The sequence below is a fragment of the Helianthus annuus genome, chromosome 8, assembly GCF_002127325.2.
Source record: "Helianthus annuus cultivar XRQ/B chromosome 8, HanXRQr2.0-SUNRISE, whole genome shotgun sequence".
NCBI lineage: Eukaryota > Viridiplantae > Streptophyta > Magnoliopsida > Asterales > Asteraceae > Helianthus > Helianthus annuus.
In genome coordinates this window covers 135650727-135722815 of record NC_035440.2, presented here as the reverse complement: position 1 = coordinate 135722815, position 72089 = coordinate 135650727, and the positions used below count along the sequence as shown (strand labels likewise).

General features: G+C 37.6%; 3 protein-coding genes, 1 long non-coding RNA gene and 1 pseudogene across 7 annotated transcripts; 3 read left to right on the top strand and 2 right to left on the bottom strand.

Annotated features, from left to right (window-relative positions):
• Nucleotides 1-18485: 18485 nt before the first annotated feature.
• On the bottom strand, nucleotides 18486-24292 carry LOC110873830 (putative lipoate-protein ligase A). 4 transcript variants are annotated; one of them, XM_022122845.2, is made up of 8 exons: nucleotides 24178-24292; nucleotides 24018-24094; nucleotides 23328-23409; nucleotides 21491-21581; nucleotides 19729-19986; nucleotides 19411-19649; nucleotides 19116-19264; nucleotides 18486-18860 (listed from the first exon to the last, which is right to left on the bottom strand). In XM_022122845.2, exons 5-8 carry the CDS (start codon nucleotides 19905-19907, stop codon nucleotides 18648-18650), a joined length of 780 nt encoding a protein of 259 aa, XP_021978537.1. In that variant the 5' UTR covers nucleotides 19908-19986; nucleotides 21491-21581; nucleotides 23328-23409; nucleotides 24018-24094; nucleotides 24178-24292; the 3' UTR covers nucleotides 18486-18647. The 4 variants fall into 4 exon arrangements, with proteins under 4 accessions (XP_021978537.1, XP_021978534.1, XP_035832581.1 ...); XM_022122842.2 differs by lacking the exon at nucleotides 23328-23409; XM_035976688.1 differs by lacking the exon at nucleotides 23328-23409 and having other exon boundaries at nucleotides 24018-24269.
• A 13218-nt stretch (nucleotides 24293-37510) lies between these two features.
• Nucleotides 37511-37890, top strand: LOC110873827. Its single transcript, XR_004865211.1, has 2 exons — nucleotides 37511-37601; nucleotides 37693-37890. It is a non-coding gene; the product is annotated as an uncharacterized LOC110873827 (long non-coding RNA).
• Nucleotides 37891-40853: 2963 nt separating this feature from the next.
• Nucleotides 40854-41492, top strand: LOC110871512 (pentatricopeptide repeat-containing protein At1g79540-like). The gene is made up of 2 exons (XM_022120216.2): nucleotides 40854-41160; nucleotides 41255-41492. Exons 1-2 carry the CDS (start codon nucleotides 40986-40988, stop codon nucleotides 41356-41358), a joined length of 279 nt encoding a protein of 92 aa, XP_021975908.1. The 5' UTR covers nucleotides 40854-40985; the 3' UTR covers nucleotides 41359-41492.
• Nucleotides 41493-46034: 4542 nt separating this feature from the next.
• Nucleotides 46035-48232, bottom strand: LOC110873826 (GDSL esterase/lipase At1g74460). Its single transcript, XM_022122840.2, has 5 exons — nucleotides 47964-48232; nucleotides 47430-47560; nucleotides 47093-47332; nucleotides 46755-47004; nucleotides 46035-46375 (listed from the first exon to the last, which is right to left on the bottom strand). Exons 1-5 carry the CDS (start codon nucleotides 48199-48201, stop codon nucleotides 46149-46151), a joined length of 1086 nt encoding a protein of 361 aa, XP_021978532.1. The 5' UTR covers nucleotides 48202-48232; the 3' UTR covers nucleotides 46035-46148.
• An 11189-nt stretch (nucleotides 48233-59421) lies between these two features.
• On the top strand, nucleotides 59422-61279 carry LOC110870663 (annotated as a pseudogene).
• Nucleotides 61280-72089: the final 10810 nt, after the last annotated feature.

The window sequence follows — 72089 nt, the reverse complement described above, 5'->3', positions numbered from 1 at the left end:
TCATCATTGTGTCTGCATACCCTCTCTCAATGAAGTCGATTTTTAACTCGTTTTTAGGGAAAGAATTTTTACCTTCTTGATCATCGAGCTGAAAGACTTCTGATAAAGATTGCGGTGTGATGCGGACTGCCTTTTTCTGCAGAGTAGAGTTAATGGCTATGACATCTTCACCTTGTTTTTCAAGGATACAATTTTTCCAAAACTCTCTCTGAGTTTGCAGGTAAATGGGTGCATCAACGGTTAACAAAGTTTTGTACTTTGATGCGTTGAGCATATCGAGGATGGAGTCAAATGTATCGATGTTGTCGGGTTTTGTGAGAAGACCCAGAAGATTATGAGACGGTTTGTGTGGGATTTCTGTGGAGGTAGCCTTTTGAGAGGCCCCTTTAGAAGATTTTGCGGATGATTTCGATTTTGTCATTTTGAAGATGAGGATCGAAAATGAGATTGTGAAGAAATTTGATGAAATGTGATGGAAACTGCTTTGAGAAGAGAACTTTTAAGAATTCAATTCGACAATGAAACCCTGTTTGGGGTTTGAAAGGGGGTTTTATGGAGGAAAAATGAATGCTGACGTGGCAGCGGTTACAAAAGGTCTGACCACTATGTACTGTCCGCATGCCATCCCCTGGTGAAAGAAGGACAGTACTTTTTGTGAAAACAACTGGTGAAGACAGTAGTTGTAACGGTAATGGAGAACAGTGGATGCTTGTAACTATCAGTGGATAGCCCAGCAGTGGATACAACATTGATTTTGAACATCAGTGCTTATCAGAGGAAAATGAGAACAGGGGATGACTTTCAGCAGTGGACAGACGTTTGAAGTAGAGCAGACTTTTGAACCCATCAGTGGTTATGGCAGACTTTTAGGATTTTAATGAAAAGTTCATTTTTAGCTATTTTTAAGGATGGATTTTTGATTTTCTGAAAACATTTTAATGCTTTTATTCACAGAAAAACAGGATTTTGCATGTTATTCCATGTTGAGCATACTAATCCTAGAGATCAAGCTTTCAAAGGTGGATGTGTCTAATGCTTTGGTTAGCACATCTGCCAACTGATCCTTAGTTGGAACATGATGCAGAGAAATCAAACCTTTTTCATAGCAATCCCTCACAAAGTGATGTCTGATGTCGATGTGTTTGGTGGTTGAGTGGGAAACTGGATTTTTGATGATATTTTCTGCTGCCTGGCTGTCCAACATAAGTGGTGTCTTCAAGGCAGTGATACCAAAATCCAGTAACTGATTTTGAAGCCAGAGCAGTTGGGTTGTACAGCTTGCAGCAGCTATATATTCTGCCTCAGCAGTGGATGTGGAAACAGCTGCTTGCTTTTTGCTTTGCCAAGACACTAAGCAATTGCCTAGGAATTGGCACCCTCCTGAAGTGGACTTCCTTGTTTTATCACATCCAGCAAAGTCACTATCTGAGAAACCTGAAAGCTCAATTTTACCATCAGCTGGATACCAGATACCAAGTGTGGGAGCACCTTTTAGGTATCTGAATATCCTTTTTACAGCAATAAGGTTTGACTTTCTAGGGGCTGATTGGGATCTTGCACAGACACATGTTGCAAACATGATATCTGGTCTAGATGCAGTTAGGTACAATAAAGACCCAATCATGCTTCTATATAAGGTCTGATCAACCAAATCATCCTTTTCTACAGACATGACCAATTTATTGGTTGCAATGGGTGTACTACATGGCTTACAATCATCCATGTCAATTTTCTTTAAAAGTTCTTTGGCATATTTGCCTTGATGGATGAAAGTACCATTTTGCAGCTGCCTTACTTGGAGACCAAGAAAGCATTGGAGTTCACCCATTGCACTCATTTCAAACTCAGCTGTCATGAGTTTCCTGAACTCTTCACACATTTTATTACATGTGCTTCCAAAAATGATGTCATCCACATAAATTTGGACAATCATCAAATCCTTCCCTCTCCATTTTAAAAACAGTGTTTTATCAATCCTGCCTCTGGTAAAAACAATGGAAAGTAAAAAGGTGGATAGAGTTTCATACCAGGCCCTTGGTGCTTGTTTCAAGCCATACAAAGCTTTATTTAGCTTGTAGACATGATCGGGATTAAATGGATCCTCAAAACCTGGAGGTTGACAAACATAAACCTCTTCTTGAATCTTACCATAGAGGAATGCACATTTGATATCGATTTGATACACCTTGATGTTGTGGTTGACAGTAAAGGCCAGAAAGAGTCTGATAGCTTCAAGTCTTGCTACAGGGGCAAATGTTTCATCATAGTCAATGCCCTCTTCTTGTCTGAAACCTTGAACCACAAGCCTGGCTTTATTCTTGACAACAATACCCCTTTCATCAGTTTTATTTTTGAAGACCCATTTTGTGCCAATAGGACTCACACCCTTTGGCAATGGAACAAGCTCCCATACTTGTTGTCTTCTAAACTGTTGGAGCTCCTCTTGCATTGCTTCTACCCAGCTGTTGTCTTTCAGTGCCTCTTGGTACTTGATGGCTGATGGAGTGATAGAAAGGCTGCAAAAAGACAAATGTTTTGGGATTGCTTTCTTGTGAGCACCCCTTCATTGATGTTGCCAATGATTTGATCTGGTGGATGAGATTTCAAGAAGATGAGCTCTCCTTGGTATGGAACAATGGCATTGAGTCATGAGGTATGCAGATGTGTATCATCTGACTAACCACTGCTGGTGACTTTGATGACCCAGCAGTGGCTTCAAAAGGTGGTGGCATAGGTGGTAAAGGTGTGGACACCTGCTGACTTTGATCCACTGTTTGAGGACTTTTGTCAGCAGTGTTTGATAAGGTGGAAGCAGTGGTTAAAGGGCTACTTTGGTCAGGTGGTATCCCATATCAATTTTGGCTGCAAACTTTGAGATAGAATCTTTTAAGTTTAGAATGAAACATGGGCAACCAAAAACTTTGAAATATGAGATTAATGGCTTTATTTTATACAGAATTTCATAAGCAGTCTTTTTGTGCCTAGGGTTGATCAAAACTCTGTTTTGGACATAGCAAGCAGTGTTTACTGCCTCTGCCCAAAAAGTTAATGGCAAACCTGAATCCGCAAGCATGGTTCTGGCAGCCTCAATCAATGTTCTATTCTTCCTTTCAACAACCCCATTTTGCTCTGGTGTTCTAGGGATGTTGTATTGCCTTACAATCCCTTTTCTTTACACAGAAGGCATCCAACTCCTTATTTTTGAATTCTGTGCCATTGTCACTCCTGAAGACTTTTACTGGAAGGTCAAGTTGCTTTTCAACCTGTGTCACAAAGTCTTGCAAAATGCCTGCAGTCTCATCTTTTGAGTGTAAAAAGAAGGTCCATGTAAACCTAGAGAAGTCATCAACAATAACCAAGCAATATCTCTTCTTTTTGAGACTCATGACTTGCACTAGGCCAAACAAATCCATCTGCAGCATTTGCAAACACTGGCTTGTTTTGGACTCTTCAATGGGCTTGAAAGAGCTTTTATGTTGTTTTCCTTTTAAACAGGAAACACAGTGTTCAGGACATGAAAACATTTTTGTGGTAAGCCTCTCACTAAGCCATTTTTTGAAATTTCATTGATTGTCTTGAGATTTGTGTGTCCCATTCTTTTGTGCCATAGCTCTGTCTCTTTGTTAGAGGTAGCTGAGAACAGATAAGCATCAACTCTAGGACACTCTCTTGACATATCAACAACATAAACATTGCCACTTCTTTAAGCAACAAGTTTTGTTTTTCCTGATTTTATTATTGCTTCAATCTTTTCAACCATTTCTGGTCCAACAATCTTGCAACACTCCTTTGTGAAGAATGTCCCATACCCCTTGTCACTCATTTGTGAGATACTCAGGAGGTTGAATTTCAGATTTTCTATCATATTGACATTTTCAAATTTTACATTTCCAGACTGAACTGTACCAGACCCCAGAACTTTCCCTTTACTATTATTCCCAAAGGATATATCACCCCCTCCATGGATTTTGAATTCTTTGAGTAGGGTTTTACATCCTGTCATGTGCCTGGAGCCTCCACTGTCTACATATCAAAGACTATCTAAGCATGCAGAAGCTCCCTGCACATGAAGTAAAAGGATTAGTTCATTAAGATTTCCAAAGCCAATAAGGCTTTGGATGGGGTCTCAACAGTGTCTGGGCTGATGATAGATGCATGGACAGTGGTTAGCTTAGGGGTTTGAACATTTTTGTGAATGTTTTTCTCTAACCACTGTTGGGGGTCTTGACCAATCATCTGTTGATAACCAAAAGGATACCTTTTCACTTTGGGTTTAGAGGGCTTTTTGTAAGTCTCATAAACATGTGGGATCCTATGGTATGATGGTTGTCCCTTACCTCTTTTGAATTGATTGGCAGGGGGTGCATCAGTCACCTGAACATCTCTTTGAACAGATGTTTGGTTCAGTTGTTTTGTGACAGCTGTTTGGACAGGCACAAACAGTGGTTGTTTCTTTGTGAATTTGACAGATGATGTTGATGGACTCAAGGATGTTTTTGCAGTGTACTCATTCTTTTTTATGTCAAAGTTCTTGAGATACACACATTCTTGAGTTTTGTGATTATCTTTACCACAAATGGTGCAGCTTTGAGCAGATATAATGATGCTTGTTTTGTTTATATCATATGCTTTTAGATGAAAACAATCTTTTGTTAGATGATTCTTCTTTTCACAAAATTCACAAAACAAGTTTTTGACCTTTTCTCTTTTCTTCCTTTTCTCAGATTCCTTTGCAACAGAGTTTTGAACCTCTGTTGGGATATCTTTGATAGGAACGACCTTTGCTTTTGGAGCTTTTACACCATCAGTGGTTGTGAAATCCATTGGTTTGAAATTTTCCAGGATATCACACTCATCAGACCATGTGGGTTTAAATTGGTATTTCTCAATCTCTTCAAAAGTTGAAGATCCCACAGATCTTTCCAGAGTAATTTTGTTACCAAGTTTGTCAGTTATTTTAACTTCTTGGCCATTTTTGTTGGTTGGTATTATTTCAGATGACACAACTTGTTTTTCAGCAGTGCTTACAAGTTCATCATATTTTCTATGAACTATACCAAACTTAACATTGCTTTTAAGCTGATTTTCAAGCATAACCTCATACCCTTTACAGGATTCTACCCATCTTTCACAGGTGATCTGGGTAGACTCTAACTCTTTTTTGCAAACTTGGTATTTTTCTACCATAGTTTGGAGTTGAGTTTTGGTTATGCTCTGCTCTTCTTTTAAACTGCTGATCACTTTATCTTTTTCAGCCAATTTGTTTCTAAGTTCTTTTAATGACTTTTCAAATTTGACTTCATCAGATAGGATTTTGTTCCTAAGGTTTTCATTTACCTCTTTGATGTTAGCAAATGCAATAATACATTTGTCTGAACACAGTTTTTCAAGAACTTGAGGTGATACCTTAGCAGCAGCCATCATGGCACAGTCACATTGATGATCTCCTTCTTCATCAGCTCTAACTTTTTCCTCAACAGCTTTCTTCTTTTCTTCTTCCTTTTTGTCTTCTTTGGACCAGGGATCAAACAGTGGTTTACGCAGGATTTCTGAATTTTCTCCCAGCAGTAGTTCACCAGCAACTGCAGTAACCACTGCTTCAGCAACTTCATCCACTGTTTCAGCACTTAGCTGTTCACCTTTAGTTTTAACCCCTTCTAGTATTGACTCTAATGCCATCAAACAAAATTCATCATCAAAAGTATCATTAGAAGCATAGAGAGCAAAATTTTCATCACCAAGTTCATCAGGCATGCTGCTCCAATCAACAAAACCTTGTGTGAAAAAGCTTTGCTGATCTGGTTGTGTCACTGTTGGAGCAGCTTTTTGAGGTGCAACAGGTTGCACTTGTGCCTGAGGAACAGGGGCCTGAACATAGTGAATTTGTGGAATAGTGGTTTGAACATAATGCACAGGCACAGGGGTTGCAGCATAATGAGCAGTGTTAAAATGTGCTGCAGGGTCATATTGGGTATAGTGCACAGTGTTTTGTTGTTTTGGTCTAGGGTTTGAGCCAGGGTGAGTAATTATGGGACCAGTGGTTTGACTCCTACATTCCCTAGTAAAGGGACCTAGCCTATTACACTTGTAACACTTAATTTTTGACTTATCCAACCCCACCCTTAAATTCCCATGAAGCCCTAGGAATTTTCTCCCTGTTCTTTTATAGAATTTGCTTGTTCTAACACTAAGAAAAGCTAGTTGATGCAAGATGTCCATCTCTTCTAAGTCAGTGGGATCAAAATGTTGCAAATCATTCAGTTCAAAGCACAAGTTATCTGACATCTGGTTTTCAGTATTTGCAGTGAAAGCATAATTTGCAGAGTGAGAATCAGAGTTGTTAAAATTATCCCCAGCAGTTATGTCAATAAAGTGATCATAACTCTGATCCTTACTGCTGCTACCAGATTCTTCCTGACCAAATAGAGCTGTGCTGCCAAATGAATAGTCATCAGCAACTTTTCCAGACTCTTGCAACTTCCTTTTCTGGTTTAACTCCCTTTCATAGGTCAGGAGTCTACCATGGAGTTGGGTCAGGGTCAGATCTTTGAACTCAGCTGAATTCCTGGTGACAAAAGCAATTGTGTCCCATTTTTTGGGCAGTGATCTAAGGAACCTGCTATTTTGGGTTGCATTTGGAAATGTAACCTTAACAAGCCTTACTTCACTGGTGAGACAACTGAAACGTTCAAATTGTTGGGTTAGTGATTCCCCTTTGATGTGACAAAATGTTTCATACTGCCGATTCAGAATTTCCCTGTTGTTTTCGATAACCTCTTCCGTTCCCCCAAATTGTTCCTTCAATGCATCCCATAATTCCTTGGCACTGTTACAGTGTAACAGCCCAGCATAGATTTCATTGGGCAATGCAGAGGCTATGAAAGAGTAGTGCAGCGGAAATTAAATGGAAGCAAACTTTTCACAATCAAACTGAAGAAATGCTTTCAATCATACATTTTCAACACAGAATCAAATGATTAAATTTATTTTAAACTCTGATTACAATGCATGTATGATTCGCAAACTCCCCCTCAGCCCGAGCTTAATATTTGTTCGTGCAGGAAGAAGATGGTGAAAAGAGCTAAACAGAACAGTACAGAGCACTGTTCTATTTATAGGCACTAGCAAACTATTGAGCATCAAAGCTGACTTCACCATGAAAGTGACATCTAACCTCCTAACAAACTCTTAACAACTGACCTATACAAACACGGCTATGCTAACTACTGATGTTTCAATTCATTACATAAAGTAAACATAAACAGCTGTTGCATCCTTCCACTGCTGTGAACCCAGCAGTACTTGTCATGATAAGCAGTGCTTGAAACAAGGCAGTAGATTGAGCAGCAGAGCTTTAGTTCTTTAACAGACTTTGACTTGATCAGCAGTTGTAAGTCAGCAGTTTGCATGATCAGCAGATAGGAGGTCAGCAGATGTTGAAACCACTTTCAAGGGGAGAGACTTGCAACCAAACATCTGCTTATTCTGGATCCACTGCTCTGATCCAGTTTTGGCTTTCATTATCTGTTCCTTTGGCAGGGTTCAATCCCAACAAAGACATTTTCTTTTATGTTGGTTTATTTTTCCTTCAATTCATGAGTGGCAGGGCGGATCTAACGTTTTCGGAGGCCCTAGGCGAACTACAAAGTCAGAGCCCTATTGAACTGGTATAAAGGAATTTAGATTGAGATTTGAGACATTGAATAACCATAGCAATGATTTTTCCGAATCTTGGCCCTAATTTCGCTCAATCCGCAATCAGTTTCACTCACATTGGTAACTCAAAAGACGCCGCAAGTAACGAGGGTTGATGTGTTCTGTGCGTGGACAATGCAGACTCTTAGTGTAAATCCTAAATCTTGGGCATAGAAACGGTGTTTAAATGGCAAAAAAAACAAGTCTAATATATGAAAGGAAATAAAATTGGAGGCCCTTGTTTTTTGGTGGCCCTAGGCCTTAGCCAGGGTTGATAAGCCTTACGGACCGGCCCTGATGAGTGTTTAACAATGATGTTAGTTTCTTCTAACATTATAGAAGAGGGATTCGGTCAGCCTATATAGCCACTTTTCAACAGAATTTTATTAGACTATACTAGCTGCAAGTTTGGGTCAAGTTTACACAGGAGAGGTTGTTGCCATTTTATAGTTAAAATGGCTAACCTCACTCATTGCTCTAACATACTAGGGCAACATGGCTAGAGTTATTGAGGGTTTCATAACCTGTTTAGTAATTTCGGCTCATTGGCAATAGCGGGTCAATCTAGTAGTATTGTTAGTAACAAGGAATCAAGGATCATAAGAATTTTTTTTTTAAATAATATGAAAAGCGCCCCCATTTTAAAATTTGCTTTAGGCCCCAAAAAGGTTGGATCGCGCCAACTCCGACCCGATCGGAAAATTCTACCTTTTTGTTGTGTGAAATCTAACAACCGGAAAAGGGAAAAAGGTGAAGCGATAGGCAAAAAAATCCTAGATCCGCAACTATGTGCAAATTTCTAAAAATCTAGACTTGCTTATAAGGATAGGTAGAAGTAGTAATGTTTTTTTGACAAGCAAAGAGAAATAATATAGAAACAAACCGGTTAGCAAAAAGACTAACTAGGCAAAGTTCACAAATACAGGTTTTTCAACCACTCGACCTACTTCAAAGGACAATTACGTTACATGTATATTAAGCCTACAAGGTGTGTTTACAATTTGAAATATTTACAACGTTAATTTATTCTCACGTAAATGCAATAAGTATTTACTATTTACATTTTAAAATAGTGCGATATGGTTACATGTGAATATACAAAGTTTTAAATTCGTAAATCGATCATAATGACATATGGATGTAATTAAACCATAAGTGAATAACATGTCATGTCACCAAATAAACCTACAACGGCTTGATTTGCAGATTAAAAAAGAATTACTCTACATCATCCACTTAATCTATACTAACATGACAAAACGAATAGTATATTACAATGTAATATAACTTTTTCACTTTATCTCAAGTCGTGTTTTCTCCAAAAATCAATCAAGTAATATGTTACACTATTACTAGATGGTCTGGTTTGGGCATGTGAAGATAGAACCAGTTAGAGCAGTGGAAACCATAACAATGGAAGGAAGGAGGAGTAGAGGCAGGCCCAAGTTGACTTGGAATGAAAGACTTAGGCAAGATTTGATAGAGTTGCACCCCTCTGAGGACATGGTTCAAGATAGGAGTTCGTGGAGACGTAGGATTAAGGTTAAGGACTTGTAGGTGAGGGTATAGACGTGTCAAAGCTTTGCCTTGGGAAGGGGGCTAGATTTCTTTCACACTTTAGGTAGGCCAACATATGATGATTTTCATGTAACCATGCCTATATGTTGCTTGCTGATGATCTATCTGAGTACTGCTACGCTATTTACTTATCCATCTTTCGTCTATGTGTCTCTTGGTTGTTCTGGAGCCGGGGGTCTAGCAGCCTCTCTATTCTTAGGATAGGGGAAAGGTTTGCCTACATCCCACCTCCCCCGGACCCTACCAATAGTTCTGCTATTTGTGGGTTTACTGGGTATAGTTGTTATTATTACTAGATGGTCTGGTTTGATTTCAATTTCTAAATGGTCTACTTTTGGTTTAGAAATAACTAAAACACATTACTAGCAGTATGGCTTGACGGGTGGTCCATAAGACAACCCTTTATGATGTTAAAAGACAAGTTTATCCCTCATTTAATTGTGTAATTATCTTGAATTAGATAACTACGGTTGCTTATGTTTCAGGTGTGGTTCGGGAGCTTAAAGTGGATAAAATGCAGCTTTGGATGGTTTGGGGATGAACGGGTCGTGCGCGGAACGAAAAGAGAAACAATGCACAAAATTCAAGGCTCCACCGTAAATTACGGTGGCCACCGTAATTTACGGTGGCCCTGAAACATCAAAAATGTCCACCGTACCTCAGTCTTCAATCACCGTAACATCTTGAAGGCCACCTTAAATTACGGTGGGTACCGTAGTTTACGGTGGAGGCTGCGAGGAAAACGTAACTGCCATCATTTAATCAGTTTTTGGTTGTCTTTTCACATTATCTCATCATTGGACGGTTTGGAAGCATCCTAGGGGCGATTTTGGCTGTTGGCACTTGGTTCTAAACAATTTCTAACATTCGGCTTGTGTTTTTGATTCGTATGAACATTAATCGTTGTGTGATGATGATGTACCAAGTCATGCGTGGCTAAACTTGTGGTGATCATCTTGGGTGAAGGTTTCTCTAGACTTTTATGTGTTTGTTCTGTTACTTCTAGAATGATAACTTGTGTTTGCTTGATTGTCATGGTGTATGCATAATTGTTCGTAGCTTATTAATTGATATTGCAATTTCTAGTCTCAATCGTACGTTCTTGGTGTCGTTGGCAATCGAGATATTACGGGAAGGGTTAGGGTTGGTTATTGATTAATTGATCATTAGGAATCAACCTCGTGTTTATATAATCTGAGTACTTTGTTCCCTTTTATCACGTCAATTATTTATGCATGAGTTATGTCTATGTAACTCTTTCTAGTAGGAATTTCACACAACTATTGAAAGAAACCGAATCCTAAGATGGTCGCTTGTTCCTAATCTGTTTACAAACTTAATCTTTGATTTGCAAGCTAAGTAGTTAATAGTAGTTCTTCAAACCAAAACAATCAACTCTTGAATTTTAATTTCTGCATTTTAGTTTAACTTTAGTTTAAGTGCAAAGCTATAAAATCACACATTTTCCACATACTCCCTGAGTTCGATACCCACTTACCGCTAGCTAATTAGTTGTAATTCGATTAAATTTGCATGTACCTACGACAGCACGTCAAATTTTGGCGCCGTTGCCGGGGAGTAGTGTGCAACGTGTGTTAATTTAGTAGTTTTGTTTGTTATTTTCGGGTTTACGCTGGTTGTGTTTAGTGTGCAGGTACTTTCAGGTGTATGCATACTAGAGGCTCTCACATGTCGTCACCACTATCGTTCAATCCGGAAATTGAAAGGACATTGAGGCAAAACAGAGTTCTATTACGAGAAAACAGAATTGTTGGTTCACCTACTTCACCCATTACACTATGAAACATCATGCAAGAATCTCAAGTACCACCCACAACGGGTCAAACGACCTCAATTTTCACACCGACTGTCACACAACCATCACCAAACACCACCTTACCTAATACCACTACTGAAGTCACACCAACCAATGTCACGCAACCAATCACTACCCAAGTCGAACCCACTCTCACCTTTAGCCCTTCTACCACAATCCCACCACTTTCCCATTTCTTTCCCCCAACTACGGGTCAATCATCTTCTAATTTCACAATCGCACCAAATTCAACTATTGTGCATGCTATGCCCTCTTTTAGACCACAAAACCAATCGGGGTTTCAATATTCAACTCTTCCCTTCGGACAATCTTCGGAAGTTCAAGGGGATGGTTATGATGATGGGTATGAAGAGGAGTTTAGGGGATACGAAGAAGAAGGTTTTTACTATGGGGGTGATGGAGGATATTCGGGGTTACAAGGCGAAGCGGGTCAACAAAGTCAACCTATTCAACAATTTCAAAATATGGGTAGACTACCGGTTGGAGTGCAACATATTAGACCGCAAGGGCCACAATTGCAACGCCCTACACCGTTACAACAAGTGCGGCCTCAAAACATGCAACCTCAATTTCAAGGGTCGATTCCACAACAACCAATGCATCAACATCAATATCAACCACCGTTTGTTCCTCAAGGGCAAATGGGTCAACCAAGGGCACCATTTGGCGTACCTCAAAGACATCAAAGGGAAGTAGTACGGGGAATTGAAGCTCACTTCCGGCCAGTTATCACTAACAATCCTTCGCCGGTAGTGATTCCTCATCGAGCGGATGGAAGAACCTTTGAAGTTAGAACAACCGCTCTCCAAAGTTTACCAAAGTTCAAAGGGTTAGCAACGGAAGAACCCTACTTTCATTTGGAGACATATGACTCCATTTGCAACACTATTGGAGGTCAAGGGTTTTCTGCGGATGATGTCAAGTTGGTCCTTTTTCAGTTTTCCCTTGAAGATAAAGCGAAGAGATGGTTTCATACATTGCCCTCCGCATCCATTTTTACATGGGCCGACATGCAACAAATATTCTTGGATGAATATTACACTTCTCAAAAGACCAACGATGCTAGAAGAGGTTTGAGAAGTTTCCAACAACAATCGGGGCAAATGTTTCACGAAGCGTTTGAGAGGTTCAACATGATGTTACGGAATTGCCCTCATCACGGGATCCAAATTTGGGAATTGTTGAATGCATTTCATGAAGGGTTGAGTTCGGAGGATGCACGGGATCTAATGTCCATCACTAATGGTACATTCGGTACCAATTATGAACATGTTGATTGGGCATTTTTAGAACAAATGGCGGTGAATTCGAAGAGGAAAGCTCAATCGTCTAGGCGAGCAAGGCATGTGACACAAAGGCCGCAAGTGCATGGAGTAGAGAGTGGTAATGTTCAAACCACAAACCAAGTGTACAACGTGTGCACTAATTGCAACGAGATAGGCCATACGGCGGAAGTTTGTGTAGTGGGAGTGGTTGATGAACAAGTGGAAGAGGTTAATGCTATTCAAGGAGGGGGTGGTCAAAATTTCAACATGAACTCCAACACATATCACCCCGGGTTACGAAATCATCCTAATTTCCGCTACGGGAATGCGGCGAACCAAGCTAACCCAAATTTTCAAGGAGCTCAAGGTAACTTTGCACCTCGTCAACAATACAATCAAGGCAACTATAGAGGTGGAAACAATTATGGGTACCAAGGGCAATTTCAACAACCGGGTCAAAGTGGTTCGGGGCAATCCTCATCAAGTGGGAATGAAGTTATCGATATGCTTCGGGCCATGCAACAAGATATGCAAAAGCGAAATCAACTTGATGAAGTTCGAATGCAAAAGGATGAAGTTCGTGACAAGACCATCCAATCACTAACAACCCAAATGGGTCAATTGGCAACCGATGTGGCGGAATTGAAGAAGGGCAAAGGTCAACTTCCTAGCGACACCAAGGTAAATCCTTCACATGGTTCGTCACAAGGTAATGTTAATATTAATCATGATAGTGTTTTGAGGAGTGGTAAAGAATTTAAAGCCAATTTGTCACCCGAATTGGTTGAGGGGGTGGTTGAGGACCTCACGGGTAATGAAAGTGATGATGAAGTTTCACCGGTAAAACCTCAAGAATCAAATGTTAAAAAACCGGGGTTGGGTGAAAATGAAAAGAATGAAAAAGTTGAGGGTGAACCGAGTCAAGTCCCGTTTCCATCGGCTTTGCATGACCCGGGTAGAAAAAAATTTATTGCGCCAAGAGGTCCCCAAAAAGAAGAGTTGTGGGACATGTTTAAACAAGTAAAAATCAATCTTCCATTACTTGATGCAATAAAACAAGTACCCGCTTATGCTAAATTTCTTAAGGAATTGTGTACACAAAAACGACAACAAAAGAAAAAGATGCCTAAGCGGGTAGACTTGACTGGTCAAGTGAGCACAGTTTTGAATGGGGAGCTTCCTCCTAAGCTCCAAGACCTGGGCACGCCATTAATTAACATTCAAGTGGGTAATTTTCAAATGGCAAAGGCGTTGCTAGATCTTGGAGCCGGGGTTAGCATTTTACCGGGGGGCTTATATGACAAATATGATTTTGGTCCGTTAGTAAGGGTAGAGACAACGGTTGTTTTGGCCGATTTGTCTCATAAGTTACCCCGGGGGATGGTTCAAAATGTAATTGTTAAAATTGATGAGTTTTACTACCCGGTTGACTTTCTAGTTTTGGACTACTCGTCCGCGGACCCAAAACAACAACAAAACGTAATTTTGGGTCGGCCATTTTTGAGCACCGCACATGCTGTCATCGATTGTAGATTTGGTACAGTCGATATGACTTTTGGAAATCAAAAAATGCGTTTGAATGTTTTCACTAACAATTCTAATGCTAATGGTGTTGATGAGTGTTTCATGGCAGATATAGTTGAAGGATGCAACCCGCGTGAGTATGAAGAGGATGGTATGGAAGTTTATTTGTGTGATTTTTCTGAACATGTACATGCTTATGCACTACGGGTTGAAGAAGAAAAGCAAGATGCCATGGCCTTGAGGGAAGGTCGGCCGCCATGGACTCACCAATTTGAAAGCTTGCCGGTGGAAATAGACTCGGGAACTAAACCGTCATTGGAAGAGCCGCCAAGGTTGGAGCTTAAAGACTTGCCAAGCCACTTGAAGTATGCGTTTTTAGGGGATAATGACACTTTGCCGGTCATTATTGCCTCTAATTTGGAGTTGTCACAAGAGCAAGCTTTATTGGAAGTGTTAAAGGAGAATAAGGGAGCTATTGGATGGACGATTGCCGATCTCAAAGGAATTAGTCCATCTATCATCATGCACAAAATTATTACCACCGAAGATGCAAAGCCGACACGAGAAGCTCAAAGGCGATTGAATCCGAATCTAAGGGAGGTAGTTAAAAAAGAGGTAATTAAATGGTTGGACGCGGGAATTATCTATCCGATTTCGGATAGTGCTTGGGTGAGTCCTACCCAAGTCATGCCTAAGAAGGCCGGCATTCAAGTAGTCAAAGATGAAAATGGTGAACAAATTGCCACCCGATCGGTCACCGGGTGGCGTGTATGTATTGACTACCGAAAATTGAATGCCGCCACTTCTAAGGACCATTTTCCGTTACCTTTTATTGACCAAATCATTGAAAAATTATCGGGTCAAAAATATTACTGCTTTTTGGACAGGTATTCGGGTTACAATCAAATAGCAATACACCCGCATGACAAACACAAGACCACTTTCACTTGCCCATATGGCACTTTTGCTTTTCGGCGAATGCCGTTTGGCTTGTGCAATGCTCCGGCCACTTTCCAACGATGTATGATGAGTATTTTCTCGGACATGGTTGGAGAGTCGCTTGAAGTATTCGTGGATGACTTTTCCATTTTTGGCACTAGTTTTGATGCTTGTCTCAACGAATTACAAAAAGTTTTAAAACGGTGCGTTGAGAAAAATTTAGTGCTAAGTTGGGAGAAAAGTCATTTCATGGTGCAAGAAGGCATTGTGTTGGGTCATGTAATTTCGGAGAGGGGAATGGAGGTGGATAAGGCAAAAATATGGGTAATAGCATCTTTGCCACCTCCGAAAAATGTTAAGGGTGTGAGGTCATTTTTGGGGCACGCCGGTTTTTATAGACGTTTCATAAAAGGTTTTAGTGTCATTACCAAACTTTTATGCAACTTGTTATTAAAAGATGTCTCATTTGAGTTTACTAATGAGTGTATGCAAGCTTTCACTGTTTTGAAGGAACACTTGGTCAAAGCTCCCATTTTGCAACCGTCGGATTGGTCAAAACCATTCGAGATCATGTGTGACGCAAGCGACACTACTATCGGTGCAGTTTTGGGTCAACGGGTTGACAAGAAGCCGGTGGTCATTTATTATGCTAGCAAAACGTTATCTGAAGCGCAACTGAATTACACCACAACCGAGAAGGATCGACCCGCGCCAACGCCCCGGGGACGAGCCCCACTCTGACAAGAAGGAGCTCAACAACAAGGTGGGAGTAGTAGCGGGTCATTTGCATTTGGAGAATGGAATGACATGATGTCTTCCATTTTTGGACCTCCGGGACCGCGCTATTACTAGTCAGGTTGTGTTCCTCCCTTGTATATTTTGTGCATATTTGTTAGTTTGTTTTGTTTATGGTCGGGTGGTTGGGTGGTGTTAGTTGTTATGTTGTGTTTGGGTTGGTGCTAGTCGGTGGTGTGTTGGTGTTAAAAAGAAGAAAAATATAAAAAAAATTATAAAATGAAAAATCCAAAAAGAAATTTGTGGTTTGAGTGTTGAACTTTTGGATGATGTGAAAAAGGTTTAGTGATCAAAGCCTCCTTAAACCATACATTGGGGTCAATGTATCCCAAGTGTGGGGATGCGGGGGTGGGGGGGGAGGGAATTTTTGAAGATTTTGAAATTTTTTTTAAATCAAGCGAAACGATGTGAGAATTTGAACACCTTAGATTAACCCCAAATTGATGCACCGGCAACCCTTGATACCCTTTTCATTCTTGGTGAGAGTTGAAGCCACACTTGTATATAAATAATTCTTATCTTTGATGAGAGTGGCTACGGGTGGGGGTGCATTAGAACTTGTGCTTGAATAAGGTTCGAGGCCTTAGTTGAACATGAATGTAGAAAGGATAAGGGCATCTAGGTAGCCTCGTCATTGGTGTGAGCGAGTGTGGGATTTGGGGGTTGGACCTCATAAGTTATATATATGAGCATGGTTGCGAGAGGGGCGGGGGTTTGGACATGTAGTAGCCATTTTGTGCTTAAAGCCTATGATTTGTTACCCCTTAGCTAGTTTCCTAAAATTTTACCCAACTTGACCCGGTCTTATAGTGTTAGTAGTTGTTTTAGTAGTATGTAGAGATGTTATGATGTTATGTTGAATGTTTGGTGTGCTTGAAAAAAAAAGAGAGGAAAAAAAAGAGAAAAAACAATGAAAATTGAAAAAAAAAAGTGATGTTTAGTTGTCTTGTATATATTAGTTAAATTGGTAGTTGTTAGTTTTCTTTATTGTGTAATAAAAAGACCGGGTTAAGTTTTCGCTACTTCATATATATTCCGTTTCCTACCCATACACCTAGCCACGTTACAACCTTGAAAGTCCCTTTGATTTGCATTCATGTTTGGCACTTGTTAGGAGAAGGATCGATTTAGGTACAAGCCTATAGTTGTGCAACCGCCCGTTAGCCTTTGTGTGTCTAGCTCATATTGCTAGTGCTTACTTGTTACCGAGAGGAGAGACATAGTGAGGGGTGCGTTATTTTGGGTGTTAAAATGGGGTTAGTAAAAGGATTACATTTTTCTACTTGGTTTATATTGATCGCTTAGTTTGAAAACGGTTTGATGAGTTACTTGGGACAAGCAACGGTTAAGTGTGGGGATGTGACGGGTGGTCCATAGGACAACCCTTTAGATAACTACGGTTGCTTATGTTTCAGGTGCGGTTCGGGAGCTTAAAGTGGATAAAATGCAGCTTTGGATGGTTTGGGGATGAACGGGTCGTGCGCGGAACAAAAAGAGAAACAAGGCACAAAATTCAGACCGTAAATTACGGTGGCCACCGTAATTTACGGTGGCCCTGAAACATAAAAAAATGTCCACCGTACCTCAGTCTTCAATCATCGTAACATCTTGAAGGCCACCGTAAATTATGGTGGGTACCGTAATTTACGGTGGAGGCTGCGAGGAAAACGTAACTGCCATCATTTAATCAGTTTTTGGTTGTCTTTTTACATTATCTCATCATTGGGCGGTTTGGAAGCATCCTAGGGGCGATTTTGGCTGTTGGCACTTGGTTCTAAACAATTTCTAACATTCGGTTTGTGTTTTTGATTCGTATGAACATTAATCGTTATGTGATGATGATGTACCAAGTCATGCGTGGCTAAACTTATGGTGATCATCTTGGGTGAAGGTTTCTCTAGACTTTTGTGTGTTTGTTCCGTTATTTCTAGAATGATAACTTGTGTTTGCTTGATTGTCATGGTGTATGCATAATTGTTCGTAGCTTATTAATTGATATTGCAATTTCTAGTCTCAATCGTACGTTCTTGGTGCCGTTGGCAATCGAGATATTACGGGAAGGGTTAGGGTTGGTTATTGATTAATTGATCATCGGGAATCAACCTCGCGTTTATATAATCCGAGTACTTTGTTCCCTTTTATCACGTCAATTATTTATGCATGAGTTATGTCTATGTAACTCTTTCTAGTAGGAATTTCACACAATTGTTGAAAGAAACCGAATCCTAAGATGGTCGCTTGTTCCTAATATGTTTATAAACTTAATCTTTGATTTGCAATCTAAGTAGTTAATAGTAGCTCTTAAAATCAAAACAATCAACTCTTGAATTTTAATTTCTGCATTTTAGTTTAACTTTAGTTTAAGTGCAAAGCTATAAAATCACACATTTTCCACATACTCCCTGAGTTCGATACCCACTTACCGCTAGCTAATTAGTTGTAAATGGATTAAATTTGCGTGTACCTACGACAGCACGTCATGGCTCACAATTCGACTTAAAAACCATCAAACCAAATCGTAAACGCCTTTACGAATTTCCAAGAATTAGTATATTCACATGTCAATATGCAGCAACACACGATAACACGAATATTAAATTTTCAAAGTATTAACATGTACATTCATTACATTGCATGAACTTTTATAGACTCACAAAAATATTGAATCTAACAAAATATACATGCACAAAGGGATTGTAACCTAGCGGTAACAAGGTGTGTAGAAAAGACCTCCCTCCTCTGAAGGTTGTGGGTTAAGTTAATGGTGTACACAAGTGTAAATTTAGAAGTAGGATTAGTGGATGTCAGTATACTTTAGTTACAAAATAACGACATTAATTGTGTGACTCATGTGCCTAATCTCAACCATGTATTGCACAAATGTTTATAAAGATTTAGAGTTGATGACAAGAAACCCAACCAATAAGATATCATGAAGATCAGATGATCAATGAATGATAAATAATAATCTGCAAATCCACGACTCGTGGCTTAAAAAAATTGACAAAAAAGAATCATATGGCGATCATATTGGCAGCCTCTAATTCCTGGTTAGTTAGTAATCTCGAGGTGGGAGTAAAATTCACATTTGATGAAGATTTGACCGCTTCAAACTCAGTTGACTCGACTGAAAATAGTCTTCCTGCTGCACCAATGGTTCTACTAATGAAATCTGACCTTGAAATGTAGTCCTTCATAGGGCAAACGAAATCAAGATGATCCCTAGCCTAAACAGAAAATAGCAAATAAATGTTAAAATAAGAGGCTTGACAAGTAATTAACCGTTTAAATTTAATATAACATAGCGCGTAACAAGAGGATTGCGTATAGATGGATAACGGGTCACTTATATTACAGGCCAGAATCAGTTTTGCTGCCCACGTTTTATAAAAAAATGAACGCGCTAAATATGATTACAAACAATATTTATAAAAAGTGAACGCAATATTAAATTTAACAAACAGATAATATTATTAACATACCAGTCGATATTCAGGAGCCCGTTTAGGAAGCTTGAGGTAGGACATGTTACGAGTCTCATAATCCCACAAAAAAGATGTATGATGAATCCACCGATTTTTAGTAATCGATTGTGCGTTCCCACCAAACTTGCGAAGGCCAAACACATAGTCTATAAAACATTAAATAAAAGGTCATGACTCATGCGTTAGACTCGTAACATTCGGTTTTTAAATAAATTGCAGCAAAGAAATTATAGAAATTTGTGCATCAACAGAATATATTTTCAAATAAGATTTAAGAGTCAATTTTTCATACCATTCTCACGAAGCCTGAAATCAGCAATTCCTTCGAAAACCTGACTGTATAATAGGCTGCTCCAAGACATGATGGGTCGAGGATACGGTTGTACATCGGCAACATCATCCTTGTTACATATGAATGAAACAAATATTGTCCCATGATCAACTATTACGGTCCCGCCACCAGTAAACCTTCGTATGACGGGAATATTATCTTCTAGAACAGGTTTAATTTCAACAAGTTCAGCAGGTTTCCTAATAACAGATTCACGTAAACTGATAAGATCTCCGATCTCCATTACATATTAGAACTATTGTTAGCAAAGACACTTACCCAGAAATGCCCATGACGATGTTGGGTCTATCTGCCCCGTCATTTATGATGCACCAATTGTCTGATGAGGTCCGCAAAAGGCATTCTTCAATCTCCAACTGCTGTAGGATGGGCACCCCCTTCATTCTAACGATATTCATTAGCGGACGTCCTGCTTGTGCAACGTGTCGTGTAGCCATTAAAGCAGTTTTTCATGAACTGTTTTTTTCTTTCTTTCGGTTTTTGTTAATGTGAGATTGTAACAATCATTTCCAGGAACTGCAAAAAAAAGTATATAGATGAGTTTTTGTTATCTTGAAACGAAGGCGTTGTAGCTCAGCTATATATATATCAAGATCAATGGAAGTAGTTACAAAAAACTAAGTACCAATGCCATTCACAAGAACAACAGAAACAAAACAAGAAGAGTTTATAGTAACCTGGGTTTTTTGGGAGTGTTTTCAGGCCTGAGGTGCGCGCCTCATGTACATAGGCTGTATTTAAGCATCAAACTGTTGTAGAATAGGTTTTTTTGGCTTGTACTTATAGGTAAAATCATATAAAACCGTATTTATGGCTATATTTTGGATATGGGATGCTAAAGATATATATAAAAAGTTATATAATCACTTTGCACCTCGGGTACGAAAAGCCCACCGCTTTTGCGCTTCGCCCCTTGGTTTTAGACCTCGTCGCTTTTGTGCGCCTCTCGCTTTTTAAAACCAAGATAGTAACCGGCAGATTCATAGTTTCCAGTATAGGTAGGGGTGTTCACGGTCCGGTTTTGAGTCTTTTGACGTTTATAGGTAAAACTGTGAGCCAAATAGTCGGTAACGGTTTTTTATTATTGTAAACGAAAACCAAACCGTCAAAATTTGAAACCAACCCGTCACTAACAGTTTGGCTTCGGTTTGGTTTCATGGTTTGGGCTTACCGAGTGTTTATAAAAACAAATAAAATATATATATAAAAATATTTCTAAAATAGAGCTGTCAGAAAACAAGCTATAAAAAAATGGAAATGCCCAAAATTACAGCTTCTAAATGCCCATATACAGTGTTACACGCATCATCCTTTTAAAACTACTTAAATTCTAATATTCTTCGTGGCGTTAATGGTTAAATTTGTCAAACTGAACGTATACTTAAGATACAACAAAGTAGACAACTAAAATCATCATTACTACACACAATGTAACATTTTGAACAGATTGCGACAAACAGAACAGGTATACTGATATGACACTTCATGAACCCTAGAACTGAGTATCAAAACGGTATATCAGACAAACGAATGCCAAAAACGTATACACGGTGTTAGAACAACTGCCATGAGCCCATGACAAAATTGATGATTGGTTGAAAAATTGTATTTTTACACCATACTACGCCTCGCCTAAAAAAGCCCCGGCTTTTTAAGCGCCTTGCGCTGAGGCCCAGAGCTCGCCCTTTGCGCCTCCATCGAGTGATCCAGTTATGGATCAAACGTTAAGCATTGTGCCACAAAATCCAATTAAGCTTAAAAACAAATACTTAAAATCTGTCAAAACAATATATAACTCCAATTGGTTCCAACCCAAATACAAACCCTAGTTCTAAAACTATAATAACTAAAGAATCGAGCATCACAGATGGTTTAATCAAGCTTACAAATCAAACAATCTACGGTAACAATGACACACATGATCAAATTAACATAATCTACTATCACGATTACAATTTGCAACAATCAAAGTATGTATGAACAACTGAATTAACAGAATTTGAAGGATTAGAGATCTAACATTCGTCCGGTGCTTGAGAGAACTAGTTTCTGGACCGAGCAGTTATGTCGAACTCCGGTTGAACGGTGCAAGATTGCGGAGCTGGTTGGATCTGCAAAATGGACAAGTAGTTGAGTGACGACGAAAATGTATTTCCTATATAGACAAACACAATGCCAGGGAATAGTGTTTTCCATCGATTGGTTGAAAGGGGCGGCTGCCCAATCATAGGAAGCCACTTACATGACATCCACAAAAGCTATTTTTTTAATCCAAACTCAATTTGCGTATATTTCCTATGTAAAACTTCAACAAGGCAACTGGTCTGGTGGAAAAGACGCTGGCTATCAACCGGGTTCGAATCCCATCAATTGCAAACTAAGATCTGCATATCTTGACGAACAAGATGTACAGAAAGCATCAACAATTGTACCGATTCAAGTTTTTGTTGTTGCTTTATCAACAAGATCCAATCGGAATGTAATTTACAACTTGAGCACAAATCTCTACTCACTATAGTCGATTTTATATTTGGTTTTCAGAGGTTAAAACCACTTGCATTTAATTCAGTGTGTAATATGTACAATGCAGTGAATTAAAAGAGTACGCTTGCTTTTTCCATTTTTTTAAAGGTGTTTAACTCTGAGGATGGCATATGAGGACTTTATTTTTCGTGTTTTGTTTTCTCTTTTGGTTACGAAATTAGTACCAAACAAATGCCCGCCGCAAAGCGCGGGAAATCCCTAAGAAAAATAAATAATTGTAATGTCATCTGGTTTTTAGAAGGTTTAACTGGGTAGACCAGTGAACCATTAGCGGCTGATTCAATGTCCGGCATGGTTTTCAAAACATAAGGTAGGATATGTAGAAATTAGTAACCAGGCTGACCAACAAGACAACTTTTGCGTATGGAAACATGTTAAACTCGAGCTTGAGCACTCTTATGTTAAAACGATCATCGTTCAACTTGAGCTCGGACCATTTACACCCTAACTCGTAACAGTTATATAATTACATTTTCCAAATCATATTAAAAAAAAAATTACTCAATTTAATGAATTCAAGGTCTAATCCAAGTGTGTCAAGAAACAATTTGATGAAGGTCCACCAACAGTGTGTGAGTGTGATATCGGACGAACAGAAGAAAAACTTTCGCAAACGCAAACTATATAACAAAGTGTATAGGTAAATGATAAATCAAGTCTTAAATTCAAATTAACCGGGTTCGAACCCTTACCTGGTGTGAATCGAAATGGATCCAGAGGTTTTTATGCTTGATTTCGAGGGGTTTTCGTGAGATCGAAACAGAGTTTTATGTTATGTGGTTAAGCTTTGATCTCAGATGATTTGTTGGAGATGAACAGGAAAACGGAATCAGAAATTAGATTAGGGTTTATGAAACGATAAATGGATAGATGCGTCATGGGTGGGTCAGTTGGTGGATTTTGGTCACCACACCAGAGGATTCAGATCCAATCCACTGTCAAACATTATTAGGGGTGAGCATTTTTGGATCCGGACCGAAAAGAACCGATAGCCGACCATAAAATAAATCGAAACCGACCCGACCCTAACATTTAGGTATTTAGTTTGGTTCTTGTTTTGCATATCAAATCGGGTTCGGGTCGGTTCCGATTCTTTATATCAAGGAACCGACTTGGACCTTATGGAACCGATATATATTGTATATTAAAATAAATACACTAGGCTGGCCCAGTAGTGATCACGACCTTTTAATCCCTAATAATAACACATAACCGCCCATTAGAGATATGATATCTTAAAATAACCTAGTTGTTAACAGTTCACGGCTGAAACAAACAGAATTTCATCATTCGAACTTTTTTGCTTAACTTACTTTGCTTAATTCTTTGTTGCTAGTACTGTGCTGAATTCATCAATTAAGCCTGCGTAGACTAGGTACATCACAAGCTCTTATTCTAATTCAATAGACAAGTAAACTTGATCAATATATACAAAGAAAACAATTCGATTGTATCATATAGTTCGCATTTAAGTTTCGAATATATACAAAGAAAACAAATCGACTGTAACAAATCGTTTTATTGTTGTTTATCCGTAGATGGTTCGAACATGTTCCACGGACATAAAGGTGTCTAATAGTACACGTTATCGTTGTTGCTATTTTGTTTTCTAGTCGACTAAGAGCACACGTTATCGTTGTCGCTATTTTGTTTTCTAGTCGACCAAGAGTACACGTCTAATTAGTAAATGATCCTTTTAACATGTTCCACGGACATAAAGGTGTCTAATAGCTTAATTGCTGAGAGAATGATCTCAAATGCTTCTATCTCTAACCTAACAAAAGGGCATGCTAGAAACCATAGAGACCAGTTACATAGACTAGTTAGTTCACTTTGACATTTTATCGAACACCTTGTGTGCATAAAGTGCAACCTTCAAAACTAGACTACTTCAATGAAGCATAACCAACGAATCAATTTCATAGCATTCAAACATTACCCAGCAATTTCATACCAATCAAATCAATTACATTAAGCAGCAATTTCGTAAACAATAAACATACCTCATGAGTTATGATATATTCCTCCCAATTTGAACTTTGAAGTGTGAAATCATGAAATATATTGAAATTGGTCGAATCTGTATTAACTTTATATGTGAAATTATAGCATAAATCGGTCTGAATCGCTTGAAATAGATGATCCTGTAGTAAATTGTGATACCTGGACAACTTTGAATTATCGGGGTCGGATTTTGATCTGGAACCGAGAATACTGAAGTAGGTACAGGAATCGCTTTTTGTTTTATAGTGTGTGTGGGGTGGGGGGGGGGGGGGGGTGTCCATTTTGTTTTAGTATGTTGTGTGTGTAGGGTTATTCATCTTTCTCCAAAATCCGAATTCAAAGTCACCCGAATCCGAATCTACTACTTCTAATAAAACAAAATAAATTTATGCCACTTGGCATCATCTTAAACATGTTATTGCCACGTGTGATTCTTACACTCCATGTTCTTTTCATTCGAGCGGCAAAATAAGAGAACGCTTTTTCTTCTTTCACACTGCGTTCTATCGCATCCTTTGTTTCCATAAACATGAATTCTAAATCTTATTTCAAATAAAAACCCTAGATCTAATTTTGTATTTCACCTTGCCGATTCATCTCTCAATGAATCCTCTGGGTCATTTGTTTCATCTATTGCTTCTTCATCTCTGTAATTTTCCATCATGTATCCGTAGTATTTCTTGAATCTGACTCTCTTCCACGGAGTGGCCGCATTCAGTTTCATCGGCTCATATCAAGAACGATTCTCACCTCGAGGGACTTATTTAGTGCTCCGATCTGGTAATTCATCGATCTCTGATTCATATAAGGATAGAATTCCCTATCATCAATGCTTGGCAAGGATTTCGTTCACTGGTGTACCCTAACTCTACTGATTCAATTTTTTTAGGGTTTTTATTGTGAATAGGTTTTGTTGATGAGGATGTTAGATAGTCAAAGCCATGGGATTTCAATCCTTTCTGATCAATGGTGTTTTTCAGAAAATCCTAAATCTCAAATCTGGTAATAAACAGATGGTTATGTGTTTTATAACAGAAATGGTCTTGAAAATTGTTTGGATTGAATTGAATTGAATTAATTTGAGTTAATTAAGGTTAGGGTTTATGTGAATAGCTTTGAATAGTGTTTGGATTGGATAGAACTGAACTGAATTAAGTAAGGTTAAGGGTTTGATAAGTGGTCTCGCAGATGTGTAAGCCGAGTTGATTGGTAACGATGTGTAAGCCGTAGATTGGTGGCGATAGAAATGAGATACCAGCAGGCAATGACGATTAAGGTAAGTATATCGACCCCTGTAGATAGCCTCCAGATTACCCACTTGATATAGGTATGTCGATTTCTTCATCTCAAAGGTGTGTTTTTCATATAATTATCTCTCTTCGTTTTAACTTTCTTTCATCGATTTGATGTTAAATATGCATTTGTTTTCGGTTAGGGTTTTTAGAATCCTCTAATAGATTTGATGTTGAATGTTCATTTGTAAGGTATGCATTTGTTTTAACTTTGATGCATTCGTTTTAACTTTCAAATGATGTTCTTTGTTGTAGTTGAAACCAAGTTAGAGTGCATTTGCAGACAACCTAGAAGAGGCTGCAAATTCTTATATGACTATATTAGAAAAAGCTAAAAGGGTTGTTCCACAAGATATGCACAAAATACACCTGTTAAAGTTGGAGTTAGTGATTTGTATGGCTAATAAGTAATAATACTTTTGTATTTTGCTTGAGCTATATAATTATACATCTAAACTACACATCTATGTGTAGGCAACTGCAGGTCTGAGACAATTGGGATGCATCTAAAAGAATTTTGCTGTTGTTGCCATTCTTTAAAAAAAAATTAAGTCATTTAAGTGTAGTTTTAAAGAAAGTTGGTAATCTAAAGATGGATTTGTTGTTGTTGCCATTCTTTAAAAAAAAAACAACTCAGTTTTGATCTGAAACCTGGTCCGACTGTAACCCGTTCTTACCCAAAACGAAATAACCCCTTTTTTTAGTTAACCCATACCCGTTTTGACCCGAACCAAAATAAACCCTGTATTTCTTGATAAAGTTCATAACTGTATAATGATCTTGGGGAGGCAGCCTTAATAATACATCTTGGGCAACTTTTGACCCTAATAAAAATAACGATCTTGGGGAGGCAGCCTTATTTACATGATTTTTTTTTTGGTTTAAGCTATTATTTTTCCTTAAGGATTTTCCTTGAGGAAGATGATATGTAGAACCTGGATTACCATTTTTTCAAATCTCATTCAAGTTATTGAAATTCTGTTAGATGATTACAATTAGGTTATTTGGAATTTGATGATTGGATTAATTAGTGATAAGAGGGTTTGGTGGAGTTTCGCTATTCTACCATCCAAGATGTAACCAAAGAAGATATGAGGAAAACATTAAATAAACAATACGGGGGCGACAAGGAGCGATTTAGTATATGATATAAGTGACTTATATTATTAGTTTTATCTAATTTCTCAGAATTTGGTGGAAATTCGGGTGCGCCTAACCAGACTTGCTGATGTTTTGCAGCAGTGGCTTTCTTTTGATGTGACAACTCGAAATTCCAAGATTCTAATTCGTATCTATTGCACGTTCTTGTTTTGTTTAGTTGTTAATTGTGCAAATAATTGGCTAGGGAATTGTATACGCTTTGGTGCAATAAACCGTAGTGTGTGATTGTACATGGTTATGTGTTAATTGTGAGAAACTTGTTAAATGCATAAACTCAGTGGTGAAACTAGGAAATGGTTATGAGATGGTGTACTTGTGAAAAAATATAACAATAGAGGGTGTAAAGAGTCATTAGTGAAACATAAATAATACTTAACCCTAAATCATTCACTAAACCTCACATCAAGAATCAAAACACGTACCCTCTTATTCTCTAATCCTCTCTACAACCACCTTCTTATCATTCTTGGATTCACAAGTCTTTTGCATCAAGTTGATTTCCAATCCATCTAGAATCGAATCAAGGTAATCGTTTAATCGTTGTTTGTGATTGTTTGATTGTTATTGATCCTTGATTATGTGATGCATGTTAAAAACCCTAGTTCTCCATATATGATAGTTCTGTGGATGTTGATTGAATCATGATTATTGTGAAATAATATGGATCAGTGGTGTAATCGTATGCTTAATGTCAAGATGCTTTGCATGCTATAACTGTTGAATGAATTGGATGAATGATGTTCGTAATTAGGGTTTTCACGATCAAAGGAGAATTGAAAACGTAACTGATGGAATAATAGAATGTAACTGTTTCAATTGTGATTCTTGTTTGTCTGAGTTTAAGTGTTGTTATATGCCCGACTTTAAAACCAATGAAAGGGATCCGAGTTTAATGCCACAACCTTAGATCCGAGTTTGTTAGGATAATAACAAGTCCGACCTTAATTATATATGTTAGATCCGAGTTACAAGTTGTGATGGCCCGAGTTTAGAAACAAGACCTTTGCCCGACCTTTTTATTAGAAAGAGACCCCTTGTCCGAGTTTACTACAAGAGCTCTTGGTCCGAGTTTAATATGATGTTCATGTCCGAGTTTGCTTTTAATGAAAGGCCCGAGCTTATCATACTCATGTAGTCCGAGTTTAATGGGCTTACCTTGGTCCGAGTTTAGGAGGGAGGATGTATGTCCGAGTTTATATGTTATACTTGGTCCGAGTTTAGGGGGAAGGATGTATGTCTGAGTTTCATGGAATTAAGGTGGTCCGAGTTTCTTCAATGAAACTCTTGTCCGAGTTTTAACACCCCACACCCCTACCCGAGTTTAAACACCCTTGTGGTCCGAAATTCTTATGTGTAAGATATGTTGTTCAAGTTTTTGAAACCCCCCTTATGCTATCTGAGTTTTAAACAGGGGAAACCCCCCCCCCCACACTTGTCTGAGTTCTTATGAAGGGCAAGGCCCTGTCTGATGCTGATGTATGTTTAATATGAGGCCATGAAAGTGTAATAACTAATGATTGAATCTGATAATATGTGTATGTCACTTGTCCTTGTCGCAAACTCTACTAAACCTGTCAAGCTTATTAACGATGATAATATGTTAAGTGTGTTATCAGTGGCAACTAGGTTAGCATCCACGTTACATTAAACTGTGCAATCAAAGACACGACGTAGGAATTATGTGAATACGATTAACCGTTTACGTGATGTATGATTCTATATGCGTATAATCGTATGATATTGAATGCAACTGTATGATCCTGCATGCGTGAACATTCTATGTGATATCATCATGTACACAACAAACACACAAGACACAACTGTTTGAATGTCAATGATTTGCAAACCCTAATTGGATGCAAACACTTATATCATATCATGTGCATCATATCCTAGGTCGTGTGTAACGGACTTAGACATCTGATAAACCCTAGAGTGTAGCATACCGAGCAAACCAAGGTGAGTTCACACAGCCAAGGCATGGGGTTCCCAGGGTGGGAATGGGATTTGATTATTTACTGGTACTTATCTATACGGGAATGTAGTGATGTGATTTGATGAACTATTGTACATACTCCACTGTTAGAACTACTACTAGACTAGTAACACTTATTGAACTGATCTTCGCACACCTGCCAAGGGTTGGCCGCGATATTATGACTGACTTCGCACACCTGCCTTTGGAAGGCCGCGAACTGTAATTTACTATTCTTCGCACACCTGCCTGGTAGGCCGCGATACAGGTAAACCTAGTCTAGAATATACGGGATGAACATCCCCCTAATATCTTCGCATACCTGCCTGGGAGGCCGCGATGGAAACTAATACGATACACGACATAACGAATGAACATACTACTACTCACACTATACTATTACTGAACTGTTAACTGTGAACTCGCTCAACTAGTTGTTGATCCTCTGTTACATGCCTTGCAGGACATTAGGTACATATGGAGCTTGCACAGGGAGGAGCAGGTCGTTGTGGAGATTGGATCGTGGATGTTATGTTATACTTACAACACTTGAACTCTTTACATACATTGGATATCATTAATACGCTTCCGCTACTTAAATTATGTTTTGTTGGAACATCAATCGTATTGAATAATTGGTTTACATTTAATATACTTGACATTAACTACATGTTCGATATGATTGGTGGCTTGATCCTGGTCAGACACGCTCCCAAGCGGTGATACTCCGCAGGTGGATTTTGGGGGTGTGACAGATTGGTATCAGAGCCATTGGTTATAGAGAACTTGGTTTTAATATGGGAAAACGTTTTTATTAAAACCAGACTATAACCAGAACAGTGCTCTCAAACGATCCACAACGACGCTTCGCTCCACGTGCAAGACTCGACATACTAGGTAATAAGGTTTATGTTTATTACCTGCTTACTAGAACTGCATAGAACTTTGCTCGTAGTATGCTTACATTACTTTGCTCACTACTTGTTATTGCTTGAGAACACCTATGTGCTTACACTCTTCTGTCATCGCACTATTCGCGAACCTTTCTCATCTATGTTGCCTTTGATGTGAAGATCAATGGCCGGACGTATCAACATGACACAAGCCCAGCTAGAGGCTCTTGTTCAAGCTCAAGTTGCTGCGGCACTTGCAGCTGCTCAAGCAGGTAGTATACTCTGCAGTATAGACACATACACTAGGATCTTTAGATCCTACATTAACTCTCGTATTTAACCTTGTCCTATTCGTACACAATAGGTCAACACGCGCAGCAGCCTGTCTGCACTTTCAAGAACTTCATGGACTGTCGTCCAAATTCCTTCAGTGGCACCGAGGGGGCAGTGGGACTCCTCCATTGGTTTGAGAAGCTAGAGTCAGTATTCGAAATGTGCGAGTGCCCTGAGGCTCGCAAGGTTAAGTATGCAACTGGCACCTTGGAAGGAATAGCGCTGACTTGGTGGAACGCCCAAGTCCAGATCTTAGGGTTGGCAGCTGCTAACGCCACCCCATGGAACGATTTTAAGGAACTAATCAAAAGGGAATATTGTACTCGTGAAGATATTCACAAGTTGGAAGACGAGCTGTATAACTTGAAAATGGTTGGATCAGAGATCGAAGCGTATACTAAACGGTCGAACGAGCTGGCCGTGCTATGCCCAACTATGGTAGACCCACCATACAAGCGTATTGAGATGTATCTCAAGGGTTTGGCGCCAGAGATCCAGAGCCATGTGACATCGGCTAATCTTGATAATATCCAGGCTATTCAGCGCCTTGCTCATCGTATTACAGACCAGGCAGTGGATCAGAACAGGCTGCCAAAACGTGTCAAGGCTACCACTACTGCTGTCACCACTTCTGCTACTCCCAGTGACAACAAGAGGAAATGGGAGGGGGATTCCAGCAAGGGATCAGTTTCCGTTCAGTCTCAGCAGCGCAAGACAAATGACTACCAGAATTCGAGTCAGCAATCATCTGGCAGTCAGGGGCAGGGTGGATATCGGGGAATTCACCCACTGTGTAATAGGTGCAACAGACACCATAGCGGAAGATGTCGCAGGGAACGATGTCAAAGATGCCTCAAGATGGGTCATGAGGCAAAGGATTGTAGAAGCTCTCGACCTGCAAACCAGGATCAGCAACTTCCGCCACCAGTTCCTCAAAACCCGCAGCAGCAGCAACCACAGCGTGGAAACCGGGGATGTTTCCAGTGTGGGGCAGAAGGTCATTACAAACGCGATTGTCCTCAGTTGAACCAGAATCAGAACCACAACAATAACCAGGGCAACGGGAACAACAACAACAACAACAACAACCGGGGAAACAACAACAACAATGGCAACGAGGCAAGAGGTCAAGCTTTCGTGTTAGGACGAGGAGACGCAATGAACGATATTTGAACTTATAACTTATTTTTGGGTTTTCATTATTATGTTTCCGCTACTCGAACAAAGTTTGGTTTGAACATCAATTGTATTGGGTTTTATGAATTATTTTAACTACTATACTTTATGTTTGATGTGATGGATGGTTTGATATTATTGAGCGCACTTGCCGTATTTATGGACCTTATGAACAGGGTGTGCAAACCTTATCTTGACAAGTTCGTCATTGTCTTCATCGACGGCATTCTGATCTACTCCAAGAGTCAGGAGGAGCACGAGCAGCACTTACGTCTTATCTTGGAACTCCTTCGAAAGGAGCAATTGTACGCAAAGTTTTCTAAATGCGACTTCTGGCTTCGTGAAGTCCACTTCTTAGGCCATGTGGTGAACAGGGATGGGATTCATGACAATCCATCCAAGATAGATTCGATCAGGAACAGACCTGCACCGCGTACACCAACGGAAATACGCCAATTCTTGGGTTTGGCGGGGTCTTACAGACGATTCATTAAAGACTTTTCGAAGATCGCGCAGCCGTTTACTATGCTGACACAGAAAGGTGTCACCTACCGTTGGGGAGATTCACAAGAGACCGCTTTTCAGTACTTAAAGGATAGGCTTTGCAGCGCACCTATTCTCTCACTGCCGGGGGGCACAGATGACTTCGTGGTTTATTGTGACGCATCGATACAGGGTCTTGGTTGCGTATTGATGCAACGAGATAAGGCTATTGCTTACGCTTCGCGACAACTCAAGATTCATGAACGGAACTACACGACGCACGATATAGAGCTGGGAGCTGTTGTTTTCGCGCTTAAGATATGGCGACACTACCTGTACGGTACCAGGTGCACGAGTTACACCGATCACAGGAGTCTCGAGCATATTCATAAGCAAAAGGATTTGAACATGCGTCAACGGAGATAGGTGGAACTTCTGAACGACTACGAATGCGCCATCAGGTATCATCCAGGCAAGGCCAATGTTGTGACTGACGCCCTCAGTCGGAAAGACACTCTACCTAGACGCGTACGAGCCCTGCAGCACACTATTCAGACCGGTCTTCCTGCACAGATACGAAATGCTCAGGTAGAAGCATTTAAAACCCGAAAACGTCATGGCTGAAGCCTTACGCGGTTCAAGCAACGAATGGAACAAAAGGAAGACGGCACCTACTGTGTAACGGGACGTATTTGGGTCCCACTCTATGGTGGTTTACGAGAGCTTGTGATGGACGAAGCACACAAGTCTCACTACTCGGTACATCCAGGGTCGGATAAAATGTACCACGATCTCAAAACTACATATTGGTGGCCTAGTATGAAGGCTCACATCGCTACTTACGTCGGCAAGTGCTTGACCTGTGCGAGAGTCAAGACAGAGTACCAGAAACCCTCAGGCCTACTTCAGCAGCCTAAGATACCTCAATGGAAATGGGAAGAGATTTCCATGGATTTTGTTACAGGCCTACCTAGATCCCAGCATGGGAATGATACTATATGGGTGATCGTGGATCGACTCACCAAGTCTGCACACTTCCTGGCTATAAAGGAAACAGATAAGTTCTCCACTCTCGCAGACATCTATCTTAAAGAAGTTGTTTCGAGGCACGGGGTGCCCACCTCGGATCGCGATGCACGATTCACGTCAGAGCTATGGCAAGCGAAGCACGAATATTTCGGTTCACGATTAGACATGAGCACAGCATATCATCCTCAGACGGATGGGCAGTCTGAGTGAACGATCCAGACTCTTGAAGACATGCTTCGAGCATGCGTTATCGATTTCGGCAACGGCTGGGAAAAGCATCTCCCTTTGGTGGAGTTTTCGTATAATAACAGTTATCACACCAGCATACAAGCCGCTCCATTTTAGGCATTGTACGGACGTAAATGCCGGTCACCTCTCTGTTGGACAGAGGTGGGGGATAGTCAGATTACGGGTCCAGAGATTGTAGTGGACGCCACGGAAAAGATTGCACAGATACGACAACGCATGGCGGCAGCACGCGACCGTCAGAAAGCCTACGCGGTCAAGCGTAGCAAGCCTTTGGAATTTCAGGTCGGGGACCGGGTGTTATTAAAAGTCTCACCCTGGAAGGGTGTGGTTCGATTTGGTAAACGAGGCAAATTCAATCCACGGTATGTTGGACCGTTCGAAATCACTGAAAGAATAGGCCCAGTAGCCTACAGACTGAACCTACCAGCTGAACTCGGTGCAGTTCACAATGTATTTCCCGTGTCGAATCTGAAGAAGTGCCTGTCAGATGAGACCCTCATAGTTCCTTTTAAGGAACTCACTATCGACGAGCGGTTGCAGTTCGTCGAGGAGCCAGTTGAAATCACGGACCGGGATGTTAAGGTCCTCAAACACCAGAGAATCCCTCTTGTTCGAGTTCGTTGGAACTCCCGACGTGGCCCAGAGTACACCTGGGAACGCGAAGACCAGATGACAGAAAAGTACCCCAGTTATTTGAAACCAATGCAACCACTACTGAGGCCGAAGCTACTACTACTGAATTTCGGGACGAAATTCCAAATCAACGGGGGGATGATGTGACACCCCAGGAAAACCAGTGAACGATATAACTTACCTAGCTTCCTCAGTGAGTGCGTACCAAATTTCGGGACGAAATTTCTTTTAAGTTGGGGATAATGTGACAACTCGAAATTCCAAGATTCTAATTCGTATCTATTGCACGTTCTTGTTTTGTTTAGTTGTTAATTGTGCAAATAATTGGCTAGGGAATTGTATACGCTTTGGTGCAATAAACCGTAGTGTGTGATTGTACATGGTTATGTGTTAATTGTGAGAAACTTGTTAAATGCATAAACTCAGTGGTGAAACTAGGAAATGGTTATGAGATGGTGTACTTGTGAAAAAATATAACAATAGAGGGTGTAAAGAGTCATTAGTGAAACATAAATAATACTTAACCCTAAATCATTCACTAAACCTCACATCAAGAATCAAAACACGTACCCTCTTATTCTCTAATCCTCTCTACAACCACCTTCTTATCATTCTTGGATTCACAAGTCTTTTGCATCAAGTTGATTTCCAATCCATCTAGAATCGAATCAAGGTAATCGTTTAATCGTTGTTTGTGATTGTTTGATTGTTATTGATCCTTGATTATGTGATGCATGTTAAAAACCCTAGTTCTCCATATATGATAGTTCTGTGGATGTTGATTGAATCATGATTATTGTGAAATAATATGGATCAGTGGTGTAATCGTATGCTTAATGTCAAGATGCTTTGCATGCTATAACTGTTGAATGAATTGGATGAATGATGTTCGTAATTAGGGTTTTCACGATCAAAGGAGAATTGAAAACGTAACTGATGGAATAATAGAATGTAACTGTTTCAATTGTGATTCTTGTTTGTCTGAGTTTAAGTGTTGTTATATGCCCGACTTTAAAACCAATGAAAGGGATCCGAGTTTAATGCCACAACCTTAGATCCGAGTTTGTTAGGATAATAACAAGTCCGACCTTAATTATATATGTTAGATCCGAGTTACAAGTTGTGATGGCCCGAGTTTAGAAACAAGACCTTTGCCCGACCTTTTTATTAGAAAGAGACCCCTTGTCCGAGTTTACTACAAGAGCTCTTGGTCCGAGTTTAATATGATGTTCATGTCCGAGTTTGCTTTTAATGAAAGGCCCGAGCTTATCATACTCATGTAGTCCGAGTTTAATGGGCTTACCTTGGTCCGAGTTTAGGAGGGAGGATGTATGTCCGAGTTTATATGTTATACTTGGTCCGAGTTTAGGGGGAAGGATGTATGTCTGAGTTTCATGGAATTAAGGTGGTCCGAGTTTCTTCAATGAAACTCTTGTCCGAGTTTTAACACCCCACACCCCTACCCGAGTTTAAACACCCTTGTGGTCCGAAATTCTTATGTGTAAGATATGTTGTTCAAGTTTTTGAAACCCCCCTTATGCTATCTGAGTTTTAAACAGGGGAAACCCCCCCCCCCACACTTGTCTGAGTTCTTATGAAGGGCAAGGCCCTGTCTGATGCTGATGTATGTTTAATATGAGGCCATGAAAGTGTAATAACTAATGATTGAATCTGATAAGATGTGTATGTCACTTGTCCTTGTCGCAAACTCTACTAAACCTGTCAAGCTTATTAACGATGATAATATGTTAAGTGTGTTATCAGTGGCAACTAGGTTAGCATCCACGTTACATTAAACTGTGCAATCAAAGACACGACGTAGGAATTATGTGAATACGATTAACCGTTTACGTGATGTATGATTCTATATGCGTATAATCGTATGATATTGAATGCAACTGTATGATCCTGCATGCGTGAACATTCTATGTGATATCATCATGTACACAACAAACACACAAGACACAACTGTTTGAATGTCAATGATTTGCAAACCCTAATTGGATGCAAACACTTATATCATATCATGTGCATCATATCCTAGGTCGTGTGTAACGGACTTAGACATCTGATAAACCCTAGAGTGTAGCATACCGAGCAAACCAAGGTGAGTTCACACAGCCAAGGCATGGGGTTCCCATGGTGGGAATGGGATTTGATTATTTACTGGTACTTATCTATACGGGAACGTAGTGATGTGATTTGATGAACTATTGTACATACTCCACTGTTAGAACTACTACTAGACTAGTAACACTTATTGAACTGATCTTCGCACACCTGCCAAGGGTTGGCCGCGATATTATGACTGACTTCGCACACCTGTCTTTGGAAGGCCGCGAACTGTAATTTACTATTCTTCGCACACCTGCCTGGTAGGCCGCGATACAGGCAAACCTAGTCTAGAATATACGGGATGAACATCCCCCTAATATCTTCGCATACCTGCCTGGGAGGCCGCGATGGAAACTAATACGATACACGACATAACGAATGAACATACTACTACTCACACTATACTATTACTGAACTGTTAACTGTGAACTCGCTCAACTAGTTGTTGATCCTCTGTTACATGCCTTGCAGGACATTAGGTACATATGGAGCTTGCACAGGGAGGAGCAGGTCGTTGTGGAGATTGGATCGTGGATGTTATGTTATACTTACAACACTTGAACTCTTTACATACATTGGATATCATTAATACGCTTCCGCTACTTAAATTATGTTTTGTTGGAACATCAATCGTATTGAATAATTGGTTTACATTTAATATACTTGACATTAACTACATGTTCGATATGATTGGTGGCTTGATCCTGGTCAGACACGCTCCCAAGCGGTGATACTCCGCAGGTGGATTTTGGGGGTGTGACAGATTGGTATCAGAGCCATTGGTTATAGAGAACTTGGTTTTAATATGGGAAAACGTTTTTATTAAAACCAGACTATAACCAGAACAGTGCTCTCAAACGATCCACAACGACGCTTCGCTCCACGTGCAAGACTCGACATACTAGGTAATAAGGTTTATGTTTATTACCTGCTTACTAGAACTGCATAGAACTTTGCTCGTAGTATGCTTACATTACTTTGCTCACTACTTGTTATTGCTTGAGAACACCTATGTGCTTACACTCTTCTGTCATCGCACTATTCGCGAACCTTTCTCATCTATGTTGCCTTTGATGTGAAGATCAATGGCCGGACGTATCAACATGACACAAGCCCAGCTAGAGGCTCTTGTTCAAGCTCAAGTTGCTGCGGCACTTGCAGCTGCTCAAGCAGGTAGTATACTCTGCAGTATAGACACATACACTAGGATCTTTAGATCCTACATTAACTCTCGTATTTAACCTTGTCCTATTCGTACACAATAGGTCAACACGCGCAGCAGCCTGTCTGCACTTTCAAGAACTTCATGGACTGTCGTCCAAATTCCTTCAGTGGCACCGAGGGGGCAGTGGGACTCCTCCATTGGTTTGAGAAGCTAGAGTCAGTATTCGAAATGTGCGAGTGCCCTGAGGCTCGCAAGGTTAAGTATGCAACTGGCACCTTGGAAGGAATAGCGCTGACTTGGTGGAACGCCCAAGTCCAGATCTTAGGGTTGGCAGCTGCTAACGCCACCCCATGGAACGATTTTAAGGAACTAATCAAAAGGGAATATTGTACTCGTGAAGATATTCACAAGTTGGAAGACGAGCTGTATAACTTGAAAATGGTTGGATCAGAGATCGAAGCGTATACTAAACGGTCGAACGAGCTGGCCGTGCTATGCCCAACTATGGTAGACCCACCATACAAGCGTATTGAGATGTATCTCAAGGGTTTGGCGCCAGAGATCCAGAGCCATGTGACATCGGCTAATCTTGATAATATCCAGGCTATTCAGCGCCTTGCTCATCGTATTACAGATCAGGCAGTGGATCAGAACAGGCTGCCAAATAATCCATCGTTAAAAACCGTTTTTTTTAACGAAATTACCTTCTCTTGCGTATTTATAAGCTGAAACGGTAATTAATTTTTTTTTAAATTAATAACATGAGTGGTCAGCCGAGCCACTTGGAGTGGTCAGCCGACCCCCCAAAACCAGCCAAGATAGTTAATGGGAGAGGTTAGCTGAACCACTCCGAAGAGTCAGCCATAAAACTACAGCAGATCCGAAGACTCACTCTTGGACCATGGGGTGGTCAGATGGGATACAAATGGATTTATATGCAACGAGGCTCTATTTTAAAGATAAAGATAAGGGTTTATCACGGATCTGCTGTTAACACCATCGAATTTCATAACCAATGCAGAGAAGGTGAAGGTCGGAAATATGTTTTTGGTACTCCGGGTATCAAGTCATCAGACTTTGTAAGTTTGTAACCAATATAAATTGAATACTGATTGATATCATTGCACATCTGTTTTGCATCTTATCAGAGTTTTGTTTCCAACTATGCAGATTTGCACTGACGGTACTAATGAATATTTGATTTTAATAAGCGGGACTACTGGGAGTAGTAGTCCATTTGGTGGCGTTGAAAATAAAGTAGTTAAATCTATATTCTTTATGACAAATTTGAACGTTTATGGACCCTATGGTAATTATAATAATGGCACTGCCTTCTCGCATGATGTGAAAGACGGGGTGGTTGTAGGATTTCATGGGTGTGCTAGCATAAGTCAGTATTAGTTGTGTTGTGTCACATATGACATAAATACTCCAATAACCACGGTTGACCTATGCACTGTAAAAACTTACCCAAAAAGTAATTTACCCAAAAAAAATAATTGTTTAATGATTGGAATGGGTGTTATTGGGCATTATTCCCACTACGCCACTTTTGCAATAACGCTCAATGATGCCCCTATGCTGACTGGACTGCCACGTGGCAGAAAACGCCCAAGGGTGGGGGCATTATTGCTCAAACCACCGAACCATGGTGAGGCGATGCAAGCTCCTGTTAATCAAAATGCATGGCTTCTACTTATGCGCTCAGAGTGGACATTAGGTTTTTTGAAATTTCATCTATAGTGGATATTAGATTTTACACCAACAATCAACAAATTTTAACTTATTTTGCCCGTTCATATGGGTCAAATAAGTTGAAAGTTGTGATTGTTTTATTCAATTTCTTTTGAATTGTTTTTCACCTTATTACTGATCTGCAGTGTCGTAAAGCCGCTCTAAAGTATTACGATACATATCTTCCTTTTCTTTAATTTTAGGGCAAGGACAAAACAACTGAGGAAAGGAGGATTGCCATTTGCATCTTCGATGATGTGGCAGAGTAGTGTCGTGAAGCCGCTCTAAAGTATTACGATACATATCTTCCTTTTCTTCTCGAAGCGTGTAATGACGAGAGTCCTGATGTTCGACAAGTCAACACGATGAGTCGATGACCAACCAATATCTTATGTCTGATTGTAATTAGACACCCTAATGCTCTTCTGCCTGAAAATCTTATGGCGTATGATAACGCTGTTTCTGCTTTGGGGAAAATATGTCAGTTTTATCGGGATTGTATCGACTCCACTCATGTAAGCGTGTGGTTGGTTTTTTTTGTTTTGTAAAAAAACGTTGCGATTATTATATATGTTAATAGAAATTTATATTCTTAATCAAAACTGATTAATGGTTTTATATGTGTTGTTTGTTTGGCAAATTATTCCTGCATGGTTAAGCTGTTTACCAATTAAAGGAGATCTTATTGAGGCTAAGGTTGTTCACGAACTACTTTGTTCGATGGTGGAAAGGTAAGTGGATACGTAATCTCTTTTCTTGGGTCTCTTTTTATTTTCTATTTCACTTTTATAATCTTTTTGTAGTACTTTTAATAAACCCCGCTCATTGTACTACAGGTCAGACATAGAACTTCTGGGACCCAACAATCAATATGTGCCCAAAATAGTTTCGGTATTTACTGAGGTTAGTTGCGTTCTAATAGTTAGTTCTCTTTCTCAGTTATCTTTTATCAAATGTGCCAACAGGTTAATATGATATTTTTGGTCACTAAAGGGTCAAACAGTAAAATGAAAAGAATCTTTTTAAATGGACGGATGTTAAATTCGATTGAACGGGTCAAAAGTCGTCCAAACTCCAAAGTGTATTTGTAATGCTTTAAGGCTCTTAAGTTATTGAGTAAAGTACACGGATTGTCCTTATGGTTTACCAAAATTTTGGATTTGGTCCCTAACTTTCCAAAAGTACACGGATGGTCCCTAGCCAACAAATCTAAAGGTTTCAGCATGTCCAAGTTAGGGACTAAATGCGTTACAAAGTGCAAATCACAGGGACCATTTGGTTTTAGCATGTCCAAGTTAGGGACTAAATGCGTTACAAAGTGAAAACCGCAGGGACCATCTATGTAACTTTTGGTAAAGTTGGGGACTTAATGCGTCACAAAGTCAAAACACAAGGACCATCCATGTACTTTCGGAAAGCTAGGGACCAAATCCATAATTTTGCTAAGCCACAAGGATCATTTGTGTACTTTACTCTTTGTTATTCACTCAAAGAATTAGACTATTTTTTAAGTAAGAAGGTATTTTTTAACTGTATTTGACACACTAATTGTTTATTAAAAAAAGCTAAAATTTTGGACAAAAAATGTGGATCATTTCGCATTATCCGACCCGTTACCCATCCCACCTGCCTTGCTTGTATGACTACCTTTGTCAACCGTGGTTATTGGAGTATTTATGTCATATGTGACACAACACAACTAATACTGACTTATGTTTACTTTTTGCCTAACCTATGCACTGTAAAAACTTACCTTTGTATCTTTTGGTGTTCAATTTTATAGTTGTATAATATAATATAATATTTTCATTGATTATGAAGGCAATGAGAAATTCCAATCACTGAAACCAAACATATAATTTTACTTTTTATTCTTGTATGTAATAGCACTCGCATTGGATCCTTGATCTCCTTCTCCATACTTTAAATTATGTAGAAGCCATTACTAGCCAGGTACTTCTTTGTGAATTAAGTCAATCCTCCTATTAAACTAACTTAATTTTGTTGGAACTACAACTAAATAGAACACTGTCACTAATTTATGGTGCCGGTGGTTTGTATTGGTTATTTGTAACACCTTAGGGTTACGGCTAGGATTCCAAACAAGGGTCCGTTTCTCCGGCAACCGATGTGAGCAACAACAATCAATGAAGGATATAGAGAACTTGCGAATTGGTATGTTTCATTTTTTTCTACTTCCACATAAAGTTGGAACCGGTTAATGGTTGCTCTTCACTTTTTTGATGCACATTTATCTCATATTGATAAAGTATGCACTTTTGTGTACACCTCTTTGACTCGTTAGATATGAAATATAAATTCAATAGATCAATATATAAGTAAAAGGTCCAAACTGTCACCTTACCTTATACGAGAAGGCTTTGAAGGGATATGAGAAGGTAAAGGACTGTTGCTTCCTTTTTTGATTCGTATTATAAAACTGGTTATCTGCTTAATGCAAGTTGAAATAGTAATTATAACTTTAAGTGTTTGCATAAAGTGATTCTGATTATGCTTATTTGATTATCTAGATGTTGTTGGATATCTACATTGTGCAGATTATTATTTGAGAAGGATGGGTTTGAGCTTGCTTTGAATACTTATAGTTTGTTGATTGACGGGTTGTTTATATGAAAAGGTTTAAAGGTCGTGATATGTTTAAGAAAATGACAGAGCCGACATTGCGCTTGATGGTGTGTTGTATACGATCATGATCTGAGGGTTGCCTGATGAAGGTAGAGTGCATGACGGATAAGCATTTGGTGTTGGATACTCAAGCTTATAATACGTTGATCAAAGGAATTTGTGATGTGGGCCTTTTGGATGAAGCGCACTCACTAAAACTTGAGATTTATGGTGTTGAGGAGTTTCCGGATGCTTGCACTTACACTATTCTTATATCGGGTATGTGTACATATGGGTTAGTGGGAGATGCAGACAAAATGGAAAAATGTGGATGTGTACCTTCTGTTTTGACATTTAATTCTCTTATTGACAGGATTTGTAAATCAGGCGAGCCTCAATAAGCTCATCTTTTGTTTTACACAATGGAATTTTGAAGAAATCTTTCTCTATTTCAAGACTAACCCAATGTTCAGATAGAGTTGTTGATAGTGCAAGCTTGCAAACATTAGTTGTTGAAGAAATATTTTTTTATTTATTTTCTATTTTTATTTTTACAAAATGGTCGTGTAGAAGAAAAAAGACATTTAAAACTTATAATCTATCAAATTATTTAAAAAGCATCCCAAAACGAGATGAAAAGGCCACAAATTGGTCTAAGTTTATTTCTAGAAAGGCAAAATAGACAATAGAGAGGCCTGTGAGATTATTACTTGATATGGATATAAAGTTGCAAGATTTTGATTCAGCAACTGGATTTTGTCAGGAGCGTAAGACAACGAATGAAGCTTTAAGGTTACTTTCTATTTTGAAGGAGTACAATATTAATTTGACACCTCCAAGTTGTATGATGTTGATTAATACGCTTTGTAGAGAAGGGAAATTGAGTTTTGTGGTTGAAGTTTTTATGTTTGCGTTGGTAAAAGGTTTCACCTTGAAACCAAGAATTTGTAACAATTTAATAACTCTTGTGGGTATGATTTGGATAGCTATCTTGATGGCAGTACAAAGTTTCTTTTGATATGTATTGGTAAAATTACCTTTTTTATAGAATTGTATGTTAAATAAAATATATTCAGTCGGTTTATCGTTGGTAGCCTTTTGCATCTAGAACAAATCCTCCAGAAAAAGGTTGTTCTCGAAGCTCTTGATTCATACCACTCATTGCCATTACCAATGCTAGAGGTAACTTAACCAAATAATCCATCTTTTAAGCTTTAAAGAATAAAATCTCGAGTTTAACGTCACAAACTTTGAATTTGTATAATCTTAATGATGTTTTACCAGTGTGCCATGGATGATCTATCGAATATAAGTCTATCTGAGCATCGAGATATTTGTATGTTTAAGGGCGTCTTATTTATTTATTTATTTATTTATTTATTTATTTATTTTTATCTCTAACGGGTAAGACAAATATAATAATGAAGAACAAAACCCCTAAAGTTTGCGCGACAATTTTTGTTCAACTTCCAGGTGAATGAATGTCTTTAAAGTTTTTTTTATTATTATTATAAGTGCATTACAAATTCAGCTAGATGATGTTTACAAATGTCTCCTTAAATTGGAATGGGATGACAACTTACTGCATATTAGGCAACTTATATGTATATTTTAGCGTATATAAATCTAATTTTAAATTGATACACCATGAGTTTTCATATATTCAAGCGCAAAATATAGTGGTATGTTGTGATTTAGTTCCGACATGCTTCATCAATGTTTTATGTTACCTTTTTATTCTAAAGTTTTGTTTGGTGCTTTAATATTTGGTCCAAAAGGTATCTATCTGGCGACCCTTAGACGTGAAGCCTAAGTTTGGAAAGGCCTAGAACAAAAATGATGATCTACATGGGCTTCGATGCCAGTAGATATTATATGTTTGTGTTAAGCCACCCGCGAAACTCGCGGGATCTTAGGCTTTTCATGTATATAAAACAGTAATTAACTCTATTAAGTTAATTACTGTTTCATCCTGTGGTTCGTTAAAAATCACTATTTCAGTCCATTAGTTTAAAAATTGCGATTTCAGTCCATGTGGTTTCACTTTCGTGACCATTTTCAGTCCCTGTGGTTTCACTTTCGTAACCATTTCAATCCATTTATTCTGTAAGTACAGGGACTGAAATGGTTACGAGTTGGACTGAATTGGTAACGAAAGTGAAACCACAAGGACTGAAATCGCAATTTTTAAACTAATGGACTGAAATAGTGATTTTTGACAAACCACAGGGACGAAAACAATAATTAACTCTTTTTAATAATCTAGCAATAGAGCTTTAAATTCTAAGTCGTCCTGATTGGAATTGATAATGTCAGAGGATGAATGCGATAGTGGAGTTAAAGAATACATCATGAAAACATCATGAAGGTTTAGTTGACAAAAACTTAATTTGTAACAAACATTATGTAGATGTACTATTGGGACGTGCTCAACTGTCTCAAAATATTAGGCTTAACAAATCACACTTTAACGCTTCTACGTTTAAATTATTTTATATGTTTAGTTGGTGTTTAGCCACCCGCGAAGCTCGCGGGGTCTTAGGCTAGTTAGCGAATATTCAAAAAACCTGAACCCAAGAAACTCGAACCCGATCAACCCGAACTTTAAATGGTTCGGTTATCGGGTCACTTTTTCCTACCAAAAACCCGAACAACCTGACCCGAAAAACCCGAAACACGAAACCCGAAAAAAAACCTGAACATTTATAATTTTTTTCTTATAAAATTGTTTTGTTTTGGAGTCTTTAATATATGAAATATTAAGTTTTGAGACTTTTAAATATTATAATAGCATGTTGTAAAATAATGTTTGAACTTTGTTGATATTTTTAAAGTAGCAATATGAATTTTTCCTAGACAAAAACCCGAACAAACTAACCCGAAACCCGAAGAAAAAACACGATGAACACCCCTATGTGTGTGTATGTGTTGGTTTTCGGTTCTTTGTAAATGCACCCAATGACTACCATTCTTTCTCTTTTTCAATTAAAGAATACTATTTTTACACATTCTTCGTTACTTTTCTATCTTCTCTACTCACAACCACCATCATCATCATCATCATCATCATACTCAGTAAATCTCACCAATAGCAAAGCAAAGGTAGGGGCTGAAGAGGATAAGATGTAGACAGTCTTACCTCTACCCCGTAGGAATAGAGAGGTTGCTTCCAGTGAGACCCCCGGCTCGATAGTAGTTTTGCATCAGCCTTGGACATAAGGCACATAACACTCAGCAATCGGGACAAAGAGCGATTAAAGCATGTACCCTTTTGTCTTTCAGCTATCAACGCCACCACATGATGCATGATTAACCGTCCTCAACTTTTAATGTTATTTTCATGAAATTAGTAAAATAACATTAAAATTAGTGCAATTTCACTTTTGTCCCCCGATGGCCCACACATATATAGATTATGGGTATGTTTGGCAAAAGTAGCTGGTGGCTGGAAGCTGATAGCTGGTGCTGGAAGCTGGTAGCTAGTAGTTGTAGCTTTTTAGATATATTTGGTGTTTGGCAGAGTAGCTGGAGCTTTTAATAAAATGTATAAAATGACCAAAATGGACATAACTAAAATTTAAAAAGTTTGTACATAAAAGTTCATTATCTTTAGATGTTAAAAATTCCCCTAAAAAGCTTGTAGCTCCTTCTAAAAGCTACTAGTGGGAGCGTTCAATCAAAAGCTTCAAGCTCCTAACCTAAAAGCTTCAAGCTCCTTCAACCAAACAAGACTTTTTATTGAGTAGGAGTTTTTTCTTAAAAGCCTAATGATAGAAGCTCCTAAAAGCTCCAAGCCAAACATATCCTATATACGCATACCGCAAGCGGGGTGTACTCACAACCACATTCTAAAAACATTAAAAAGTTTATAAGGGTGAATAAACATTTTTTCTCTACTCCACTCACAACTCATCGTAACCACTATCTATAATGCTCTTAGTTCTCTATCCACCATTTTAAAATGATAATTATTTGATATGACTACCAAACCTAACCGTAAGGGGCTGTTTGTTTGAGCTCTTAATTAGCTTTTAATGGGACCAAAACTCTGATTTGGCTAGAGGTATTTCATTCATATTGTTTGTTTTGCAAGAAGGTGTCTGAATCGATCAGACATTTGCCTCTGAAAAGTTAAGCATTATACTAAGTCTAAATGGTTCAGATCTCTTACTCGTTCATCACTTAATGCTTGGGTCAATCTTGATTAACATTTATACAGAAGCGTAAATGAGGCATGAAAGGACATGTAGCCCAATAGTATCAAGGTGGTGTTGTTGAATGATTGTAGCCAAATGGTGTAGATACAGGTATGGGTGTTGTTTGGGTGTTTTAATCGGATTTTGGGTTAATTAGGGCTGGTTATTGGGTTTTTTTTTTTTTTTTTTTTTTTTGTATTAAGGAAGTCCTACTCGTTTACTAGCCCAAATATAACTCAGACTAAAGGGTATCGGGTCTATTCAGATCGGATTAATCGGTATTAGGGTTCTTAAGTACAAGGTTAGATTATGTTGGGTTTGTTGCAAAGGGATATAATGTCGTTAAGAGTGATGATAGCTATTAATAAGACATTGTATTAGCTCTTAAAAAGTTAGATTATGTTGTAATGAGTTCATATCTTATCCATCAATTTTTTGTGAGAATAATCTTTATATTATAAAAAGTGGTTATGAGTGGAGGAGAGCAAAAGTTACTGTTCATCTGTATTTTTTAAGGGATAACGTTCACTCTCTATAATTTTTTAATATATTTTGAAAGTGATTGTGAGTGAAGAAAAGAAAAAATGTAATGATAAAAATATAAAAAAAAATATGTAATTAAAATGAAAGAGAATAACATTTGTTTGTAGTGTAATTATAGGATAAAAATGATGAAAGGAATTATGTGAGCTATAATGAATCATACATGTATGTAAAAGATTAGATTGATCGTGTTTGATGCAACAGTGACCACACCGACTACCTTTAACAAAATAATTTTTTGTTCTTTGCTTTTATTCTGTTTGATCCAAGGGTGATCTCATTACCTTTAAAAAGTTAATTTTTACATTTTTTTTTTTTTTTTTTTTTGAGATTGTTTGATCCGTTGATCAGTTTTAGTTGTTAAATTCATGTTTTTCTAGGAGTGATATTATTTTTTTTTCTTCTAAACCAGAATTAATAATATATATATTTTTTTTCAAAATATCAAAAAGATCACATTATCGAAACAAATCAAAGTCTACCAACGCTTTGTTACAAACCATAAAAAATAATTTAGTGACCCACTGATCAATCGTCACTGGGAGCGGGAGCAGTATCAGTTTGATTGATAGGCTTAAACCCTAGCTTTCGTATAAGTTCGTCAGCAATCAACTCGTTAGCGCGATCCGATGGATGGTATTCATCCCAAAACAGATATTTACTTCGGTCTTTACATAATCGCGATGCAGGTACACATGTCAAAGCAGGTCTAATCCTTCCAAACGAGCAACAAGGCGAATCCGCATTGTCAAACCCTACAACCATCCCATTTCAAAGCATAAACACAATAAGCGACGACTTAGTCTGCCACCAGTCACAAGTAGCTAGTTGGAATGTTAATGAAAACTATAACCCATTGGTATCAGAGCCATAGCGCTCTCAACTTTCACTTTCGTTATCAAGGACAATCCCACTCTAATGGTGTACACCCCGAAAGTTTCAATTAGTCAGTTGTTCATTTGGGGCATGCGGGGTTACTTTTTCCAAAAGAGTGATATTTCCCTTAACAACAAGACTGAAAGTTAAGATTGTCGCTAGTCACATCGTCACTATGAATTATCATTAGGTAATAGTTTAGATTATTAAGTCCAACTTGCCTATGAAAAATAACAAGAAGAAATTGAGAAGCTTTACCGTATTTGCTTGGATTGGTGATGACATTATTAACAACATCATAAGCATCTCCAAATTTATAACTCGCATTCGGAAGCTTTGCCGACAGATCATCCATTAGTTTCGCAGTCGCTTTGTTGAAGTTTAGGGCGAGCGTATTCGTTTTTTCTTGACACTCGCCAGAACTACTCAACACCCTTTGAAGAGGAATACAACCCATGGGACCTAACCCAAAAACCATCAATTGTCTCGCCCCCATCCCATGCAATACCTACAAAAAGTAATAAAAGCCACCCTTTAGCGACGAATTTTTATCGCAAATTATTTAGCGACAGATTTACGGGTCAGATTTTATTTACCGTAAGTTGGGCACCAAGAGTTTCCATTAGGTAGTCAATGAAGGTGTCGTCATTATAAGTGTAAGAATCAGCGTAAATGGGCATCAAGTAGTTGTTGATAAAGTCGTTGCTACCTAACGCGACGACATACTTTGATTCCTGAAAGAATTTTGTCGCCGCTTGGTCGCCAATTTTGTCACGGATCAAAGTTTGAACCCCGTTGAATAACTCGATTTGCTTGTAGAGTGAGAATCTTTGAATCTACACAAATTTAACACCATTTAGCTATATGTTTCCAGTGTGTTTGTCATGTTAAAAAGAAACGAAATCAATGCGCATTGGTCGAGTTTCGACTTACAAACAAACCGCCAGTTTCGTTCAAGATCCCACCACCTCCCGAAGCAAAGTTCACTCCGTTGTCGAGAATTACATCTTCGGATAGCGAGGGGTCGAGGAAGGCTGGTGGTCGGGGTAGTCCCGTCTTATCACCTACAACAAAAAAATATCGGTCGTTATTGCCCCTCTTTAGTGACGCTTAAATATGTCACAAACTGTAATAAAAAACAATGTACAAGGTTGAGGGCTCAAATTTCACATGTAAGTTTAACACTAAGACAGAATGTGAAAGTTAGACGGTAAAAGTAAATATTTAAGTTTCACCGTATAAGTATGCCGAGTTTTATTTTTCCCAATAAAAACAAAGTTTGTGATGATCATGAATGATTTTGTGACCAAAGCTTGTATAGTTGGTTGCTGACTGTTTACAACTTCATATTATCTTTTTCAATCAACTAAAACGTCAAGTATACCTTTAGCAACAGGAATAACGGCTTTACCGACACTTTTACATTAAGAATGTGGAGCAAAAAAAATGCAACAATGAAGTCATTACCTATAATATCAGCGACGGTTCGGCCATTGGTGAACCTACCATTCGGCATTCCGTTATCAAAGTCAATTCCATACCAAGGCAATGCTGCCTGAGCAAAACTCTTGGAAAGCCGATTGTTGTTTCCGTTATCTGATAACGAGTCTCCGAATATGAACTGTACAAGCTTGCAATCGTACCCATCGATCAACCCCAAAAATACTGTCGCTAATACCACCACTATGGTCACAGTTAACTTCATCTTTTTGTACAAGATTTTGTTGATGTTATTTTCATGTAGAAATGGAGGGTTTGAAGTTGGAATTTAAACGTTAAAATGATGTAGAAAGACGTGTTACAAAAGTCACAGACTATGGAGGTTGTCCTACTTTTATTTTAAAAAGGTAATTTCTTATTTATAATGAATTTTTTTATTTTTTTTAAATTTAAGACAGTTTATTTCATTCATACTTGTCATGTTACATCAAAACAGAAGGTAGACAGTCAACAAGATGCGTCGCCACCTCTTTTTGAATTACAAACCCTAATCCAACAAAGACAAAACTCCGTCCCCGAGGCTGCCCAATTTCAAATATTTAGTGGTAACGTTAGTAAAAGAAGGTTAATATCATTGAAGTATAATATTATTTTCATTTTGCAAATAAAAATAATCAACCAATTTTTAAGCATAAACTGATATACATAGATTAGTAGTACAATTATCACATAGTGTGTCTAGATTATGTGTATGATTTTTTGTTAACTTGAATTTCTTGCTACCAAAATTTATATAATCTTACATCATTAAAAGAGTTATCCAAGTTAACATTTACATCATTAAAAGAGTTATCCAAGTTAACATTTTTGTCCAGTTTAAATCATCATCATCATCATACTCAGTAAATTCCACCAATAGCAAAGCTAAGGTAGGGTCTGAGAAAGTGAGGATGGTAGATGTAGACAGCCTTACCTCTACCCGTAGGAATAGAGAGGCTTCTTCCAGTGAGACCCTCGGCTCGATTTTAAATTTGTCCAGTTTAAATATGTTTAGAAATTTTTGCATATCAGGTTAGCTTTAAACAATATAAACCATTAAAGAAAGAGGTTATTTTTGGGTGAAAGGGTATTGAGTTTGATAAGCTAATTGTAACTACTGTAACGACTTTGGATTTTGCCGTGGTTGGCGTTATGTTGCTTGCCAACATACTTTTATGGGTGGTCACCAACTTCATGATTTGGTGGAATTAAAATTTTATATGAATTTAAAATTTACATTAATTTGTTTGTATTATTTTTCTTTATTTATTTTTTTTTCTCAAAAAAGATTTTCGTTTATTAATATAACCAGAAAACTTGTTAAGTTACATCAAAACAGAAGGTAGACGGGCAACAAGCTGCGCCGCCAACCCTTTCTGAATTGCAAACCCCAACCTCCCAAACACAAACTCATGCCCCCTTGGGGTCGAACACTTTATTTATTGGTTTATATTACAAACTAGTTTCAATCCTGCGCGTTGTGGCTGACGAAAACTTGATTAGTTTTGATATGCTCACTATACCAAATAGATTTTTTTTAATTAATAAAAAATATATCAAAAGGTATCTAAATCGTTAAAAATAATTTAAAATCTAACTTATAATAAAAGACTTCAAATAATGCCACATGTCATTCTCTCCTTCAACCTCATAAATTTTATTTATAATTATTTAATAATTTTTTAAATTAATATTAATATTAATAACTAATATATAGATATCATTTATTTTTATCCTTATTTTTATCTAAGATTAATAAATAACTTCAATTTGCAATTTAGACCCTTTGTTTTTTTTACTTGTTAACCCAAAGTTTTTCTTCTTTTGCAATTTAATTCCAACTCTTTTTTATTTTCAATTTTGGTCCACCATACTTATCATCTTTCCCAAGTTTTTCGTTTAGTTCTACATTTTGTGAGTTAATGCACCGCAACATGCGTGTGGGGTTCAACATTTTTTCGTATATTTTTTCCCGTTTGACTGGCCCGTCGTAGCACATCTATTTTTCTCCGTTTAACAAGTTCGACCAACGCGCGGGTCCTAGATTGATTTAGTTATTTTTTTTCTATGTTTTACGTTTCGGTTTAATTTCTCTGCAACGAGCGTTCGTGATTCAAAGATTTCATGTCTGCTTTTGGCTCGGCGTTATTTTTTGTTTTTATTTAAATTGTTTTCACGAGCTTTTCCGGTGTTGGTGGTCGCTGACAGTGGTATAGCATTGGTACTACTTGACACAATTTTACAACAACCGCTGCAACGCAGGGGCTTAATACTAGTGGTATTATATTAAAAAGTATTAAGTTACATTTAAGTTGTATAAAAAACTTTAATGAAATTTCCACATGTTTACTCTAACGTTATAAAATTGAATTAGTAATACATAACATACCCAAAATAGTATACATATACAGGGTAGAGTTATTGTAAAAATGAGTGATTTTGTGATAAGTGTAAGAAGTATTTTAAGTTCTTAGATTTTATAGTTAATAGTTGAGATAAAAAAGGACTTAAAATGTAAATTATGTTTTATTTTTATTTTTGACTAATTTGGCTAGACTAAGGGTAATAGTGGTTTTTTATATTGTGTTGTTTAAATAAAAAACTGTCATGAACCTTAATGCACATGCAAGTTTCATCCATCTTTTTTATCGTCAATAACTTTTTACACGTAACTTAAAAAAAAGTTAAGTTACACCATAATAACGAGTTTTTTTTATCTTTAATATGAGTACCATATTGTTATACTTGTATAGAGAAATTTTTTTTACATATAGCATAATATGAAACCTACTGGAATGTACGTTTAAAACACCATACAAAGAATATCTACTAAAATACATGTGTAAAACACCATGAATGCAGGTATGAAACACTATACGAAGAACGCCTACAGGAATGCAGGTATAACACTACTAGAAAACTGTCTCCTTTGTCACAGCCAAATTTGTAGCAAATTTGTAGGAAATTGGTCTTATCCACAGATTTGCTACAAAAAAATTCGTGCAAAATAAAATTGTCGAAAATCACGTTAGCTACAAAACTATGACAAAATTTCCCACAAATTTTTGACAAAAATTTATCGTCACAAATGTTGCCACAAAATACCTACAAACCTTTTTTTATGTTTTTCCTACAATTCTTCCACAATTATGCCTATTTTTGTATTTTATTTTATGATATTTTACTTTTCAAATTAATAACACTAACGAGAAAAATTATCCATAATTATGAATAATTATTTTTATTTTGCGACAAAATTCCTACAAGATTATAAAATTTTCTCTTAACATTTTGCTACAAATTTCCTACAAATAAAAAATATATTTTGGGACAAATTTCCTCTTAACATTTTTTAATGTTGGGACAAATTTCCTACAACTTAAAAAATGGTTTTTTTTTTTTTAAGTTTTGTGACAAAATTCCTACAAACTAAAAAAAAAACAAAATTTAAAGGTTACGACAAAATTCCTACAAACCAAGAAAAACAAAATTTAAAGGTTACGAAAAAATTCCTACAAACCAACAAAATAAATTTTTTGAAGGTTGCCACAAATTTCCTACAACTCAGAAAAAAATCCTGCACCTGTTTTCTACAAATTTGTGACAAACTGTACAAATTAACAAAATTAAATAAAACCTTTTTTTATGAAAAAAATGCAGCAAAAATACTATTATAATTACAAAAATAATTGCAGCAATATTCTAAAACATTCCAAAAGTATTAAAGCAACATTCCGAGACATTCCAAACATTCCAAAAATTTTAAAACATTCCAAAACGCACAAAAAATCCTAATTAAAAGCATTCAAAACTAATCCTTTCTTTAACATTCCAATACTTAATAAGACAAGAGTTTTTACTTATTTCCGATGCTTTTCAGCTTTTCTTCCATAAGTTTTTCCATGCCGCTTGGTCGGCCCGCTCTTTCTCGCGCTCTTGTTGAAATTGTTCGAACCGGGATTCTATGTTTTGCCGGGCCTCCCGTTCTCTTTCTAATTCCTCTTGAACTTTTTGAAGCTAAAAATTGTACAAAAAGATATAATTAATACGTATTAACAAAAACATATAGTCAAAATTCACATATCATTTAATAATAATACGATATTCGAGTCGTGGTAAACCATCTAGTCATCTAGACCATTAAGTACACACGAATATGAAGTACAGAATTTTGAACAACAAACAATTATATTGGAACTTGGAATCTCAGTTGTCCTGAAATTTTTATTATAGTTACAAAAGCATGCAAGTCATTTGGCATTCGAACACCAGATTACACTATATTTTTTAAGCGATAATTTTATATATACCCTTAAAATCAATTTAAAAAGTAATGATCTCTATATCAAGGTTCTCAGCAAACTCATTCTTCCCAATATCTTAAATTTTTTTACGATATCAAAATAACATGAATAAATAATGATACCTCCTGAGAGTGTCGGGCATCATCTAACGACTCGCAAATTCTGGATGATTTTTTCCCGGTCACCAAATAATCAGGATCAGAAGATCCTATCCCAAACGTCTTGCGAAACACTATGAATTCAGGTGTAAAACACTTTACGAAGAACAACTACTGGAATGTAGGTGGAAAACACCATGAATGAAGATGTAAAATACCATACGAAGAACACCTACTGGAATGCAGGTGTAAAACACCATACGAAGAACACCTACTGGAATGCAGGTGTAAAACACCATGAATGCAGGTGTAAAACACCATACGAAGAACATAAGAAGAACAACTACTAGAATGAAGGTTTAAAACACCATACGAAGAAGATCTATTGTAATTGCAGACATAAAACACCATAACTGTATCGTCTTGTTCCATTGAGTCATCATCCATTATGAACTCGATCCGTTCATCATAATTCGGTTGTCCATAAAACACCATAACGTAACATGTATCTTCATGTTGCATCGAACTGTCCATTATATCATGTATGTTGATATTAAAAGATGATGAAAGAAGATATGAATGACAAATGATTTTGTACGAGTGAATCGAATAAATCTATTTATTATACTAAATGAATTCTCTTAGGCCACAAGGGTTATTCTTAGCCAATCATTTTGATGATGTGGACACCTTCTCAATCAAGATAATTCATTCTAGGCACCAAACTCTTTTCCTCCATTCTCCTTTTATCACATTCGTTCCTTCTCTCACACGCTCCTTTTCTAACCCTAATTTATGATCTGATATATCATCATGCTTCTCATCTTCTTCTTGAATTCTCACCCAAATCTAACACTAATTTTTCTATTGCTTTTCTATTCGTGTTTCCTAATCCCTGGAGGCTGGAAACAAACCCTAGAACTCTTCCACAAATCTCTTTTTTTTTCTTCAAACTCAAGAATCTATTGTTCTTTGTTGAAGAACGAAGATTTAAAATCATAAACTTATATGAAACGCTCTGTTGAACCAGACACTTTGTTGATCGTTGGTTGAAAGAAGATCGTTTAGGTATTGATATAGTCTGCATTAGGGATCTTAAGGCTTAGCCGCCGCTGCTGCCTCCGGCGATTGCGGCTAGGGTTCCGGTGAGATTCTGGCTACTCTTTTTGCAATACACATTCCATAACAATGAAGACCATCTGATCCATTTTCCCATTAAGGTTTTGCATTTTCTGGCGGTACATTTGATTTCGGGTATGAGACCCTCTGTATCATTTTCCCATTAAACTATTGTATTACGGTTTTTATTAGTTGAATATATGTTAAGATGTTAAGAAGGTGCTACAGACGCTAGAAAAATTATTTGCCTTTGGTGCAAATCTGGATATGGATTTACTGGGGATAGAAATCGATGACAATACGTTGATTCCTGGCTTAGCTGTTGCATCTTCACGTGCAAGTCCGTTGGCAGGTTGGTACTTTAATTTCAACCATTCTAACTTTTATACCTATACATGTAAAATATACATAGTGTATTTGAAATGTTAATGTTATTATATTTCAATTTTAGGTTATTATAAATATATCATATACTGATATACACATGATTGGATTTTTAAGTTTGTCGTGTAAACTTAATTTCCAAACCTAACACATTATTTGATTCGGTTTTACAAAAACCATTAACACTGAATGTGGATAATAACCGAGTGGTGCCAAGAAGAAAGTTGTGGTCAAGCTAAAAGCACCAACGGTATCATATAATGCAATTGTAATCGAAACCAGTCCCGACACAAAAGAGAGACAGAAATCTGAAATATTTTTGTCTAAACGAAACAAGAAACTGCAATCTTCGCTCACTTCCACATTCACTAAACCGAGCAAGGTTGCGTGTGGTTTGAACTATGAGCCGAAAGCGAAACCGAAGAGTATTATTGATATCGACGCTGCTGATGTTGATAATGAACTTGCAGAGGTCAAGTATGTCAAAGACATTGATGCGGTTTTCTTTCACGGATTATGTGATTCTATAAACTATTCATCACCAAATATCTTCACACAAAAAGTTTTAAAACTACTAACTCATACACCATCAAAATGTACTTTGAATATGCACCAATGTTCCATACCCCTATGTGGAGTATATTTAAATTGTAGGTTTAAATGGGTGTGTGATTTAAAAAATTAAAATCGCTAACTCAACTGTGAGTTAGTGGGTGAAGGGACCTAACATTTTAAATTGTAGTCTCTTACCAGAGTTAGAGTCATCTCAGTTGCCGGAACCACGAAGGGACCAATAGCTACTCAGTTCGTTTGAATGTTCTTACGAACTTGACGGCTTATTGTAAAGTGGTATGAATGCATTTTATATGTTTCATTTAAGTGTTACATATTAAACTTCAATTTAATCGATTGTTGATGAGTCTGAGTTCATGTTTTATAATTGTAACTCATTTTTTCCATTTCAGGCTAGGGAAATTGAAAGCTTGAAACAGTACACACTCCACCTCCTCCATGCTCCAGGTTAGTAGTTACTGAGATTGCATGCAATTTTTTTATTGAATTTCGTGTTATTTGGTAGGTGAACTATGCTCTTGGGGGCTCTGAGTTATCTCTACAATGCATCTGCTAAGGAAGACTTTTTAAGACCAAATTTGGTAGATATCATTAACAGGTACTGCGGGTGCAGTTTGTGTTACCTTTAGCAATTTTCTTAAAAAATAGTTTTTCTTGCCATTTTTCTATTTTCATAATATAATCATAATGCTGTCATTTTGACACAGTTGCTCCACGTGTTGGAATCATAATGGGATTTGATTCAGATCTTCCAGTGATGAAAAAAGCTGCTAAAATTTAAACGACTTTGACGTGGCTGCTGAGGTTATTTCTTAACCTTTTTGGGTAGAGCTAACGGGTGGGTTGGGTAACGGGTCAAAATGAGTATTCTATTACTATTGCATGCCACGTAATCTGTATGGATGCTTTTTTGTATCTTCTAGTGAATGCAAAGCTAAAATAACTGCAGCTCGATTACGTTACTTTGATGGCGATTATTCAGCCATGCTGCTGTCAATAAAAGGAAGGAAGAAAGCAAAACAAGAAAGGATTAGTAAGAAAAAGACCATTACGAAAAGAGCTTCGAAAGCTTCTGGTTAAACTGGCCTTTCTGGTCAAATTGTATGTATCTAATTAATCACCATTCATCTTTCTAGCTTTGATTCCATAAAGTATATGTGACTGGCAAGATGGGTGGGTTGGGTAACTGGTCAAATGGGTGATGAAATACACATACACATATTATATACCATGCATTATTATTCGTGTCCTTTGTTGGAGCCAGGATACTATATTTAGTAAAGTAATGATCCAATTTTTCTATAAATAAAATGACTTAGAATATTGCAAACATTTGATTGCGCTTTAATGCAATACCTGACACGAATCTGGATTCACCTTCTGCTTTTTCTTCATTTTAGTGCGAGTAGTGAAGATATGTGTGACTGGTTATACATTGATTTTTTCCAATTCACAACCAAGGTAAAGCGTTTGATCAAGGCTAGATTTGAGTGGTTCACGGAATGGGTAGCCATGGCAGACCAACATTTAGCTTCACAGAGTGTCAGATGTGCGATTATTTTAAAACAATAAACTGAAAGTGTGGACGCCAATGTTGAATAAAGTATTATCAGGTGCAGACTGCATATTATAGAAAATTTGTTTTATGTTGGGGTAAGGGTGCTATTATATTCACTAGATCTATGGAGAAGATATTAATTTGGAGCATCAAATTAGAGGTTTTGTACACGCCGCATCGCGTGGATCTACAAATTAAGTGCTTTGATCTACGGGCGATTTTGGAATGGAATTCAGTGGGTACTTTAAATCATTAAATGATTCTTTTAATTTAGAAATTTATATTTTAGTTTATATTTAAGTTAAATAACCTTTGTAACATAACTTTGTTATTTACTTTTAGATGGAGCTAAGTGTCGCAGCCGATCTAGGTCTAATTCCCACCAATTCTAGCATTGCGATATGAATCAAATTTGGAGTTACAACACATAATATGGAGTAAGCATGATCGAGAGCATGGAGTAAGTATGATCGAGAGCAGAGGTGATTATTTCAACCTGTTTACTTGAATGGGTCAATGTTAGTTATGTTTCAACTCAAACGAGTCAAGTTAAAAACATACAGGTTGAATGTCTTACAACCTTTTTCACAACCCATTTTGACTTAGAGGTAGCAATTTGACCAGTCTGCTCCAAATATCCCTTTACTTTTGAAAGCCTTTTGAGCTTATGTGCCAACCTTACAAGGACCTCACACAACGTAAGTGACCATTTTATATGTAAATTTTCACATGTTCGATAGATATGCGTAGTGTAGTGAACAATGTAGGCTCCATCTCCGAACAAATGATGAATGACGCCGACATAACTGAAAACTAGATAAAGAGGTGGTGACCGGCAACACTGATGATCCCAACAATAAGGAACGCTACTGACATCTCTTTGGCAGTGACATTAAGAATCTTAAATCACCAGCAATAGCCGCAATGGCAACATCGGAGATGACCAACCAAGAATCAGATGCCGCACCAGGTCACAACGATGAGGGATTTCACTTATGTTCTGAGTTTAATTAGCAACAGCCTGTTTATTTTAATAAAGGCGGGGCTTCGCGATTTGGTGACTGTGCAAAACCTCTTAATAAATGCGTGTAATCCAAGATCTCTTTCGTTTTAAATTTGAAATTTCGCTGATTGATTTGTGTTTTTTAATATTGTGGTATGGAGCTTAAATTTGGTGTCTTTCTCTACTAATTTTTTGCAGGCAAAACGTGTCTTTCTTGTGAAGCTATGTGCGATACCTTTCCTGAACCAAATTGCCTTTTATTGTAAAGGTAGTTGCTACATGATTGCTTAGAGGTGGAAATTTCAATCCATTTTTTTGTGAATTTATTTGGGTGATGTTTTATCTCTAACTGGTCATATGGGTTGAATGTATAGAAATACATCCAAAGTGTACTTTTAGTTACATGAAACCTCCTAAATTCAAATGGATTAGATTATTTCCTAATTAGACTTTTTTTAATACAAGCTCAATAAAAAAACCTTAACTGGTGTAATGTTTTCGAGTAAAGTAAGTTTTTCACGCATGGCGCATATAAGTAGATAATTGCATGCTTTATTATTAAAATTAAAGTATTTATTGTATTCACAAGTGTTAAACCGATTGTGCTTTATGTTTATGATTTGAACTTGTGATAACTTGTGCCTAATAATCGACTGATTGAACGCGTTGTGATTTTTAATCAAGTTTATTAATGTGAACCAAAAATTTTGATAACTTGTGCCTAAATTCAGTAATATGAACTGTTGTGGAAACCTTCTCATGTGGATTTGTTCACTTTCAACTGGGCAAGCATCAATTTCACTGAAGGTAAACTAAATAATGGGTGCTATATTATGTGTGTAATGTGTAATAAATCTCATAAGATTGGTTAGTGTTTTCGAAAGCATTTATAAATAATTAAACTTAACTATTTTTTTTCTAAGAAGCATCCAACATTCAAGATTTCATCGGCTACCCCTGTTTTGAAGTAAGTGGGAAAATCGAACTGTTTGATTTCATCTTCGCTATTTTTTTATCAATCAAATGGTTACTTCTACGCATCGATTAGTTTTGAGTTTTGCGACTACTCGATTTTGTTCGCACTGGTATTATTATCATTATTATTTATGTGAATTGAGATTGATTATTTAGTTATATAACTCAATTTGGTTTTTGAGATTAAAAACTCTAGAAATCACTGTAGTTTGTCTGTTCAATGTTGGATTGTTAGATTGCTTAGTGTTTTCGAAAGTTTATTATTGAATTCTTGGTATGAACTAACCTGGTATGTGCTTGACTCGCTTTCAGATGTCAATTACTACTGATAATCCCTAAATTCCGATCTAAATAACAGTCAGTGTATGAACTCGCCGGAATTTCTCTCTCCATCGCAAGCGTAATCTTCATCGTCGCCCCGAGGTAAGATCTGTACCGCGTTCATGTTATACGTAATTTGTTAGCACCAGATTTGTAGATTCGATCGATCCATGTATGTTAGATGATTTGCAAGTTATTTTGTGATTTGAGTTTTCATTGATGCAATAAGTAGTTTTTTAGAATTTTGATATAGTTTAGATTTAGCAGGTTTTGGTGGTTTGAGTGTCGTTGTAAACAGAAATGCATCTTTGTTTTTGAGTGTTGCTCTGGCTGTAGACCTAATTGGATCAATTTGTTTGCCAATAGATTGCTTAATTTGTTATTTTAAAATAATTTAATCTTCATTCTTGGAGCATAATAGAATTTTATTATTTGTCATGTTTGTATGTTGAGCTTCATCTTGTGAGTTAGTTTGTAAAAAGTAGAATTGTTTATATTACATGTTACTTTCAGCAGTAAAATTTATATGTTTGAGCATATTTATCGGATTGGAAGAAAGGTCTAGGTGAGAAGGCTATAGTTCAATAATTCAAAATGTAAAGGCTAGGTACTTTCTATGTTGTCAAAAGCCCTGAATGAAAGTGGCGAGGTTGTTACTCTTGATAAAGAATTACACAACCATTTGAATACAATGATTGAACTATTAGCGAATGAAGCTCTCAGAACTCTTTGCTATAAGGAATTGGGAAATGAATTCCATTCCAAAGATCCGATTCCGTTTGAGGGGTGTACTTCGGGATTGTGGGCATTAAAGATCCCGTTCGTCCAGGTGTAAAGGAATCTGTTGCGATTTGCAGATTCGCTGGCATTACCATGCGAATGGTCACAGGTGATAATATAAACACTACAAAAGCAATTGCTGGAGAATGCGGGATATTAACAGATGATGGCATAGCCATTGAAGGCCCGGACTTTCGTGAAAAGATCGAGGATGAGTTGTTTAAAATTGTTCCTAAAATTCAGGTGCCTTTGAGTTCCTTAATGTCATTTTTTTTCAAAACTGTTTGATTAAATTTTATTCTTTTTTTTTAATTTTAAATTCTACAAGGTGATGGCAAGATCTTTTCCAATGGATAAGAATACACTTGTGAACCACTTGAGAACAACATTTTAGGAGGTTGTTGCTGTTACCAGAGGTAATGATATAGTTATTCTAGCCTCTTATTAGATGCTCCAGCACTTCATGAAGCAGACATTGGACTTGCAATAGGAATTGCAGGGACAGAGGTAATAGTTATTCTAGCCTCTTATTAGATGGGATATTATTCAAATCTTATGCAGTTAATATGGTGATATATCACCGGTATATCGGTTATCGATACCCATGTAAAATATCGGTGTCAAGTATTGGTTAGAATATCGGTACCGATATTATTGGTGATATAGACCGATAATTTACTCATATATCGCCGATATTCCCGATATCAGTACATTTCTTATTAGTTCTACCATTCGTCCTTCTTCTTATTGCTGCTATTAGTGTTTTAAATATTAATTGTTACTATTAAATGTTAGTGTTTTATGTCTTAATCAATTCCTACTTGGTACAATTGTTAGTGTTTTGCAAGTTGCAAAAGGTTAGTTTGTTGATGGTAGGAGAGTATATTAAATTGTTAGTGTTAAATTTCTATATATATAAATTCTGCATGATATTGAAATTGCCAATATCCCACCGCGATAACCTATATCTCAAATATCGGTCCTTGACCGATATCTGGTTTTTTACTGCATTAACTGCATAGTTCAAGGCTAATAGTTTATTACTATAGTTTCATTTGGGTTTGAATTATCCAGGTAGCTAAAGAGAGTGCTGATGTGATCATTCTAGATGATAATTTTTCCACAATTGTCACTATGGCAAAGTGGGGTTGCTCGGTTTATGTGAACATACAGTAGTTTGTGCAGTTTCAACTGACAGTGAATGTTGTCGCGCTAATTGTCAACTTTTCTTCTGCCTGTCTAACAGGTAATTATGCAGTTATCCTTTAGAGGGAGCCGGGAGGTGGTGGAGCTTCTGTTAATATTTTAATTTTATTTTTTTAATGTACTTTTATGTTTGCAGGAAGTGCTCCTCTGACTGTTGTTCAGCTACTATGGGTAAACATGATAATGGATACACTAGGAGCACTTGCGTTAGCCACTAAACCTCCTACGGATGAATTGATGGAGCGGCAACCGTTCGGAAGAAAAGGAAACATCATAAGAAATGTTATGTGGAGGAACATTATGGGACAGTCATTATATCAAACCATGAAACCATCCAAACAGGTCATCGGTTTCACGATTGGTTTTTTACTTTAACTTTTGGTCGGTCGGTTTTAGAGTTTTTCAAACTGTAGCGAACAGTTTGGTCTATGATTTAGACCAAAAAAGCCCGTATAAAACTAGAATAAACCGTATGATTTGATAATATATTTTAGTTTATTATATTTCATATATTTAACTATCTTAATTTTGTGTTAGTTTTAAAAATAAATAGCATCGGGTCAAGTCATAGTTATAAGTTACCATACATCTTTTTTGCTACTTTGTTAAAGTGAGTTTAGAGTTTGGGTAAGTGTGTCTTGCAGCTATACCTCCTGGCCTTGAAAGAAATTTTAGTTTCCTTGACTTTTAATGTATCTTCTTTTTGCAGATTGTGGAGTTCATTGCGATTTTATTGAAGACGTGCAAACGAGTAAAAGTCCCATCCTTTATAGTGAATTTGATCAGGTAATTCACACATGATATTTAAAATAAAAACGGGTTTGATTTTCTTTTAACGATTTCTTTTAATAATACAGCCGACGTTGGCCGCTGCCAAAAGAAATGCAATGCGGGTTGGAAATCTTGGTCATGTGACACGCATCGCCAATAAATTCACACAGTTGATGTCTGCATTAAGACGCATATTCGGGTTTCGTACTTAATTAATTATTACGCGTTAAATTTGGGTTCGAAAACGGCTGATTTGATTGAAGGGTATAATGTGAATTAGTTCGAAAAGTCCAAATAATAGAACTTTCAATTTGGGTTCGTTATTTCAGTAAGTATATTGGAAAGTATTCTAATATGCATCTTTGTCGAGGATATGTAGAAGTTCAATGATTTTGGGAACGAAGATTTACTTATATGGCATGAGTCAAACATACCTTATGCGGTTTGGGGGCCAGAGAGCACCAGGACTCTTTTCTTTGTAGCATTTTTTTTATAATTTTAGAATTCTGAATTGATATCTGAAGTTGTCTGTTAAATTTGGGTTCGAAAACGGCTGATTTGATTGAAGGGTATAATGTGAATTAGTTCGAAAAGTCCAAATAATAGAACTTTCAATTTGGGTTCGTTATTTCAGTAAGTATATTGGAAAGTATTCTAATATGCATCTTTGTCGAGGATATGTAGAAGTTCAATGATTTTGGGAACGAAGATTTACTTATATGGCATGAGTCAAACATACCTTATGCGGTTTGGGGGCCAGAGAGCACCAGGACTCTTTTCTTTGTAGCATTTTTTTTATAATTTTAGAATTCTGAATTGATATCTGAAGTTGTCTGTAAAATTTGTAGGTGGATGATATGGAAGAAGTAAGCGAGTACTATCAAAGTAGAGAATAATATCGACCGTCATGAATCATTCTCCTGACGCTTGGGATCATATGCTGTTTAAAGATATTGTTGTTAAAGTGGCAAATGTTGAGCTTTATTATAAAGTTGTTCATTTCTACTTGCAAGAGCATCCGAATCTTATCAATGATGTTCTCAATGTCTGTTCTTGCTCTATGTGTTGACCATGACATTGAGTGTAAAATTAAGTTTTTACAAAACACCATGACATTGAGTGTAAAATTAAGTGTTCTTTGATTTCGGATCCTATTTTTGTTTTTGATGTTTCTTTTAATTTCTTGATATATGTGTACCATAGTGTTGTGTGTAAATTTGGGTTTTAATCTTACATAACTATCAGTTCATTATAATTTAATATTTACATATATAGCAAAACATTTTTTTCACTTTAAAATTTATATTTATAATTCTTCTTTTTCATCACACCTATTTATAATTACATTTGATGAGTTATCGTTTTGAATCATTTAAATGTCAACTTTTTTTTTCTTTTGTTGCGGCAGTCTATGAACGTTATGTTGTAATTCGGGTCGAGATCAAACCGTGTGTACATGTTTGGTCTACTTTGTACACATATTGTATATAACACACGTACAGTGGGGTTATGGGTTCCGTGCCACGGTGGTTGTGGTCTATAGACACCAATCTGTGGCAAATGGGCTTGGTCATGTAATGGGTCAAAAAAAGAAACAAACCCGATGAGCCGAAGCTATAACGTCTAAGTCACATTGAGTATCACGTGAAAAAAAACGACCAAAGTGCATTAATCACCAAAAATCCAGCCAGTTTTATTACGTCCAAGTCACATTTCATATTCATTTATTTTTATTAAGTGTAATTTTATATTTACTTTAGTACTAATACTGAAACAAATCTTTCATTACAAGATTTATGAAAACACCGTTAAATAATATTTTTTTAGACCACCCGTGTAACACACGGGGTCTTAAGCTAGTTTTATTTAAAACGATCAGATGTATAAATTTTAGGAAACAAATTTGTTTCCTAAAATGGTTAACACATATTCCTTAATTGATTTTAATTGATTTTGAGAGCAAAATACATTATTAGCCTTATTCATTAATCCTTAATTGATTTTAATTGATTTTGAGAGCAAATTACATTATTAGCCTTATTCATTAATATAATTGATGGACACTTATCATCATTAGAATATTTTTTACACTACTTATACATTTGCCACTTTTTACAGGATCCTTAATCTACATATACATAGTTCTTAAATACAATCTTTACTAAAAAAAATAGTTTAAACGCTAGCATAAAGAATGAACTTATGAAAAGAAATTCTACGTTGATAAGAACCAAATTTCCATTACACTATCATTTAAATACGTTGAGAATCGTATAATTTTCTACATTGATATGAACGAAAATTTTCATTACTCAATAATTTAAATGCGTTGAGAATCGTATAATTTAATAAATAGTGTTATCTCTAACTATTTATGTTGCATTGTAAGTTATATTATATTATAAATATAAATTATATTATATTATATTATAATTATAATTATAAATACTATAAAAATACAACTTAGGTTATTGTAGCGTCCGTCATATTGGAGCTACAATAACTTTATTTCCTTTTTTTTTCTTTTTTCCACTTTAACCTCCTAACTTTCAATTTTTACACTTAAGCTCCTTTTTACTTTATAAAAACTTTATGAAATGTCACTTTAAACCCCTCGAGTTTTAAGTGCTTATTTTAATATATATACGTGTCTATATACATTCAAGATGGTTTATATTTCGACGTAAATTTTGTAGAGTCAAATATAATATATTTTCGTGCATATTTTTATTAAAGTTATAAAATTGAATTAGTAATACATACCATATCCAAAACAGTATACATATACATAGTTCTTAAATACAATCTTTACTAAAAAAATAGTTTAAGCGTCAGCATGAAGAATGAACTTATGAAAAGAAATTCTACGTTGATATGAACGAAAATTTCCATTACACTATCATTTAAATGCGTTGAGAATCGTATAATTAGTTAACAGTGTTATCTCTAACTATTTATATTATATTATAACTAGGTTAGAACCCCGTGTTTTACACGAGTTAAATAAATGTAATTTTATGTATTAAATAATAAAAAGTTATATCTTTATGAACTTCGTATATTGTACGGGTTAAATAAATGTAATTTTATATATCAAATAATAAAAAAAGTTATATGTTTAAAAACCATGTGTATTACACAGATTAAATAGATGTAATTTTGTATACTAAATGCTAAAAACGTCGTATCTTTAAAAAAAACCCGTGTATAATCGGGTTGAATAAATCTACCAAATAATAAAAAATTACATCCTTAAAAACCTAGTGATCGAAGTGTCGCGCTCCGGTCAAAGATAATATTTATAAGCCCAAATTACCCTTAACAATGTGTTAGTGGTAGTAAGGGGTCGATCCACGAAGAGTATGTGGTTTGTGTGTGGATTCGAATGAATTAAACAATTGTGTCACGATTATGAAGCTTACTAGAATACTTTTGTGTTTTTGTTTATTTAGAAGATATGATTTTAAACTAGATGATTTGATGAAAATGAGTAACAACTACCAATTAACAATTGTAAGAAAAGTGATTACTAGAACAATAATAATAAAAAGGAATCACACCCGGTTTCGGTAATTATTAATCTAGGCTTTCTACAAGTTTTAGTTTCAACTCAAATGCATTCGATTAACAGATTTAGTGTACCGTGACTTAGGTGCTACTAGCTATCAACGTCCCGAAGAACGGACAAAAAGACACTTTGTAATCAACACAAGTAAATCCTAACAACGACAACGTACAATTACATATCACCGTTTCGCAAAGTCATAACTTTTAACACCGTTCGATAATTCACGAATTCGTAACAAATGTAATACTATTGTCAAAAGTTTCAAAAACCAAATACAAATTGTCACTAAGATGAAACACGAACAAATTGAAACCCTAAAATTAACAACTACCTACACCGGGGTGAACCGAGATGATTGGCCGCTCATGGTTGATGCAACTTGATCACTGGATGTTTGGAATGCGGATGGAGTCATCTTGAAGCTTGTAGGATGAAGGAATGGTGGAGAATTAGGGTTTATGGAATGATTGATGGTGAGAGGGAAGATGGATTGGATGAACTAGGGTTTTGATGATTGATTGTGAGATGGATGATGATGATTCGGGTTGTAGAGATGATCGTGATGGAATGGTAGGTGAATAGTGGATGATAATGGCTCCAAGATCAAGTTCTAAAACTCAAAAGTGAGTGTAACTCCCGACTTTCATGTCCCTTGGCCAATTAGAATCGAGATCCATCCCCAAAACACAACAAATCGCGTTTCAGCAAAGCGCTACGCGTCGCCGACGGGCCTGACCCCGTCGCCGACGGGCTATGGTTTTCTGCTTTTTCTCCGACGGGCTATGAGTCTGGATACGGGAAATTAAGGCCGACGGGCTTATCCAAAGGGCGTCGCCGACGGCTTGGGACCCGTCGGCGACGGGCTCTCAAAACCCCACTTTCTGATTTTGCTTGTTTCACTCCCGTTTGATCCGTAATGTGTTCCGGTGCTCCCGTTTTCGACCCGATGACTCGTAAAGCTCCCAAAAAGCTCCTTAAACTTCGTTAAACCTGCATAACACAAATCTAATTAAAAGTAGGCTATTCAAGATTGAAACTATTGTAAAAACACAAAGTTACGCAATAACGAATACCGGTTTTCAACCACGTATCACATCCCCACATTTGTCTTTTGCTTGCCCTCAAGCAAATCTGTTTTTCACTTTCACGTGGGTCGAACAACGAATACACATCCCATCCCCGAGACAAGGGTTAAGGTCTATTGTCATACAAAAGTTCACATTCTTTACAATCTCCACATATTTACCGGTAAAGTGAACAATCACATATAATAATGGGTATCCAAGATTAACCCGCCCGTAAAACTAACAAGTCATGCATATCCCTCACAATGTTCTCTCCACTCGGCTTAAAATTTGGCTAATATGTATAATGTATTAGCACTACAATCAATTAATCACTCAAAACCGGTTAGAACACGTACCCGCATAGGCTTGCAACTAAATCATTCTCCACCACCGATCACGAATACTAAGCACAAGTCAAAAGGTCTTTAAAGGGTTGTAACGGGGCTAGGCTAAGGGTAGGGAATAGGATATTTTAAAATGGCTAAGGTGATGAAAATTCGATCTTTATTACAACGCAACTATTCTAAACTCAAGTACACTATAAACGTCAACTCCAAGGCAATGATTTTCGCCTTTTATTCAATAACTAGAAACACATATTTTTGGATTTTTCTCAATGGTTTTTTATTCTTTTTCGCAACATCTTTTGTTTTTTTTCTTTTTCAATTCACAACTTTACAACTAAAACACCTATACTCGAATTTTTATCACACGGGTTTAAAAAGAAAGGGCTTATGGTTATGGGCTAGATGGGTTGTCAAACGAAAGGTTTAGGCTCAAAGTTGGCTACTAGGGGATAATTTTTTGGTAAGGATATAAAAATGGTGTAAAGGGAAAAGGTTTACCTAATGCCTTAATCATTCTCGTTCTTGTATTCGGTCTATGGTCTCGAACGTATCAAAAGTTGCAAGTTCTACAATACGCGACTAATGGTCCACTCAACAAAGAAACATGTAAATGCAATTCTATGATATAAAAGTGGCTCAAACCTCACGTATAAGGGTATGATATGTGATATGCATGATATACTAGTTTCTTAGGCGGATTATTCCCAATTAACCACCCGCTAAATACCCGTCATGCTATTAATTTGAACTTGACCATGACAAAAGACCAAATGGGTTGTGCCATCCCTCGTTGACTTGGTTACTTGTGCTTTTAAGATCGGTTTTGAAACAAGAAATTTTTGAAAAATTTTTGAAATTTTCCCCCATCCCCACACTTGAGGTAAACATTGTCCTCAATGTGTAGTGTTTAAATGAACGGGTCAAAAATCGAAAACTTTTACTACTCCCCCATCCCCACACTTAAAGTACATATCGTCCTCAATGTGTAAGAACTAGAGTTTTAAAAATGCACAAGGGATGTGACACGACTAACCTTCCTAACTTTTCACCTCGGAAATTAAAATACAAATTACAATCCACTTATTCCTAACTAACAATCAAAGTAAAAAGAAACACATGCACCTGATTTTTATCGCTTGATGCTCATATCTCCTTCGTCTCTTCCTAAAAATGGTTGTCCCGTGAACATGTTGTACCTACAAATTCTAATCCTTGTGTAGAAGCATGTTTCTCACAACCATCAAAATTTGTTAGTTACGTAGTTCTACCCTTTTTATGAACACATTACCAAGCCATGCATTATTTTACTTCGATTTATGTGGAAAATATTTTACAACAACAACAAACCTAACTCACTTTCGTAGGAATCACGGTTGCATTTAGCTTATGCAACAAGCCCTTTTAAACCCCCCAATAGCTTGGGAGGACGAGAGGTCTCGTGAGGGTTATATAGGGAACACACCCACAACGTTCATTTAAGTAGGCAGAAATTAAATAAAAACGACAAGAAATAAAGGAACAAAATATACAACAACAACAACAACATAAAATATACCATACCTCTACTGCTGATATCGCTCGTTTGGATCCACTGGCGGGTTGGGTTGGTATGGATAACCAGTGAGAGCCTCGAACATCTCCCTATAGTTATCGAGGGGACTTTGCTCCCCTTGAGGCGGCGGTTGGTACGGGATCAGGACAAAGCTAGACCCTACCGCTTCGGGCCAATGCGGAGTCGGGTCGGATGGGCCTTGTGGGTGAGGAAGGTCGGGGTAATTTGTCCACCCCGAGTGCTCGGCATATGGGAGGCCGGCTTGGTAGTCTCTTTGGTGCCGCTCCTGATCGTGGAGCACTTTGGCGTTATTAATCGCCATTTGTTGAGAGACATACAAGGCACTCCAGCGGCGTCGGTTCAATTCTCTTTCTTCATGTCGACGCGTTGCCTCTGCTTCTTCCCATGCCCGTCTTCGGGCTGCCTCATCCTCTTGCATCTTCGCCAACTGTTCCATGTGTGATCTTTGCATTGCTTGAAACAGTTCTTGCTCCTCCACAAACTTGTTCATTCTCTCCCGATGGGCTTCTTGAGCTGCCCAATACTCCTGCATTGAGGGTCCATGGGACCCTTCACAAGCTTCCCTCTTTTGGTTATACTCCCTACCTTCACCTATGCAAGCAGAGACATTGTCATATATCTCCTGCTGTCCCCGATCAAAATTTTTGTAGGAGGGCACCCGTCTCATGGTCACAAAGCCCGGCACATCTGCATTGATTTCCCTATGTGGCCGCATGTATCTCTGTCTAGATCTTTGTGGACCAGAGGGTGCAGCTTCCTCCTCTTTATCCCCCATTTCCTCATCTTCTTCCGATGCTGGTGGTGCCCCTGAAGTAAGAAACTCATAATTGTTACCCAAATTATCGGTCACAATATACTTGTTCCTCGAGAATTTAACCTCTATCCTCCAATTCTTCCTCATGTACGCCATGTTAAATTCCTCCAACGGCTTAGAAACCCATAGTGATTCCGGGGGTAACCAATTTTGTTGCACAATCATGGCGCTAATGAGGCGTGCGTATGGAATAAAACGCCTCTGGGACGAGTCCCTAGTAGCCCACGTGTTCATCATCACTATGTGTCTCCATGACAATGTTGGGGTTCCATAAAGCAAATCGTGCACCACCCTACAGTCACTCACTCTAACACCTCCACGATCACCAAACCTCGCCAAGATGTTTTCAACAGAAATCCCTTGAAGAATCTTTCCCTCAAGCGACATTTGCTTTCTTTTTGCTTCTCCCCCTTTGTTGAACGGTAAAGTAACCTTTATCAGTTGCTCGGGATCATCATTGTTCATATGATTATCCAAAAAACGCTCGATGGGTGGATAATCATATGCTTGTACTCCCAAGGAGTCGAAACGCGCAATACAATTCAATGTCTCAAAGGACATTGTCATGTTCCCTCGAGTAGTCTTTCCCACCAACTTCCATTGTGATGGAGGTTCATTCTTTTTCATGAGCTTTAAGGTAGATAACCCTTCACATACCTCCGCTAAATACACCCTGGATGTATTATCTTCACACCATTCAAGAACACTTTCCCAACCTAACCGTTCGAACATCTGCACAATCCCAATCTGATAAAATTCTTCAACGTTCACAACTCGTTCACATATTATCCTGTCTGGGACTGAAGTGTTCACATTATTCACCATCTTCCACTTCCATAACTTAGCCTCTAACTTCCTGTCTTGATAACCCGATAACGGTTTGTTTTTCTCATCATCCCAAATTCTAGCGTTTTGGCTATCCCTAAACTTCGCCCACTCCCAATCCTGCCTATACAATCTTGCATCATTCTCCTCTACAGAGCTTAGTTGCTCCCACTTCTTCGGTATTAAACCGGAAGAAGAACCGACCCCTGATGATGACGCTTGGCCTGTAGTCCTTTGCCTCTTACCACCAGCCATAACTACAATCACAAACAAGCAACATCAATAAAAACTCAACCTTCATTAGACTCTCAAACTTTGAACATGAGATGTGATGTTGAAAAATTAACAAGTGAAAGTAAAATTGCATTTTTAAACTTCCAAAGTCGCCAATTTTATCATCTACTTATCAATTTCATTGTTGCACTTACAATTTCTTATAATTTCGACAATATATTCAACATCACCTTCATGTTCAATCATGTGTATAACAAGTGTAATTACTTCACTATATTTATAACATACTCAAATTCCATTCATAACAACTAATCATACTTAAAATCATGCTAGATCAACACACATTGTCTAAACAACCTACTCTTAAACTAAAAAGTTTAAAATTTCGGAAGAAAAACACTAACTATATGAAAATCAAGCATAAATTTAAGGAGAATCCATACCTTTGTGTTGTTGGAACAAGAAAAACTGTGAAAAGATGTAAAACAAGTAGATTGATGAACACCCTTTCAAAAACCCTAACTCACACGCCCATAAATCTTACAAAATAGCAAGAATTGATGAAAACCGTGTTGGGGGTTTTGTTCCTCTTGAAAAATTACCCAAGATGGACTCAAAAATCAGTTGATTTGGTGAAGATTTGAGAAAGTTATGAAAGCTTGAAGGTTTTAGGGTTTTGGAGAATTTTGTGAAGAAGATGAAGGGGAAAGGTGATGTTGGGAGAGAGAAAACAGAAATTTTGAGGGTTTTGAATGATGTAGGAGAGTTATGGACCGAATTTGTGGTTCATGTTGAGTTTTGTTGGTGTTTGATTAGGTGAAATAAGGAAGTCGGGTTTAACACCTAACCACGAACTGGCATCGGAAGAAAATTGGTAACCCGTCGCCGACGGGTCCCACCCCGTCGCCGACGGGCAAGGAAAATGATGCGGGGTGCCAACGGGTTAAATACCTGGATACGGGAAAAAATGCACCCGACGGGTTAATTGAGAGCCCGTCCGGGACGGGCACCACCCCGTCGCCGACGGGTTGTGATTTGCCAAGTTTTTTATTTTTCCAAATTTTTTTTTATGAAAAATAGAGGGAATTTTATTAACTTTTAATAAAGGGACTATGTACAATAAAAATTCCTAAAAATTATTAAAAATCTTTTTGTGATTTTTTATGAGTTAAATTTTCAAAAATTGCGAAAATCGTTACAGCCCTACCACCCCCCGAAAAGTCGTGTATTGTCCTCAATGCACAAAACAAAACCTAAACACATACCTTGTGTCTTCACGACCCGTTCAGAATGTCCGGACTTCACACAATCAAGAGAGATTAGTATCACACGAAAACGATTATATCTAAAACACACAAACAATTAAATAATTATACATAACTTTACACAAAATATTACCGGTCCTTATCACTCGACCTCATAAACCGGTATGCTTACCACGAAACTCACCGATTCTTTGTTTTCATCTACTTTTTCGTTACCGTCAAGAAACGGTTTTAGCCGATGACCATTTACCGTTTGTCGTACCCCATCCTTCGGGTCCTCGATAGTAACATCACCCAATTGTCCGACCCGGGTGATAACATAGGGTCCCATCCATTTGCTCCAGAGCTTCCCGGGAAAGAACTTGAGCTTCGAATTGTAGAGCCACACCTTTTGACCCACTTCAAACTCTTTCTTTCTCAACTTGGCATCATGCGCTCGTTTCATCCCATCCATATACTTAGACGCGCATTCATATGCCATCTCCCTTAGCCCCTCCAACTCACATAACTTGAGCTTCCGTTCCTTACCTGCATCATCATATTGCACATTAACCTCTTTAATAGCCCATAACGATTTGTGCACAAGTTCAACCGGTAAATGGCAGTTTTTACCGTAAACCAACCGGTAAGGTGTGGTGCCTATGGGTGTCTTATGTGCTGTACGGTAGGCCCATAGAGCATCGTTCAACTTAATTGACCAATCCTTACGGTCCGCCCGCACGGTCTTTTGCAAAATCTCTTTGATTTGCCTATTTGACACCTCAACTTGCCCGCTTGTTTGCGGGTGATAGGGGGTAGCAATCCTATGGTCAACACCAAACCGTTTTAGAAGTTTTCTAAACCGAAAATTTTTAAAATGAGATCCTCCATCACTTATGATGACACGAGGAATCCCAAACCTTGAAAAAATATTAGTTTGGACAAAATTACAAACCACGGAATGGTCGTTTGTCTTGGTGGCGATTGCTTCGACCCATTTCGACACATAGTCAACGGCCACCAAGAGTACACGTTGCCATAGGAATTGGGGAATGGGCCCATGAAATCAATACCCCATACATCGAAAACATCGACTACAAGGATTGGTTGCATTGGCATCTCATCCCTTTTTGAAATACCCCCTAATTTTTTGCACTCTATGCAATTTTTGGCAAACTCATTTGCATCTTTGAAAATGGTAGGCCAATAAAGACCACTATTTAACACTTTATGACCCGTTTTGTGACCACTAAAGTGACCACCACATGCAAACGAGTGTAGATGCTGCAACACGCTTGGAATCTCTTCGTCATCAATGCATCTTCTTATAACTTGATCCGCACACTCCTT

Excerpts from the sequence above, each read along its gene's own strand:
- LOC110873826 (XM_022122840.2), bottom strand. The coding sequence starts at position 48,201 with ATGAAGTTAACTGTGACCATAGTGGTGGTATTAGCGACAGTATTTTTG. Across the intron at positions 47,005-47,092 it reads CTCTTGGTGCCCAACTTACG|GTATTGCATGGGATGGGGGC; the intron begins GTAAATAAAATC and ends TACTTTTTGTAG. Across the intron at positions 46,376-46,754 it reads CACCAATCCAAGCAAATACG|GGTTTGACAATGCGGATTCG; the intron begins GTAAAGCTTCTC and ends GGATGGTTGTAG.
- LOC110873830 (XM_022122845.2), bottom strand. The coding sequence starts at position 19,907 with ATGGCTACACGACACGTTGCACAAGCAGGACGTCCGCTAATGAATATC. Across the intron at positions 19,265-19,410 it reads TTTCAGGCTTCGTGAGAATG|ACTATGTGTTTGGCCTTCGC; the intron begins GTATGAAAAATT and ends AATGTTTTATAG. Across the intron at positions 18,861-19,115 it reads GGGCTCCTGAATATCGACTG|GCTAGGGATCATCTTGATTT; the intron begins GTATGTTAATAA and ends TTTTCTGTTTAG.
- LOC110871512 (XM_022120216.2), top strand. The coding sequence starts at position 40,986 with ATGAAGGTAGAGTGCATGACGGATAAGCATTTGGTGTTGGATACTCAA. Across the intron at positions 41,161-41,254 it reads TTACACTATTCTTATATCGG|GATTTGTAAATCAGGCGAGC; the intron begins GTATGTGTACAT and ends TCTTATTGACAG.